The following is a 72,089-nucleotide window of genomic DNA, read 5'->3' on the forward strand; positions in this document are numbered from 1 at the left end:
CATTGCCAGACAGTCTAGAGGAGGGGGGAGCTTCTCTCTCCCTCGACGAGCCCCCATTGGGGCTTTATAGAGGTGGTATGGGGGGGAGAGGTGATGTCAAAGGATGTAATATCTCCGTGCTCCCCATAGGAACCCCCAAGAGAATTTTCAAAATTTTTTAAAAATTGTTTTTTAACCCCCTCTCTCTCCCCCTGCCAACTGCATGGCGGGGAGAGAGAGTGTGTGTGGAAATAGTAAGGAGAGGGGGTCATGCAGCCCCCCAGGTGGCGGGAGAATGTCGCCTCTCCCCCCTACACCACCTCTATAAAGCCCCAATGGGGGCTCGCCGAGGGAGAGAGAAGCTCCTCCCTCCTCTAGACTGTCAGGCGGCGCCCCACTCCTTCATGGCACACAACAAGCCCCCCCGACTGACATGGCAGTACCCCCCTCTGTTGGAAGCTCTGCCCTCCGACTGATGTAGGTAGTGCGCCCCCTGTTGGCAATAATAGTGACCCCCCCTCCCCCAGTTCTGCAACGCGCACCCCCCTGATGTCCGAGCAGCAGCCCACCCACCTGCGATCATGGTGAGAGAGAGAAGGAGTGGAAGAGAGAGAAGATGGAGAGAGAGAAGAGGAGAAGAAGAAGAAGAAGAAGAAGAAGAAGAAAAAGAAGAAGGAGAAGAGGAGGGAGAGGAAGAAGAAGAAAGGAGAGAAGAGAGAAGGGTAGAAGAAGAAGGAGAAGGAAGAGAAGGAGAAGAAGAAGGGTGAGAGAGAAGAGAGAGAAGAGGAAGAGAGTCTAGGGGACCGGAATGGGACTATGCCCTACGGGTAGAGAGGTCTAGCGACGCATCCCTCTCATTTCCCATTCTCTTTGAATCAAGTGTGGTATGAGTCTGCTTGGGTCCAGTTGTATCTACGCAAAGTGGAGTGGCGCTAGAAGGCTATTAGGAAGACTCGACTACTAGGAACCCAGACTTCAGGTCAATCCTAGTGGGAACAGTCGGATAAGTTTCGTTGCGGGGCAGACTTGAGAGATCCTAGTTGGCAAACCCCATGTCATTCCTTGGGAGTGTCAGGCGGCGTCTTCTAGATTGATCTCTCGATGGGCTACTAAGATGTGTCCTGCGATTTGAGGAGCGGGCATGTTACAAATAACCAGCAAAACAGGTTTAATCAACAGTTTGGTGAAATGCAGGTTTTTGGAGGCAGAGGAAACTTTAGAGGCAGGGGGAGCTCTAGAGGAAGAGATGGATGGCAGAATAGAGGTTCTGGAAATTTTGCTATTGTTTGCCATTATTGTGGCAAAACATGCCATATTTCAGCCCATTTCTATGCAAAGAAGGATGATATTCATAGTGGAAAATTGCAGCAAGGAAACTATGCATCATCTTCACAACAGAATGAAGACAAAAATGAGCTTCTGTTTGTTATGCAGCATATGATGAATGCAGTTACATTAAAGGGGACACATGATGATGTATGGTATGTCGATTCAGGTATATCTAATCATATAAACAATCATATTGAATGGTTTGGAGAGATGCAAGACTTACAAAATCCAGGTTATGTGCAGACGGGTGATGATTCATGCCACCCAATTTCACACATTGGAAAGGTTCCCTTGCCCTTGTATGATGGCCAGACAAAGAGTCTGACAAATGTATTATATGTGCCATCAATTACAAAGAATCTAGTATGTGTTGGCCAAATGGTAGAGCAGGGGTTGCAGGTCCAATTCAATGCAAAAGCCTTTTTTGTAGAAGACTTTAATGATAAGTGCAAGTTGGTTACAAAAGGGAGTAGAGTTGGCCGACTGTTCACTTTAGATGCTAGAATTCTTGCAATGGATGCTACTATGTATGCTAAAGGAAAAGGAGTAGTTACAAATATTGAAATATGGCATAAACGTATTGGATATGCAAATGTGCAAAGACTGAAATTAATCCAGTCTAGAGGATTGGTTACAAGGTTGCCTTCTTTTAGAGTTGTAGAATTGCATAAAGTCTGTGAAGCATGCCAATTTGGTAAGCATGCAAGACAACCCTTCTCGCATGATAGAGAAGTGAGTAGGAAAATACTTGATATAGTGCATACAGATGTTTGGGGGCCTACACAGAATGTATCTCTTGGTGGCAGCAAATACTTTGTCACATTTATTGATGACTGTTCAAGGAAGTTATGGGTATACTTCATGAAGGAAAAAAGTGATGTGTTTGAGCACTTCAAATCTTTTAAGGTAGCTGTTGAAACGGAAATAGGCTTAAAAGTAAAGTGCTTGAGATCAGATGGAGGGGGAGAGTACTTCTCTAATGAGTTCAATGGCTTCTTAAGGACTCATGGGATAAAGAGGCAATTTACTTGCAGGTATACCCCACAGCAAAATGGTGTCGAAAAAAGAAAAAACAGGCATATTGTAGAATTTGCACGAGTATTAATGGCTGAAAAGAATATGCCCAAACATTTTTGGTTTGAGGCTGTCCATACTACTGTTTACATTATGAATAGAACTCCCACAGCTGCAGTTCATGGGATGACTCCTGAAGAATTCTTTACTGCCAAGAAGTCTGATGTATCACACTTGAAGTTATTTGGTTGTGTTGCATACGTTCATGTGCCAGATGAGCTACGGAAGAAGCTTGATCCAAAGGTAGAAAAATGTGCTTTTATTGGATACTCTTTAGAGCAGAAAGGGTATCATTGTTATAACCCTGTCACAAGTGAGTTCAGAGTGAGTAGGGATGTTATCTTTGATGGGATGGGAAGTTGGTATACACTTGTTGGTGATGTTTTGGATGATGATAATGATCAGGACAGCTATGTGCAGAAAGATAAACAAGAATCACAGAGTCTTAGTGGACCAGAAAAATCATCTGGTACTACACCTACAATGAGCCCTTGGTCTGGGAGACTAAGGAGTAGCCCCACATCTTCAGGTGGATTTATAAGTGTTGCAGGGAAGGACAAAGGAAAGAAGAAAGTGTTGGATGGTAATGATGCATCTACCAGTCATTTGGGATTGGATGGAGATTCTAGTGGTTCGGAGAGCTTGGATGATGAGCTTGGTATTCCTTCAGTCAGGACACTAGGTGTACAGAGAGCTCATAGTAATGTAAAGGCTCCATTGAGTGATCTAGTGGTACGCAGATCTAGCAGGGTCAGCTACCCTGTTAAAAGATTTGATTTTGAAGGTTATGCAGCTCACCATTATGCTTATATGGTGAAACTATTTGAGGATGTTGAGCCCACTTGTTTTGAGGATGTTATTGGTCATGCTCATTGGGATGCAGCAATGGATGAGGAGATGGTTGCATTAGACCAATAAGACTTGGGATTTGGTACCCTTACCTAAGGGTAAGAAAGCTATTGGCTGTAAGTGGGTTTAAAAAGTCAAGCATAATGCAGATGGTTCAGTTAGCAGGTATAAGGCTAGGTTGGTTGCAAAAGGCTATGCTCAAACATATGGCATGGATTATGAAGAGACATTCAGTCCATTTGCTAGGATGGCAAATGTTAGGTGTGTGATTGCCTTGGCAGCAGAGCCAAAGGTTGGAGTTTGCAACAAATGGATGTTAAGAATTCCTTCTTGCATGGTGAATTGCAAGAAGAAGTGTATATGGAGCAGCCAGTAGGTTATGAGGATTTAGATCATCCCACATATGTGTGCAAGTTAAAGAAGATGCTCTATGGGCTCAAGCAAGCACCTAGAGCATGATCTGACAAGATTGGAAAGTATCTTGTCAATATTGGATTTTGTATTTTTGATAATGATCACTCACTTTATGTGAGAAAGGGAGATGCAGGTTTGGTCATCATAGTCATCTATGTGGATGACTTGATTATTACAGGTGACAGTGACAATGGGATTACTGAAGTTAAGGACTTCTTGAAGAAGAAGTTTGAGATGAAAGATTTGGGTGAGCTGAGATACTTTCTTAGTATTGAGATGATCAGATGTGATGATGGTATATGGCAAACCCAAAGGCAGTATGGCTTGGATATGTTATCCAAGTATGGTATGACAGCATGTAAACCTCTTTCAGTACCATTGGAGCAAAATGTGAAGTTGAGTGCTGATGTTGGGGATGAGATAGAAGACCCTATTATGTTCAGGAGGATAGTAAGGAGTTTGATCTACAGGACTATCACAAGGCCAGACTTGAACTATGATGTTGGCCTTGTCAGTCAATTTATAAAGATGCCTAGAAAGCCTCATTTGGATGCATTTAGACGTATATTGAGGTACGTGAAGTCCACTTTACATTATGGACTTTTTTATGAGGCAGGTAAGGATGTATAGGTCTTTGGATACACAGATGCATATTGGGCTAGTAGCATGTCAGATAGAAGATCTACAAGTGGATTCATGTTTTCCCTTGGTAGCAGAGCAGTAAAAAGCAACCTACAGTTGCTTTATTGAGTACATAGGCTAAGTATAGAGATGCTGCTATGGCAACATGTGAGGTGTGAGAAATGCGGGATCTAGAGCATGGCAAAACCGGAAGCTATGGAGGATGGAAAAAGAAGTGTAGACTCATGATGGAAAGGACACTATTTGTTACACAAGTGAATTAGGTTCCAAGATTGAGACTTGGACTCATAAACACAATCTTGTGTATGTGGACAATGACATTGACACTTTACTGAAATGAAAAGAGTACTATCATTGCATTAAGAAAGGAAGCAAGTACAATGCTTTATAGGAAAGTAGGAAACTGTAGTAGGCACCATTGTGCATATGGGATAAGTTAGCCTGCATATCCTTGACCCTGAAGCTCCATACAAAGAGGCTGTTTTGTTGAGTGTGATTGCTGATTCTCAACACCCCTCCCCAATCACAACTAGAAAGGCACAAAGTGTGTAGAGGCTGTAATGAGAACCACCTGCAAAGTGTGGGCACACCACAAACATGGTAGACACCAGAGGCTGTTGCAAAAAAGGCTAAGTGTGGGCACCAAAACATGATGGACATCCAGAGGCTGTAACAGGGGCCTCACAAAGTGTACAGGGACTGTAATGCCAAGTTACATAAGGAGTTTACAAAGCTTATGGCAGGAAGCATTAGGGCAAGGAAATACAAGGCTTTTAAAACAGTCTATCAGAGTTATGAGAGTAGAAGGACTGATGAGTCTTGTCCTTCCGATCCTGGTGGTCTTCATCTTCATCTTCTTCTTCCTTTGCTCCATTTTCTTCTTCTTCTTTGACTGCGACTAGATAGGCCTTTTGGGATCTCTTTCTTGCGTGGCAGAACTTCTCGGTGTGTCCGGTCCTTTTGCAGAAGTCACAGAAGAGCTGATCCTTCTTGCCTTTGTACCTGTTGCCAACATATAATGCATGCTCATCTCTAGAGGTACTTGGTTCTTCCTTAGTTTTTAGCTTCTTTTCCTCTTCTAACAGTGATGCCTGGATATCAACAAGTTCAGGATTTGGCATGTTGATTAAAGTTGTTGATACATTATTATATTCAGGAGGCAAGCTCTTAAGTAGAACACCGATGCAAACATCTTCATCCATTTTAATGTTGATTCCTGCAAGTTGGGTTAGGAGTCCTTCCATGTAATTAAGATGTGTGGCAAGTGATGTGCTGGACTTCATTTCAAGCCTGAAGAACTCAATCAAGAGACCATACTTTGATGATTTAGATTGTGCACCGAACAGGGTGTCAAGTCTTTTCCATGTATCCTGTGAGGTCTCACAGTTATCCACATGATGGATATAACTGTCGTCTAGCTCCAATTTGATAATGGACTGAGCTCTGTCATCATTCTTTTGCCAAGTAGTTGCAAGGTCCGCGTCTCGAGGTTTCTTCTCTTTGCCATTTGTGATGGCCCAGAGACCCTTCTTCATCAGGATGAGCTTGATGCGGGTTTGCCAAGTGTGGAACCCGACTCCTTTGAATCAAGCATTTGGAGAGTCTTTTCCCATGTTAGATTTACGGGAACAGTAGCAAATCAACTTCAGACTTATTAGATTTGAGCAACAGAAGAATTGATTGAGAGACACAAGTGTTAAAAAACACTAATTGAGTGTCAATGAATACCAAATCTACAAAAGTCTTTTACTCTTTTAAAATCCAAGTGATCTTCCCCTTCTTGATTTGATGCTGATGCCTTCAGATCTGAGTGACAGTACTTTAATGAACTTCAGAGAGTATTGCTCAGTGATTAAAAAATCACTGTTGATAACTTCAGTGAGAGAAACAGTGAAAAATGTCAAGATTTTGAAGCTTTGGCTATGGTGGAATTAGGGTTTCTGAGACAGGGGCCTGGTTTTTCTCAGATTGCAGGAGCTACAGTGGATCATTTTCAAAAATTTTTATATGCCTAGGAAGCTGATTTCATGGGCTACCAAAGCTCTATCATAATCATCAAAATCGTGGACAGTATGCAGCACGTAGGCACGTCGAACAGCAGCAGGCGCATTTCTGACAGGATTTCGCGATTTTCACAATGCTGAAGCCAGGGCGCAATAATGTCATCGATTCTCGTGCCAGGATGAAGCACCTTGAGCAGAGGAACAACTCCCTAGAAGAAATCGTGGGCTGAAATGGCCTGATTGAAGAGTTATGGAAGCTCCAAGTAAGGTAGGTCATGTCTGGCTATGGCAGACATAGAGCAGAGCCACTTTGTGAGAGAGAAGGTACTTGCAAGAGAGATTGACTTGGTATATGTTAGCATACAGGATCAGATAGCTGACATTTTCACAAAGGCATTGGGTGCAGAGAAACTTTGAAAGTTCCAAAGCTTACTTGGAGTTGCAGAGATAGAGTTGAGCTTGAGGGGGAGTGTTGAGATAGTAAGCTCAACACATGCAAACATTGATGATGGACCGCCTGGCTAGATGGATCCGCATGTCTACATTTAGCACGTTGGTGGTCATTATGATACTCACATGGCCACTGACTTATCACTTATTATATTTAGTTTGTTACGCCTACCTACAGCTGGCAAAGACATAGTGCCAGTAGATTAGTGCAGTCGATTATGTACTGTTTGACTTAGTAGACCACTTTCCTTTTTGTTATATCTTATCTATACTTTGTGTACATTGTATAGGGTGTGGAAGAAGAATAAAAAAACAGTAAGAAAACGTTTTGGCCTCCATCTCTCTTCTTGTGTTCTTGAGTGAGCTTCCTCTTGTGTATACAGTGTGTGTTTGGTGCCGCAGCACAAGCAAGTACCCCCACCACGCGATTCTTGACAGAAGTAAGCTTCATCCTCATATAATTTTTTTTTAAAATGATCAAGTATAGCTCCCATAATCAGGAAAAAACCAGGTCTGGGTCAAAACCCTAATCTAGGAAGCCATAGCCAAACTTCATCAAGCTCAAAAATCTCATCACTTTCTCTCTCCTGCCACCTAGAGCAACCCGTTGTCACTCAGATTTGAAGGTCCCAACATCAAATCAAGAAGGGGAAGATTTGGATATGAAAGATCTTGAAGGATTTTGCTGATTTTGAAAGATTTAAGGAAGAAACATACTATCTATTGACACTCATTTTAGTGCTCTAAGCACTTATGTTTTTTAACACATCCTAACCAACTCTTCTGCTGCTTAAATATAATAACTTTGAAGTCAATTTGCTGCTGTTCCCACAAGTTTAACATGGGCAAAGATTCTCCAACTGCCCGTTTCAAAGGAGTTGGGTTTCATACCTAGTAGACTCGCATCAAACTCATCTTGATGAAGAAGGGCCTTTGGGTCATTACCATTGGAAAATAAAAGAAGCCTCATGATGTGGATCTTACTGCCACTTGGCAAAAGAACGATGATAAGGCTCAAGCCATTATCAAACTAGAACTAGACGACATCTATATCCACCATGTGGATAATTGTGAGACCTCACAAGATACATGGAAGAGACTTGACACTTTGTTCGGTGCACAGTCTAAATCATCAAAGTATGGTCTCCTAATAGAGTTTTTCAGGCTTAAAATGAAGTCCAACACATCACTTGCCACGCATCTAAATTGCATGGAAGGACTTCTAACCCAACTTTCAGGAATCAACATTAAAATGGAAGAAGATGTTTTCATCGGTGTTCTACTTAAGAGTTTGCCTCTTGAATATAATAATGTATCAATAACTCTAATTAATATGACAAACCCTAAACTTTTTGATATCCAAGCATCACTATTAGAGGAGGAAAATAAGCGAAAAAATAAGGAAGAACCAAGCACCTCTAGAAATGAACATGCATTATATGTTGGCAACATGTACAAAGGCAAGAAGGATCAGTTCTTCTGTGACTTCTACAAAAGGACCGGACACACCGAGAAGTTCTGCCATGCCAGAAAGAGGTCCCAAAAGGTCTATCTAGTTGTAGTCAAAGAAGAAGAAGAAAACGGAGTGAAGGAAGAAGAAGAAGAAGAAGAAGACCACCAAGAGAAGGAAAAACCTCATTAGTCCTTCTATTCAAATAGAATTTTTTAGTTTTGTATTTCCTAGCCCTAATGCCTCAAACATAAACTTATAAACTCCTCAGTTATCCTTGTACGATAGCCTCTGTACACTTTGTGAGGCCCCTGCTACAGCCTCTGGATGTCCATCATGTTTGTGGTACCCACACTTGGCCTTTTCTGCGACAGCCTATGGTTTTTTGCCATGTTTATGGTATGCCCACACTTTGCAAGTATTGCTTTTACTAAAGTCTCTATACGCTTTGTACTTCTAGTTGTGATTGAGGAGGGGTGTTGAGATATTTGCAATCACACCTACTTCAATCCCTTTGAGAGAAGCAGTGAGGGCTCAGGACCAGAATCCCATATGCACAGTAGGAGAAAGTACCACCACTCAATTCCTATAAAGCATTGTACTTGCACTCTTTTTTTAATGCAATGATAGTACTCTTTTCTTTCCAGTAAAGTGTCATGTCACAGTCAATACACAAGATTGTGTTTATGATTCCAAGTCTCAATCTTGGAACCTAATTCACTTGTGTAACAATTTGTCCTTGTCAAGTTCAATGTCTTTATGAGTTCCTTTTTCCTCTTTCAACCTCCAAAGCTTTTGCATCTACCATGCTCTAGATCTCATATATTTTTACAACAACATACCCATGAAACCTGACGCAACACCGGTCAAAAAGTAATGACTGTATCCCATGAATCCAAATCATGCGCACACCATCAAGGAAGAAATTGATAAGCTAATGAGAGCAAGATTCATCTACAAAATTGAACAAACGGATTAGGTTTCCCCCATAGTCATCGTATTAAAGAAGAATGGAAAGATTAGAGTGTGTATTAATTGCAAGAAGGTAAATGCAACTACAAAGAGTGATAATTACCCACTGTTGTACACCGAGCACATGCTCGAAATATGTGAAATATGCGGGATCTAGAGCATGGTAGATGTGGAAGCTATGGAGGTTGAAAGAGGAAAAAGAAACTCATGAAGACATTGACCCTGACTATAGGACAAATTGTTACACAAGTGAATTAGGTTCCAAGATTGAGACTTGGACTCATAAACACAATCTTGTGTATTGACAGTGACATGACACTTTACTGGAAAGAAAAGAGTACTATCATTGCATTAGAAAAAGAGTGCAAGTACAATGCTTTATAGGATTTTATGGCCCTCTTGGCCTAAAGAAATCAAGCAAACCACCTCATATAGATCCCCCCTTGGAAGAAGGCAGATATATGAAAATACGCTCCATTCCAAGGAAAGAAATAGGGCTCTTAGCCCTAAACTAAATGCATTAAGTTGTGACCCATCCCTTGTGCATATATAGCAAGAGTTATACACATAACATGTCGTCTGATCAACCTATGGGTCCAAGATAATAGTGGAAAATGGGTCTCGGTCACTCTTCACATTACCCATATCAACCATTGCATGCCATATAATGCATGGTCTGATAAAAATCCCCACAAGTGACTAGGTCCTATCTCATGATCAATAGCAACATCCAGACTAGGACCACAATTGAAGAAGTGGCCCTCTTCATAAGCAAAATTTGCTAAGGAATCCGCAAACTGATTCCAAGATCGTGGAAGCAGCTAAAGAGATACTCTCTCAAATTCATCAAGTAGGGTCATAGCAATTCGATGATACATGCGAAGGATAGGATTCCTGATTATATATGTCCAATTTAGTTGATTTACAATCAGCTAGGAATCCTCTTTTACTAACAACCGCCGAATACCACCTTTCTTGGCAACATTTAGTCCCAATCAAGGCTTTATACTCTGTCATGTTGTTAGTGAATCCTACCCTGAGATAAATAGCTAATTTCATTGTAACTCTATGTCAGGGATCTTGAATAACTACTCCAACACTTCCTTTTTTTTAGGGCCCCAAGACGCTCCATCAAAGTATAATGTGTACATCCACAATGGGTTTACACAACCAGCCATCAAGAACTCCCCTATTCATAATTATGATAGTTAAAATTCAACATATTTAAAGGATGAACTGACGACTCCATCCCACCTTCTTCATTAAACTCAACAGGGATGCTTGCTAAAATTTGTAAACAGTGATGGCAGAAAACTTTGATCTCCCACACAAAGGTACCATCTTCGTACTCAATCACTTTGTATCCTTTGCTACACCAGATAAGCTTCCCCTAATGACACCTTTGCTCTAGATATGGGTGCTCCAAATAAGGGATTAACCGCCCCATCAACCAATTTAAGCTCTCCTACAGGTCTCAAATCAACCCCAACATGGACCTGCAATGCATTTAGTATGTTAGCATACTCAAAAATAGTAAGGTTTAATTTTATTAAGATTAGCATTATTTTTAAATTCCACTCCTCATAGATCAGCTAATAAAGCTGTGGACTTATTTTTACCTATCCTAACTATCTTGTAAGGGCCATCCCATCTAGGCTCCAACTTCCCTGGAAATAGCTCCCTACGCGCATCGTAATACAAAACTAGCTGCCCTTTTTTATAGGTATACTTCTTTGTTTTTAGATCATGCAATCGCTTCATCCGACGTTTAGCTACCTCGTGTGCAACAGACTCTGCAATTTAAGCTCATCCAAGTGGGCTATAGTCATAAACCACTCGAATAGGGCATCTTCATCACCCAAAGAATGATTAATTGCAAATCTTATGGTCGGTAACTCAATTTCTAAGGGCAAGACACACTCCTCCCCATAAAGTAATTTAAATGGGGTGTGGCCAGTGGCTCGTTAAACGTTGTGTTATATGCCCGAACCGCCACATATAATTTTGTATCCCAGTCTCATTTCTTTTCGGAGACTATTTTGAATAGGATAACCACAAGCTACTTATTGGGACTTTCAACTTTCCCATTGACTTGCAGATTATAAGGGGTCATCTTGTTATGATTAATCTTCCATGGTTTAGTCAGGCTTTTAATTACCTTGTTCAAAAAATGGGTTACATGGTACGATACTATTTTCTTTGGCGGACCAAAACGGCAGATAATCTGCTCAAGTAGGAAACTGGTAGTCTCTTTTGCATTGTCCTGCCTCATTGCCCGTGCTTCTGACCACTTTGTAAAGTAATCAGTTGACTACTATAATGTATTTCTTCTGAGTAGTAGATGAAGGGGTAATAGGACCCACAAAGTTGATGCCCCACTTCTCAAATGGAAGGATAGCCATAATAGACGTAAGTGGTCGCTTTCTATTCTCTTGATTGTCATGTCTTTGACATGTATCGCATCTCTTAACATACTCAAATGAATCTTTGAAGATGGATGGCCACCAATATCCAACTCTTAAAGCCTTCTGTGCCGTCAACTGCCCAATAAAGTGCCCTCCACAAGCAGAGTCATGGCACTCCTCCAAGATAAATGGAACCTCATTAGGCATCACACATCAGCGACGATAGATATCATAAACACCCTACCGATATAGTGTTCCTACAATCAAGGAAAATTTCAATGTCTACTATTTAATTTTCCTCTTCTCAAATTTGGATAGAGTAGCTCCAGTCTCTCCCGTAGATAAATAGTGTGTTATAGTAACATATCAGGAGGGAATAGACATCATATCAATCTTAAACAATGTTTCCATATCACTTCCTTCAACAAGACCTCTTTTGGCTCTTCGAAATCCACAAGACATTCTACAATGCCCTGTAGCTTCTGTGGCTTGCTCTTGATCTCGTAATCAAACTTCTGCAAAGTGATTAACCACTTTGCAAAACGATTCGATGGCTGTAACTTGTTTAGCAACAATCGAAGCCCTTCCGCCTTCGTATAAAAAACCACCTTCTCATAAAGAACGTAATGCCTGAACTTTTTGGTCGCAAATACCATCGCAAGGTACAACTTCTCCATATAGGTATAGTTAATTTTCGATATACCCACTAGTAAAGGCTATCAGATGGTACTAGTTTTCCTCCCAAATTTGGGATAAAAAGCAGCTGATACTACATGGTGGCTGCAAAAAATATATAGAACATTTTGCTCCTTTTACGTGCTTTTAAAACAGGTGCTTTGGCAAGCTCCTGCTTCACATCATCAAAAGATACTTTGCAAGCATCACTCCATGCAAGCTGACAGTTAAAGGATAATATGTTTGTCAATGGCAACGTTCTTTCTACCATGGCATTGATAAACCTTCGATAATACCCTATCGATGATTGAAAGCTATGTACTTCCTTTGGAGTAGGTGGCGGACCGACGGCAACTATGACCTTGATCTTTTCAAGGTTAGTCGCGATCCCCACTGAACTGACCACATGTCCTAACAATAGCCCATAAGGCACTCCAAAGACGCACTTCCATGGTGGGTTGAGAGCTATGCAAAATTGTCTGCAACGCTCAAAACACTTTCGCAAAATAATCAATGGCCTTTCTCTTGTGGTGCCTGCCCCTAGGTCATCAATGAATACTTTCAACTCCTCTGGGGACATGTCACCAAAGGTCTTGTTGGCTGTTCTTTGCCACGAACCAGGTGCATTACATAGACCAAATGCCATCACATGGTATGCAAAGGTACCAAAGATAGTAATAAATGTTCTTTTAAGCTTGTCTTGCTCAACAATCACCATTTGGTTATACCTTGCAAAGCAATCCATGAACGAATATATTTCCCTACCCACTAATTGATCCAAATTTTGGTCAATAAAGGGCAATGGGTAGTAGTCTTTAACAGTCTCCTTATTCACTTCTCTAAAATCTACACAAAGCCTGATTTGATTATTCTTCTTTCTAATCACAACTGGTGAACACCATTCAGTATGCTGAATAGGGAAGATTAAACCCACTTTTCGCAACTTCTAAAGCTCCTCAAACAGCCCGTCCCTTAATTCAAAAGGCATGCGCCTTACTTTTCGACGTACAGGATGGGTACCTTCCTTTACAAGAATAGTATGCACAACCAGACTGGGGGGAATGCCCCTAAGTTTATCATAGCTCCAAGCGAAGATGTCATGGAACTCCTAAATTAGGGACACATAGTCCTCTCTCTCTTCCGAACTGAGCATGGAACCTAATTTAATTGGCCGCGAATCATTAGGTGTACCAAGATCCAACTCAATAGCATCCGCATCTCTTATTCGATCTTGAGGCTCTATCGGATCATTCAATGTTATATGATAAATTTCCTTTGTAGTAGTGGACCCTTCTATACATCCATCACTTGATGACGTCTCACTGCCAGATGGATCATCTACTATTTCTAGTTCAGTAGAGGATAAAGGAGCTCTCTCACTCTGAGGAGACTCAAGGTAAGCATCCACTATTACATGATTGGCACATCTACCTAGAATCACTCGACCAGTGGGTATATTGACTTGGCAATCTGTTTGTAAGATCCATGGCCTACCTAGCAAAACTTGATAGCTAGGACATCCCGCAAACCTTATCACTCTAAAGTCCAGATAGCATTCCACGCTCGCAACGGTAACGTGGACTTTAGTGATGCAACCTTCTGGTTGTCTTAGATTGTCATCCACCATCTTAAGAAGTGTGGAGCCGTCTTTTTTAATTTCGAGACCTAGCCTCTCCATTAAGTCTGAACTCATGATATTGACGGAGGATCTAGTGTCCACAATGTCATGCTCTACTAATATTCCATCCATGTATGTTAGAACCCTAGGACAATGCTTTTCAGCATGATCGAACCAATCTTCTCCCACTCGTGCTATGCCCAAAGGTTCTACAATATACCAAATATGCAAGATTTTCTCGAATTCCTTATGTACTCCTGGAGAAATTTTAATCAATTGCAAGAGATTCATGTCTGGTTTAACTTCGCAAAGAGAACTTGCTAGATCAAAGTCGTGGTAGTTAGCCAAATTTCTCTTCTTGCACCAAACCATTCTCTCCTTTGGTCTTTGGACCCGACTTTGGTGCCTCTTTTTTAACTTTTTCATTCTTTCTTGGTAATCCTTTATCCTTCTTAGGATCAACTTTACTATCAATAGGCCTTAGAGGTCCATCTTTCATATTAGGATTCAGAACTTGCTTTCCCCTAGCATCTTGCTTAGGGTTTCCCTTGACAGGTTTTACAGTTCCTTTATCACCCTCTTTAATCTTTTGACCTCTTGTTATGGATCGTAGATTAGAAGCTTCAGCATCATTGACACATACAACCTCAATAAGACTGACTCCACTGCCATGAGGCAACTCCTCTAAATTAGCCTTTCCTCATTGCAGTATTTGTCTTGGTCCCTTATCTTACTGGGGATTATTCCCTTGTGTGCTAAAAAGAGAGAGGGAGAGATCCGCAATGGAGAGTGGATGGCATGGATATGGAGGCTCAAGCGTTCTTCATGTTTATCTTCTTCTTCTTCATTCTTTCTTCTCTATTTCTCTAATAGTCCACTACCACAAGTGGTATACTCAAAAGATAGATACCCCAAACTTAAGGACACTTTACATACGCTTGTACTTTAGATACATACAACCATAGGATATGACTTAGGATATGTCATATTTATCAACACTCCCCCTCAAGCTCAGAATGAGCTTGCACACATAAGACTCCAAGTGCACTCTTGAAGTACTCAAACCTATATTTACCTAATGCTTTGGTAAAGATATAAGCAACTTGGTCATTTTTTTTCACATGGACCAAGTCAATCTCTCCATCAATGACTTTTTCTCTAATGAAATGATAGTGCACTTCTATGTGTTTTGTCCTTGCATGGTAGACTGGGTTATTTGCCAACATAATGCTGCTAACATTGTCACAATACATAATGACTCCACCATCAATCTCTATCCCCATGTCATATAAGATCAATCTTAGCCATGTCTACTCACATGCTGCCAATGCAATGCCTCTATACTCTGCTTGAGTGCTTGATAGAGAAACTATAGGTTGCTTCTTACTGCTCCAACTTACCATGGCTGATCCAAATGAGAATGCATAGCGACTACACCAACAGATAATCTGCTCTAAAAGAAAACTTGTAGTCTCTTTTGCATTGTCCTGCCTCGTCGCCCGCACTTCTGACCATTTTGTAAAATAATCAGTTGTTGCTACTATAATGTATCTCTTCTGAGTAGTAGACGACTGGGTGATAGGACCCACAAAGTCAATGCCCCACTTCTCAAATGGAAGGATAGCCATGATAGGCGTAAGTGGACGTTTCCTATTCTCTCTGCTGTCATGTCTTTGATAGGTATCACATCTCTTAACATACTCAAAGGAATCTTGGAAGACGGATGGCCACCAATATCTAGCTCTTAAATCTTTTTGTGTCGTCAACCGTCTAGCAAAGTGCCCTCCACATGCAGAATCATGGCACTCTTCCAAGATGAAAGGAGCCTCATCAGGCATCACACATCAGTGGTAGATATCATCAACACCCTGCCGATATAGTGTTCCTGCGATCAAGGAAAACTTCAAAGCCTGTTGTTTGATTTTCCTCTTTTTTGATTTTGATAAACCAGCTCCAGTCTCTCCTGTCGATAGATAATGCGTAATAGCAGCATACCAAGATGGGATAGAAGCTATATCAATTTTAAACATTTCTTCGATATCACTTCCTTCAGCCAAATGCACCTACTGGTGATGTATTAGATGATGATAATGATCAGGGACAACTATGTGCAAAAAGAAAAACAAGAATCACAGAGTCTTAGTGGACCAAAAACATCATCTGGTACTATACCTACAGTGAGCCCTTGGTCTAGGAGACTAAGGAGTAGCCCCACACCTTCAGGTGGATCTATAAGTGTTGCAGGGAAGGACAAAGGAAAGAAGAAAGTGTTGGATGGTAATGATGCATCTACTAGTCATTTGGGATTGGATGGAGATTCTAGTGGTTCGGAGAGTTTGGATGATAAGATTGGCATTCCTTGAGTCAGGATGCCAGGTGTACGAGAGCTCATAGTAATGTAAAGGCTCCATTGAGTGATTTGGTGGTACACAGATCTAGCAAGGTCAGCTACCCTATTAAAAGATTTGGGTTTGAAGGTTATGTAGCTCACCATTATGCTCATATGGTGAAACTAGTTGAGGATATTGAGCCCACTTGTTTTGAGGATGTTGTTGGTCATGCTCATTGGGATGCAGCAATGGATGAGGAGATGGCTGCATTAGAAGCCAATAAGACTTGGGATTTGGTACCCTTACCTAAGGGTAAGAAAGCTATTGGCTGTAAGTGGGTTTACAAAGTCAAGCATAATGCAGATGGTTTAGCTAGCAGGTATAAGGCTAGGATGGTTACAAAAGGCTACGCTCAAACATATGGCATAGATTATGAAGAGACATTCAGTCCAGTTGCTAGGATGGCAACTGTTAGGTGTGTGATTGCCTTGGCAGTAGCCAAAGGTTGGAGTTTGCATCAAATGGATGTTAAGAATGCCTTCTTGCATGGTGAATTGCAAGAAGAAGTGTATATGGAGCAGCCAACAAGTTATGAGGATTTAGAGCATCCCACATATGTGTGCATGTTAAAGAAGGCGCTCTATGGGCTGAAGCAAGCACCTAGAACATGGTCTGACAAGATTGGAGAGTATCTTGTCAATATTGGATTTTGTATTTCTGATGTTGATCACTCACTTTATGTGACAAAGGGAGATGCAGGTTTGGTCATCATAGTCATCTATGTGGATGGCTTTATTATTACAGGTGACAGTGACAATGGAATTGCTGAAGTTAAGAACTTCTTGAAGAAGAAGTTTGAGATGAAAGATTTGGGTGAGCTGAGATACTTTCTTGGTATTGAGGTGATTAGATGTGATGATGGTATATGGCTATCCCAAAGGCAGTATGGCTTGATATGTTATCCAAGTATGGTATGACAGCATGTAAGCCTGTTTCGGTACCATTGGAGCAAAATGTGAAGTTAAGTGTAAATGTTGGGGATGAGATAGAAGACCCTACTATGTTCAAGAGGATAGTAGGAAGTTTGATTTACATGACTATCACAAGGCCAGACTTGAGCTATATTATTGGCCTTGTCAGTCAGTTTATGCAGATGCCTAGAAATCCTCATTTGGATGCAGTTAGACGTATATTGAGGTATCTGAAGTCCACTTTACATTTTGGACTTTTTTATGAGGCAGGTAAGGACATACGAGTCTTTGGATACACAAATGCAGATTGGGCAGGTAGCATATCAGACAAAAGATCTACAAGTGGATTCGTGTTTTCCCTTGGTAGTGCAGTAGTTACATGGAGCAGCAAAAAGCAACCTGCAGTTGCTTTATCGAGTACAGAGGCTGAGTATAGAGGTACTGCTATGGAAGCATGTGAGGTGGTATGGTTGCAAAAGTTATTAGGTGATTTGGACGTGTAGAGAGATGTTCCAGTTGTCATTCATTGTGACAACATGAGCAACATATAGCTAGCTAGGAATCCAGTGTTCCACGCTAGGACAAAACACATTGAGGTGGACTACCACTTTGTGAGAGAGAAGGTACTTGGAGGAGAGATTGACTTGATATATGTCAGCACACATGATCAGATTGCTAACATTTTCACAAAGGCATTGGGTGCAGAGAAGCTTCGAAAGTTTCGAAGTTTACTTGGAGTTTCAGAGATAGAGTTGAGCTTGAGGGGGAGTGTTGAGATGGCAAGCTCAACACGTGCGGACATTGATGATGGACCGCCTGGCTAGATAGGTCTGCACGTCTACACTTAGCACGTTGGTGGTCACTATAATACTCACATGGCCACTGACTTATCACTTATTATATTTAGTTTATTACACCTACCTACAGCTGGCAAAGACATAGTGCCAATCGATTTAGTGTAGTCGGTTATGCACTGTTTGACTTAGTAGACCACTTTCCTTTATGTTGTATCTTATCTATACTTTGTGTACATTGTATATTGTGTGGAAGAAGAAGAAGAAACCAGCAAGAAAACGTTTTGGCCTCCATCTCTCTTCTTGTGTTCTAGAGTGAGCTTCCTCTTGTGTATACAGTGTGTGTTTGGCACCGCAGCTCAAGCAAGTCCTCCCATGACGCGATTCTTGACAATTCAAGCTTGCAACGAGATGTGCTAGCTAGGGTCTTTGACGAGGCAATTAGAGTGGACAACCAGCTCAAAGAGAGAAGCTCCAAGAGCTCAACTCGAGAGGAGACAAATGCTAGAAACTCTTAGAGGGTTTCAATGTCAAGTGAAAGATCAGGCCCAAGTACTTAGGATAAAGGGAAGGGCAGAGAAGCAAGTCAGGAGCAAGCAAAGATGAAGACAGAGCTAGTCAAATCACAAGAAATGATGAGATGACCAACACGCCCTCACATCCAATGCATGTATTGTGGCGGTAACCACCTGCCACAACCGAGTTTCAGGACCCAAGGTTCCAACCTTGCACCAATTGTACTAGGTTCAGTCACGATACCCTGCATTGCAGGCTATCGAGGAGACTCCCACATTTGCAACCATACGAGACAACCTTACCTAGCGAATAGGCTGCAAAATTTTTTTGGGAGGGGAGCCCATTGGCTCTCTCGGCACCTAATGACGCCAAACCGGCCATTCCTAGGATGGAGATAAACCCCACAAGCATACCTAGACCACCTAGACCCTACATGACCCATCCACCGAGCAACACTCTAGTCCACTATGTGGAGGAGCCAAATGACGAAGAGCCTTATGTGCACCCTTACGTGTCATATGATGAAGAGGGAAATGCAATCCTTATGGACTACCAACTTGTACGAGTGTGATGGCATAGTAGAGGTAGAGCCAGAGGCTTTGGAGGGAAAACTCAAGAACCAATCTCGTGTTTGACTTGTGGACACCTGGGACATATCTCCTAACACTGCCTCGAACATATAGGAGTAGGCTAATTGAAAAAAGGCCGATCTTAGATGCCCAAAGTATGGGATCACTCACCTCTTTGCTAAAAACCATAGATGAAGACCACCCTCTAGTGTGGCAAACGATCCATTTGTACCATTGGGACTGCTTGGAGTTGAGACATTTAAGAAAGAGGACACACCCAACCCGTTGCATGTCATGACCCGTGTGCAGACATAGCAAGCCAGCATATCATTGCCTGGACCCAGCAACTTAGATGCAGCCTCAATTGGAAAGAAAAATCATAGGCAAAGGAGAAATAAAGATTACGGAAAGGTCACACTAAAAACCTGTAAAATATTACACGGCGCAGCGAACAGAATCTGAGAAAGAGATAGAGAGTACACAACAGATAAGAGGAGAATCAGTAAATTCTTTAACTCCAAATAACTGATACAAAGATGGCTCTGTCCACCCGTGCGCTTCCACTGTGTGAAGCTTAGATGGCGATCTAGACAGAAGATAGGTGAAGAGCTTAAGGCTAGCTGGAATAACAACTCTGACTGGGTGAAAGATAAGTGTAAGATGGCTGCGAAGGGGTTTAGCTTTTATAGCCCACGAAGGTCGTTAGGTCGGCCTGCTGATCGACCTACCATATGAGCCTCCACTAGTCGGCCAGGGAATATTCCAGGGAATATTTCCTTTACCATCGGGCCGGGGGCGCTGCCCCCGAACCCACGCCAGGGGGGCCGCTGGCCCCCCTGGGACCCCCCCAGCCAGGGGCCGCTTCCGCGGCCCTCGGACCCCACAATAGGGGCCCCTTTTAACTCCCTTACACCGCAACTCGATGCAATGCGCCTCGAGTTACTACCAGCTTAACCACTCTGTCTAACCCAAAGATTAGACCCACAACAGTCACCTTTTTGCCATCCGGTCACATAGACCTCATCTGATATACAAGTCAGGACTCAACCAATGTCCGGGCTCACACTTGGCTTCTCCTCATAATGGGGGCCTTACAACTTTGAGCACCATGGATCATTGGTAGCACCTAATGAGGGTGGGGCATTGATCATATCTAACAAAACCAAGAGTGCCACTATGCTGCCTACTAGAAAAAAGGTGACAGATTCAGTGGCAGAAATGTCATCTCCAAAGATGGCCAAGAAGGAAAGTGCAAAGGTCGGGAGTACCCCAACCCAAAGCGCCAAGTCGAGGCCATCAAAAAGGTCAAGGAGTGGGTAAAAGAAGCCCAAGGGCACTTGAATGATGTTGAGCCCATATTGGAGGATGAGATCGATGATCTCTCAAGTGTAAGCACACTAGTCTCGCCTCCACGACCAAAGTCAAGGGATGCGGTTGTACAACAAGCCGTGCCGCTTAAATAGAGCCTGCACACTAGAGGCTACCAAACCAGTTAGGGCCATTGACCAAGAAACGCAGAATTAGGAGATAGGAAAGTAGCCAACAACCTCCTCACCACGCTATTGGCCACCCCGGTGACTCTAAGCTTAAGAGATCTACTTAGACAGCATCAGATGCTATGGTAAGAACTGAAGTAGTGGATTGAAGGACCAATGGAGTAAGGGGAAATTGATCTACACGATCATGATGCGGTAACTCAAATACCCAATCTAACGCTGCACTCAGTGCCCAAGTCCTTGCACATCAATGCTTTTTGGGAAGGCACCGAAAGGCATGCAGTCTTACCAGTCTTGGCTTTGGGAGACACCACAAGAAAGGGAATCGTAGATACAGGAGTAGGAGTTAGTGTGCTGAGCCATGCAGTACTCTAGGACTGGGGTAGTAACCCTCCTATTGAGAATGCTAGGTTCAATGTCACCTTGGCCAATGGAATGAAAGTGTGGCCATTTGGATTGTTAAAGTTCTAGCCCTTGAAGATTGCAGGAATCCAATTCTCTATAGACTTGATAGTTATGAAGGGAGTGGACTATGACATCCTGTTAGGCCGGGCCTAGATGCGCAATGCACGAGTCATAGAAGACTGGGTCAATGGGTTGGTCTTCTTAGGAAATTGAATAAAGGCAGTAAGAGTAGAGATGGATACATGGAAGACCACACCAGTCGACCTAGACGTCATCTTCACCATGGTAAAGGGTGATGCGCAAAGTAGGAAATCTTGCAGGTCATTGATTAGGTATATCCCTTGTCCTGAGGATGAGTGAGATTGGATGCACGTGCTAGCCATGATCGATCTGCCATTGTCGAAGAATGATGAACAGTACGAGCAAGTCGCTAAGGCAATTGGTAAGCCTAGTGGCACGCCCTCAGTACCAATTTGCATTATGGCTAGGAGCTCACATAAACAACCTAACCATGTCAATGTACGAGTGGCCACTATCACAGAAATTGAAGATGAAGATGAGGAAGCTATAGCTCCTGCTTACTTGCGCATGACTATCAGTGCCAATCAAACACATGTCATTGATGCATTGATTGATGAGGGTTCTGACTTTAATATCTTGACTCATGATCATTGGACTCAAATCGGCATACCATAATTACAACCCATTAACACCAAACTCAGCCCATTTGGGGGTGATCATATGTACTTCTAGGAAAGTGCACGATTGCAGTATTTATCGAGTCTAAAAGCATGCCAATGATCTTTTATGTGTTGCAAAATGCAAAGGATGCAAGTACAGAATCGTTGTTAGGACGTACATTTAAAAATCAGACACTTTGCAACATCAAGTAATGATTCACAGCGTATTCACCTTGCTATCAGAAATGTATGAATAGTCATGGCTTTCAACAAGGACAACATGACTCCATCAAAGCCTGCAAAGCTATCGGTAGAGCAATCCACTACCAAGCCTAAGGAGGGGGGTTGTAACTTGTCACAACCTACCAAACCTGCTAGCAAACTGTTGAAATCAAAGCCAAGGCCCATGCACCACAATTCAAATGGATGCCTAAACATCAAGGCTACCACACCCAAAAGTGCACAATTATGACCTCGCAAGGCTAGGAACTCGTATTCGAAACCTAGGAGGTAGAGAAGGAACTATAGGCATCGACGAACAGTCAAGCAAAATGGGTCCCCAAGATCTTATTTGTGAGCGCAAGGTTATTATGAGGGTAACGCCCGGATATAGGTACCTAAAGCCAAGATGGCCAAGGGCACTACTCAAATGCCACCCGCAACCTTGACCACACCAAGCCACGTAACAAAAAACACCCTAGTGCCACAATCGACTCAGACTACGAAGCCCATAGAACCTCAAATGCATAAGCCAGCAAAGACTCAACGAGTCTATCAAGCAAAGCCACAAATTGCCACTCACACACTACCTCAACCCTATCCTACTAGTGCCCCTAAGACCTCACTAGCATCTAGTGTTGAGATGACAAGCTCAACACATGTGGACATTGATGATGGACCGCCTGGTTAGATGGGTCCACACGTCTACACTTAGCACGTCGGTGGTCATTATGACTCTCACATGGCCACTGACTCATTACTTATTATATTCAGATTGTTACACCTATTTACAGCTGGCATAGCTATAGCGCCAGTCGACTAGTGTAGTCGGTTATGCATTGTTTGACTTAGTAGGCCACTTTCCTTTTATCTTGTATCTTATCTATACTTTGTGTACATTGTAAAGTGTGTGGAAAAAGAAGAAGAAATCAGCAAGAAAACGTTTTGGCCTCCATCTCTCTTCTTGTCTCTTGAGTGAGCTTCTCCTTGTGCATTCTGTGTGTGTTCGGCACAGCATCTTGAGCAATCCCCTCCACCACGCGATTCTTGACATCTAGTAGCATGGCACCCCCAACTCTAATCAAGCCCATCACATAAAGAGCCCAGCCACACTCTCGGGAACAACTAGAGCCGCAGCCCTTAACTGTCAAATTATCATAGTTCGCTCAAGCCTTACCTACCAGCAGGGCTTAAGCCATCCTATGAACGACAATCAATCATCACATTGGCTAAAGATCTAGCCAAGAACACAAGTGTAGAGGTGATCAACCACTGAGACCAACGGATTGCTTATTGCTTCAAGTGTTCTAAGCAGAGCACTAATGGCTATCTCTCACATAGCTGACAAGCTATCCATCTCTACGGGTGTAGTGAGCTTACCTCCATGCCCGATCGAGTTACCTCCTCTCCCGAGCACTCCAGTAGCTCCACGATCCAAGTGCAAGCTTCAAGCAAGCTCCACGCTCCAAGCTCCATTGCCGCGAGCAAGACAAGACAAGAGAAGAGAAGAGAAGAAGAGAGGAGAAGATGGAGAGCTTCTCCTCCACGGTCCCTCACCCTCACACACTCACTCCCTCACCCTCACATACTCACTCCCTCACACTCTCACACTCCCTCTCTCAAGTACAAGCTCAAGCAAGCAAGAACAAAAAGAAGAAGAAGAAGAAGAAGAGAGCTACTTTTGGCCATGCACAAGAATGAGCTTCTCATTCACTTTTCAACTTTATATACAAAACCCTAAATCCCTTTTGGGCGGTCCTCCCCTTATTCCCTTTTTTACATGACCGTGGTTATGGCCTAGGCCCTTTTTCCCATTGTCCTCCTATCTTCCTAGCTTCCTTCCTACCACCCATCTACCTTTACAATTTGCACAGGTGAGAGCCCGGCGCTCTTAAAATAAATCATGGTGCACCTTGTGCTCTTTTACAAAAGTATCGACTTGCGCTTTTTCTTGTACGCCTTTCTCCTTGATGTAGGACTTTTCTGCACTTTTTATGTTTCCATATTTTTCTTGGCGTGCCTTCGTCTTCCATTTCACTTTTGCCTTGGCCTTGTCTTCCTCTTTTGAGAGCGGAGTTTTGAGCCTGGGATGTGCCTAATATTTGCCAAAAAAATCCAAAATTTAGGGAAAAAATATTCAACATCGAAGGCAGCGGCTCCAGCTAGGACGATTTTAAGCACCAAGTGAAATACGACTTTTAAAAGGTGCCCAAGCGACACTTGTGGATTTTTGATAATTTTTTAGATTGCCGTGCGAGTTGTCAAGAGTTGCCAGTCAATGCGGGATGTCAAGCCGGACGCGTAGAAATTTACAGTACTCGAATCGGAGCCGGGACGGGGAAGGAGCCAAGAATCGATCAATATATGAAAGGGTGGACACTTGGGAGGCCAAAAGTAGGCATGACCTTTGGGGCCTTTGGGGCATTTTATGCCAACAACAAATCGTGGTGAGAGAAGATGATAAAAAGCGTGATGGAGATGGCGCCTGTTGACACCCAAAAATTGCGCCCATTGTTGGGGGAGATGGAGATGGCAGCCTATGAACAACCTACCCAATCGATCATACCCCCGATCTTCTCCTTCCTTTCTGATCATATCACCATCCTTCGCTCGAGAAATGGTGGCCTGAATGAAGAGAGCCAATTCTAGTCTTTCTCTCTCCTCCCTCTCTCTCCCCTAAGGGACTGTTCTTGTGTGCAAGAGGAAAATGAAGAATGGTGAAGGAAAGATTGTCCGGTTGGGACCGAATTCCTTCCAGTAGACATGAAGATTGCTGATTGTGAAGATGCTGGACATTGAATGTGGGCTGACCCGCAGTCCCGCACCAAAACTGAGATCCCGAAACACGAAGCCTAAGCGGTAATTCAATTTTTATGAATAAAAAATGAGTTTTTATGCTATTTGATTGATGAAACATTGTCCCTATGGGCTGATTATGCACTATGACGTTGTTCTCTATGAGTTTCAGCAGTTTATAATCTGAAAATCAGAAAATCATAAGTGATATGGCTGAAATTAATGTTATAAAACACGAAAAACATGTGTTTAAGGGGTAAAAATGGAGTTTTTGCAAAATAAATGGCAAATATGAGACATAATGCCTACAAAACCTAAAATCTTGCTGTCAAGGAACCTAAGGGCCATAGACCACAATAAATCTTAATTTCTAGTCATTTTTTATTAAAGAAAATAGAGAAAAAAATACCAAAAAATGGTGAAAAATGGGTTTTAAATGGGAGAAAAATTAGGAAATGGTAAAAGAAAAATTCCAAAAAATTACATGTGTATTTGTGCAGTGTATAATGAAGGTAAAGCACGAGGTTGGCCTTGATTTACCCTCGTTTCTATGTTTTTGTTCGTGTTTATCTCTTTCTTTATAAGAAAATACACATAAAATGACCTTTTCACCTATCAACGAATGCAAAACATTAAACAGTAGGGTGAGAGGGGAGGTTGAGCGTCAAAGTATAAATTAAAATCTGATTTATGTATTGCATCATACCTATAGGACGTTGTTTTAAAATAAAGGGAAAGGCAGCATGAGTGTAAGGCTCGGTGTCTTTTCTCATTGCAGAAATGCTAGCATGGAAATCATGAAAATAATTGTTTCGCATGATGCACAATGCTGATTTTCTTCTGTTTGTGCACTAAACCATTCACATTATGCACTATGCATAGTTCATGGTATCAAAGGAAAAGCTCTTGGACTACATAGCAATTGTTTTCTTAGGAATTTGACCCACAATTGAGAGTGTGAGGTTATCCCTTGCCGTAGGATAGAGGGTCGGTTTCCTAAGGGACTGTTAAGTGAGGACACATGGTATATCTCCTGGAAATATGAGAAATATAAAAGAGAAGAGTTTATGTTCGTTTGTGTTATATGTTGAGCAGCGCATCAAGGGGCCAATCCCTGCGCATTAGATTGACGCTCTTGATCCGAAGGCCGTGAGGATGTATTTTTCTGTTATGAGCATGAGGTCCAGCTAGTGCCACAGCCAGTGCCGGCCCACTTCAGGTCCCATCAGTGGTGCGTCTGCCGGGAGCTGCCAACAAGTAGTGGTTCTCGAATCTAGGATTTTTAGGGACCAAAAAGTTGGTTTATGTCCTTTGACAAGGACCGTCAAGCCAAAATACAAAAAGCAGAACGTGCTGAGAGGGCTAGACGGCGGTTAGAGATCGTAAGTCGTTATTCTCCTCAAAGGAGTAGCCCGATACGCATAAGAGGTAGTGGTCTTAGTAACCCAACTGCTGCACATAGTTCTTTAGGTGCAGGAGAAAGCATAAGTTCTTCCTCTCTTCCACCAAGTCAACCCACTTCAAGTGGGGGTGTGCTTCCATCAGTTCAAACTCCTATTGTCAATCGGATTGTCGTCATGGCACAACCCATTGCAATTTCTGCAGGGACACTGGATTTGCCAACTTTAGGAGTTTCTTTGTCCATTTTTAATGGGTTAGCTGAAGAAGATGCGGAGTTTCACATTTGTGAATTCCAAAGATTAATGTTTAATTATCGCATCCAAGATGAGGGACATCTTATGATGTTCTTTAACATGATGTTAAAAGGAAGGGTTGCAGTATGGTATCATAGTATAGAGTCTGGAACCATAACCACAATTGACCAATTTTATGCAGCTTTTCGAGGAGAATATGCCCCTAAAAGAGGTGGCCAATACTGGTTGCATGTGTTGAATGTAACACGCCAAGACCCCCATGAGAATGTGAAAGCCTATGCCAAGAAGCTTAAGGAAGTGTTTTGTAAGTTACAAACTTACATCCCCATTCCACCGGCTGCCCAATTGCAATACTTTTTGCATGGATTGGATTTCAATATTCGGGTACAATTGAGCAGTGTGGCTTTGGCTGATATAGACATCGCCATCACGTGGGCAGAAGGAGTAGAGTCACGATTACAAACAGCCTACTCCTCTCGAATAAACCTTAATGTGGGTTTAGTACCTGGAGGCAATCTACCATTGACAAATGGAAGTCAAGGGATGCCTATGAATAACCCTAATGGGAGAGGAAGCATGGTGTTAACCCCAAGTCGAGATGGTGAAAAATCGCGAAAAATGACGGAAAATGAAGGAAAAAGTGAAAAAAGCATGGAAGAAGAGCAAGGACACTCATGCGACCTCTAAAGGCTAAGCTGAGACCAAAGGCACAATTTTAAATAAAAGGCACCTCAAAAACCTTGAAAAACTCTTGTAAAAGAGCACCAGGCTCCCTCCTGTGCCAACTGTAAAATATTAGATGAGCATAGGCTAGAGGCGTAAGGCTAGAAGAGGAAAATGGAAAAAAGACCTTGCCACAATGGCCGGTCATGTAAAAAAGGGGATGGGTGCCCATGGGATTTTAGGGTTTGTATATAAAGTTCAAAAAGTGAATGGAAGCTCATTCTTTGGTGTGTGGCTACCAAGAGCTCTCTTCTTCCCTTCTTCTCTTCTTCTTGCTTGTGTGTGCTCTTGAGAGAGGGAGTGTGAGAGTGTGAGGGAGTGAGTGTGTGGGAGTGAGGGATCAAGAGGGTGAAGCTCTTCACCATCTCCACTTCTCTTCTTCTCTTCTCTTCTCTTCTCTTCTCTTCTCTTCTCTTCTCTTCTCTTCTCTTCTCTTCTCTCGCGTGCACGGCTATGGAGGATGGAGCTTGGAGATGGAGGAGGCTTGAGGATGCTTGAGCTAGCATCAAGAATCATGGAGCTACCGAGGTGTGCGAGGGAGAAGGATACTCACATCGGCATCAAGGTAAGCTCGCTACACTCGTAGGATCGACGACGCGTTGGCTAGGTGAGAGATAGCCATTAGAGCTCACTTGAAATGCTTGAAGCAATAAGCGGTCTGTGGGTCTTGGTGGTTGAGCGTGCGCTCCCACAACATTTTGGTTCCGTTGTTAGCGGATTCAAGCTTGAGCACTTGCGCGCCTCATATCGAGCATCAAAGTAGGGGATTCATCCCAAAAACAGAGCTTGAGATAGGTAGGAAGTTTGGGTGTTTTTTATCTTCAAAACAAGTAAGTATTTTGGGATATTTTGGTTGTTTGATGATTGGAAAACATGGAGAATCTATTTCAATTTTTTGCCTTTGATTTTTATTGCATTTAGCATAGGTTAGAATTAGGAAATTGAACCGGAGAAGGGTAGGGTTTACTGTTTCAAAACAGGGCAAAAATGGTAAAAATTGGTAAAACGCTCGCTAGTGATGCCTAAGATCAGCAAGTGAGTGATTGGGGGCATCAAAACCACACCCGGGAAGGGGTATAAGAGCCAAGAGGCCAAGGGAGAGCTCATTTGTACCATTTCAATGAGAGAGAGAGAGAGAGAGAGCTCCAGCCCACATCGATTCGATCGCATCACCGATGCGCTTATCGGCCCATTCAGGTATATGAATCTCTCCCTCTACTCCCCTAGATAGGATCTGGAAGTGCATGGCCATTGTGCTTGCTTGAACCTTGAGAATTGATCAAATTTGTGTTCGCGTTGTTTGCATGCGTCACATTCGGCCCGTTCGAGTGGCCTTTTCTGGGTCGAGCCCCTGAATTGGCCCTCGGCCCTTGTCACTCGGCCCAAACCCTAGTCGGCCCTCGGAGGTCCGAGGCAAACCGTCCGAGTCAACCCATTCGGCCATTCAAGTCAAAAATTTTGGCCACGTGGCACATTCGGCCTCGGCCCGTCCGAACAACCGTCCGAGTCTCAAATTCGGCCCTCGGCCACTTTCCACATTCGGCCCTCAGCCCAAGTGCCATTCGGCCCATCCGAGTCACCTTGTCCGAATTTGCCATCTGGCCCATCCGAATCAAAACCGTTTGAGTCTAACCCTGAAATTCGGCCCTCGGTCCTGTGCCTCGGCCCATCCAAGTGACCTATTCGGACCCTGCAATTCGGACCAGTTGGTCTGAGTGTGCAACTTTTTATCAAATTTTTTGGAAATTTGACCTGGCCCGGAAAATACGCAGCAACGCAAACTGTCGAAACACTTTGGGCACTCAGAACTTGATTCTGGCACACATAATAGAAAAAAATCGTAGCGTGCAACCGCTTAGCAACTAGAAGTGGGCAGTTGCGAGACCCAAGGACTTAGACGCAAGCCGCTGAGCGGTAAAACCTGATTGATCGAAAACAAAGGCGACATGTGAGAAAAACCCCAAACCCTGACAAAGCGGCCAGAAAAATGATCTACAAGCCTATCAGGCCCGAAACAAGTGAGAGTGCGTAAGACGCTGAGGAATTGCTTGCTGCAATCACATTGAATTTTCACACTTGAAGTACACTTAAGAAAGCTGAAAGCCTGATTGAGCACAAGTGCACGAGAAATGACACACACACTGAGTGATCATAAATTGAGGTTTGTATTCAATAACTAAAAGAACTCACTCAGATAAACCACTCAAGGAACCCACCAATAGGAGAGGACCCAAGACATATACAAACCATCAAAGCACGGATTAGGACCAAGCAAGGAGCACCAACGACGTGGATTTAACAAGTCTACTAAACCTAATCGACAGCTTGGTGAAGCAAGACAACTTGAAAATGGCAGAGGAAAGCTCAGACCGCTGGTCTAATGAGGAACTCGATTTGAACATCTTCCCAGATGCTATTCAGCAGAGCTGGTAAGCAGTTACAATGCACACGCCCGGTGTGAGCACCGCGGTAGGACAGCAGACGCTATCATCACAGATCTAGAAGAGGAGAGAAAGCTAGCCCACAAAGCATTGCAAGGCACAGCCGAATACAATAGGGATCAGCAAGCTAGAAGCCAAAGGTAAAGTACGTATTTGCGCGAGGTGCAGCGAGTGTTGAACTTAGCAGGTAGGAACCGAACAGATCACGAGAGAGCCCTAGAGGGAGACTTGACATTGAGTGAGCTTCTCATGAAGCGACTGCTAGATAACACGGCTGCAGAACAAAGTGCCGCGGCACTAGCGACATCGCTGCTCGCAGGACTAGGGGCGAACCAAGGCTCAAAGAGCCAGTCCGAAATATCGATTGTTGCCAAGCAACTCGACAAGTACCAACCCCATGATGACCCATACATCTTTGTTGAGTAGTTTGAGCAAGTCTACGAAGCCAACGGCCTCAACGACCTAACTCAATGCTCGCAAGCGTTCGGGCTTTGCCTAGGCGGCAAGGGTAGGATGTGGTATACGAGCCTAGATGCTGTAGAGCGAGCCAACTTCAATGGCCTCAAGAATCTCTTCGTCAAGAGATTCGCTGAGCTTGGATACTCTGATAACCTACTAGTACGCTTGATGAACGTCAAGCAGAAAGAGAAGGAGGACATCCACGACTATGTAACCCATGTGAGGAGTCTCTTCAAGAGAATCCCTCTGGGTGAGCGATCGACTGAAAGAGCAGTTTCGACTGTATTCATCAACGGAATTCGAGATGAGGAGTTATATAAGGCTTTGGTATGCAATTCAAGCTTGCAGCGAGACGTGGTAGCTAGAGTGTTTGAGGAAGCCATCAGAGTCGATGATCAGCTGAAGGAGCGGAGCTCCAGGAGCTCGAACATAGAGGAGACCAACTCGCGAGGTTTAGAGAGAGCGTCAGCCTCTAGTGAGTGATCAATCCCATCATCCCAAGATAAGGGGAAGGCCACCGAGATAGACCAAGGCTTGGCTGATGTCAAGATGGAATTAGCCAAGTTGCAAGACATGTTGAGACAACCAACGCGCCTGCACATCCAATGCATGTACTGTGGCGGAAACCACTTACCAGCCGAGTGTCAAGACCCTAGGTCAAGACCTTGTGCTAACTGCGGTAGGTTTTTGGCCATGATGTCGCGCATTGTAGATTACTAAGAAGACTTCCATACTCGCAACCCTACGGCCAGCCTTACCTGGCGAACAGGCCGCAGCCATTCTTTGGAAGGGGAGCCCCATTGGCCCTTCCCACGCCTAACTATATGAAGCCAGTTGTTCCTAGGATGGAAATAAATCCTATGGGCATCCCTAGACCGCCTGGTCCTTACGTGACCCATTCACCGAGCGATGCTCCAGTCCACTACGTGCAAGAGCCAAGTGAGGAAGAAGCTTACATATACCCTTACGTCTCGCATGATGACGAGGGCAACACTGTCCTCATGGACTATTGACCGTGCTGGTGACGGCGTTAGGAAGAGGATGAGGTAGAGGCCTAGGAGGGTAGACGCAGGATCCAGTCATCTGTTGGACTTGTGGTCACCCCGGTCATGTCTCATCACGCTGCCCTGAAAGAGAGCAGCAAAACAGAGACAAGGCTGACCAAAGGTACACAGAGTGCGAAATCACCCATCTCTTCGTAGACTACCCAAAGCGAAAGCCATCTTCTAGCTCAGCCAATGTACCATCTGTCCCATTGGGGCTGTTTGGTGTCGAGAACCTCACTAGGGAGGCCACACCTATCCCATTGCGGGTCATGACCCAAGCCCAAATGAAGCAGGCCGGCATCTCTCTACCAGGACCTAGCAATCTTGACGCAGCCTCGATAGGGAAGAAAAGCCACAGGCGGAAAAAGAAGAGATCGAAAGCAAAAGTTGCACTAAAAACCGAGAGTGCTACGACTTTGCCTGCTGGAAAGAATGTTTCAGACGTAGAGACAGAGACTTCAGCCCCTAAGACGGCCGAAAAGGGAAGCGCTAAGGTAGGGGAATACCCGCATCAAAAGCGACAGTTAGAGGCCATAGAGAAGGTAAAGGAATGGGTGAAGGAGGCTCAAGAGCATCTCAAGGACGCTGAGCCCATCATAGAGGATGAGATCGATGATCTCTCCAGTGTAAGCACGCCAATATCACTGCCTCAACCTAAGTCGGTAGAAGCAACCGCACCACGAGCAGTGCCGCTAAGACCAAGCCTTGTTGCTACAAGGCCGCAGATCAGTCACGGCCATTGGCCAGGACAATCCAGGTTAGGGGAAAGACGAGTATCCAACGATCTCCTGACCACGCTAGTGACTACCCCTGTAACACTTAGCCTAGGAGATCTGCTTAGGCAGCATCCTACCCTATGGCAAGATCTTAAGCAGTGGGTCGAAGGGTCACGAGAGCAGATCACGACAGACCCTCAAGAGCATGACGCCGAAACGCAAATACCGAGTTTGACGCTGCATTCTGTGCCTAAATCCTTGCACGTCAATGCCTTCTGGGAAGGTTCTGAGATGCACACAGTCTTACCGGTCCTAGCCCTAGGCGACACAACAAGAAAGGGAATCGTAGACACGGGAGCTGGGGTTAGTGTGCTTAGCCACGCAGTGCTTCAGACTTGGGGAAACCCGCCTGTCAAAACTGCTAGGTTTAATGTCACACTAGCAAACGGTATGAGAGTAAATCCATTCGGGGTACTTAAGAATTGGCCAGTGAAGATTGCAAGCATCCAGTTCTCCGTTGACTTTATAGTCATGAAGGGAGTGGACTACGATATCCTACTAGGCCGACCCTGGATGCGCAACGCTAGAGTCATCGAAGATTAGGGTAACGGCTTGATCTTCCTTGGCAACAGAACGGATGCCGTAAGGATAGAGATGGATACTTGGAAGACCTCACCGGTTGACCTAGACACCATCTCTACTATGCTCAAGGGTAACACTCAGGTCAAGGAGTCCTATGGGCCCTTGACCAAGTATATCCCATGCCTAGAGGATGAGCGTGATTGGATGCACATTCTTGCTACAATCGACCTGCCATTCTCAGACCATGAGGCGTATGAGCAAACCATGAAAACGATCGGCAAGCCTAGTGACACACTCTCCGTACCACTCTGCATGATGGCAGGAACCCTTCGGGGAAAGCCTAAGCCTGTCAACTTCCAAGTCCCAACTAACAAAAGGGAACTCTCGGAGATGTTGGAATACTTGACAGACAAGCTAGTTGGCAATTCAGCACAAACTTCAAACCACTATAGGATCTCTTAGGTGAATCCAAGTGGCAATGGACCAAAGTGCATGACTTAAACCTCATGTAGAACTGGGCCCTACTCCCTGACCAACGACAAGAGGTGTACCAAGCCCTAGGAGAGGACAAGCAGTTTGATGAAGGGGATTCTAATGACGAATACAAAGACTACCGATCCTTCAGTGATGGAACTGAGGGTAAAGTTGATACCGTAGAATATGACACTGAAGGACAAGAAATAGAGCAAATACAAGCAGACTCCAAGCCACATAAAAGAAATATCTTTAGGATAGAGCGAGGGGTCATGCGCAAGGAATGTGACCGCGCCTGGTTGGAACACGTAGGAGCCATAGACCTTGAACAAGCATGCTTAGCCCAGCCAGGGATGAGACACCAGTCCTTAGGATAGAATCACCATCTGAACTACGTCCACTAGGGGAGACTACCTCTTCTAGCGAAGACGGGAGTTTGACTCTGAGTCGGAGGTTAGTTCGGACAGTGATCCAGAAATCCCTAGGCCGCCCACGGCTAGATGCACGAAGGGGGACCTACCCGTCCACCTGAGGCGCAGACGGATAAGGCAGGAAAAGGTAAAACAACCCAGGGGTACGCGAATGGAAGAACAGCGAAAACCGCAGGACCTCCCTAAGCGCTTCATGAAATTCAAAAAAGGGGATAGGGTAGTGGTTCTGTTATGTGCCAAACGTCAAGGACAAACCAACGAACCAATCGAGGGACCAGCCAAGGTCAAGGAGGTGAATCTAGCCCAGGAAGGGGAAACACCCCAACTAGTCTTCATTGCCGACGACTTGACTGAGGAAGAAGAAACTAGTCTTGTCACTCTCTTGCGAGAGTACATAGACATATTTGCTTGGTCCTTGGAAGAGCTTAAGGGGTTAGACCCGAGTGTCGTGACTCACAACATACCCATGACGCCAGACGCAATGCCGGTCAAGTAGCGACCGTACCCTATGAATCCAAAACACGCTCATGCTGTCAAAGAGGAAATTGAAAAGCTGATGAGAGCAGGATTCATTTACAAAATTGAGCACACAGACTGGGTATCACCCATAGTCATCGTGATGAAAAATAATGGAAAAATCTGAGTGTGTTAATTACAAGAAGGTAAACGCTGCTACAAAGAGGGACAACTATCCATTGCCGTACACCGAGCACATGCTTGAGAGGGTGGCAGGCAAGGAAGCCTACAGTTTTCTGGATGGCTTCTCAGGGTACAACCAGGTGCAAGTGCATCCTGCGCAGACAGGCACAAGACCGCCTTCGCCACTGAGTGGGGCGTCTTTTCGTACATAGTCATGCCCTTCGGGTTGACTAACGCCCCTGCCACTTTCCAACGCCTCATGTGCACCATCTTTAAGGACATGCTTTGTAAGGAGTTAGAAGTCTTTGTCGACGACTTATGTGTCCATTCGACCTGGATCAAACACTTAGACAAACTCCGCGCAGTCTTTGAACGGTATCGCTTATATTGTCTCTCCTTGAACCCCTTAAAGTGCCAGTTTTGGGTAAAGCACGGATGCATCTTAGGGAACGTGGTGTCGAAGAATGGCATTGCCACTGACTTCTCGAAAGTCAGGGTTATTGCTGACCTTCCACCCCCATTAATTACAAGGGAGTTCAATGCTTCTTAGGCCATATGAGGTACTATCGGCGGTTTGTACTGAACTATGCATTGATCGCCAAACCGTTGTACAAGCTACCGATTGTCTTCAAGTGGACCGAGGCATGCCAACGAGCAAATGAAGAGTTGAAAAAGGCTCTAACCACAGCACCAATTCTACAAGCCCCAGATTGGACCATTACCTTCCACATGCACATCGATGCTTCTAAGTTTGCCGTGGGGGCAGTGTTGTGCCAACCTGGTGAGCACAACTTAGATTATCCAGTGAGCTTTCCTAGCAGACAACTCACTGGGATGGAAATGAACTACTCAACAACAGAAAGAGAGGGATTAGCCATGGTGTTCACTGTGAAGAAATTCCGGCATTACCTATTGGCCACACCCTTCATCTTTTTCGTGGACCATCAAGCCCTGCTCTATCTAGTAAACAAACCTTGTGCTATAGGATGCATAGCTCAATGGCTCCTTCTGCTCTTGGAATTCGATTTCTCCATGGTTGTGCGAAAAGGAAAACAACACTACATGGCTGACCATATGTCACGCATTCCCACGGGAGAAGCTGTTGGACAAGGCATCATTGATGAATTACCCGACGTCCATCTATTCCACTTGTCCAGCGAGAGAGATTTGTTTAAGGCTGATCTAATGCCATATTGGGCGGATGACATAGTCCAAGTGCTTGAGCACGGATTACCTGAGCAACCAATAGAAAAATCCCGACTTAGGCGCTTGATCCTTAAGATCCAGCCCTATCAGCTGATTGCAAGCCAACTCTATAGGCTGGGGCAAGATAGATTGCTGTGTAGATGTGTATGTGAGCATGAGATGCACGATGTGCTCTCGGAGGCACACAACGGCATTGTGGCAAGAAATTTTAGCGAAGACACGACAGCACGGAAGGTGCTGCAATCTCAACTATGGTGGCCCACGCTTTTCCACGATGCCACGCAATTCGTCAAGCATTGTGACGAGTGCCAACTGACAAAAGTCCCGATTCGCAAGGATCAGATGGAGTTGAACCCAATTATTGCTCGACAACCCTTCGAAAAATTTGAAATCGACTTCATAGGACCCATCAGTCCTGCAGCATAGTACTCACAAGCCAAGTACATCATTGTGGCCATGGACTACCTCACGGAATGGGCAGAGGCAAGAGCCACATGTAAAACCGATGCTAGGACGACTGCCAAGTTCTTATGGGAGCAAGTAATCTCGCGATTCGGCTGCCCCATCAAACTGGTCAGTGACCAAGGCACGCACTTCATCAACGAAGTGATAGCGTATCTCCTGTCCACCTTTCTCATTATCCATCGTAAATCATCACCATACTACCCTCAAGCGAACGGTCAGGCAGAATCCATGAATAAGATTCTCGTCAAGACCAAAGTAGTCTCAACCTCACGTAGTGATTGGGACAACAAACTTATGGCGGCTTTGTGGGCTTACCGTACAGCTTATAAAACGGTTGTCGGTCAAACCCCGTTTAGGCTGACCTATGGAACAGAAGCAATCCTACCCTTAGAATTCTTTGTTCCTAGCCTGAGAATAGCCCTTCAAGAATGATGGGAAGGGAAGGAGGCATGGACGCAATGCCTAGTCGAGCTTGAATGCCTATCAGAGACCCGTCTTCTAGCCACCCATGCACTTATATGTGAGAAGGCCCGTCGCAAGAGTTGGTTTGACAAGCATGTCAAGCAATGCGACTTTGAACAGGGCGACTTAGTGCTCCTCTACTCCATTAAGGGACATAAAAAGAAAATGAAATTTCGAGGCCTTGGACCCTTCAAAGTTCGTGCGATCAGCTGCACAAGCAATGTCGAACTTGAAACCTTAGACGGTGAGGGAATAGGCTTCTTCAATGGCAGTCGTGTCAAGAAGTACTACCCTCCCACCCATCCTTTGCACGAGCCCCTGATGTTAGAACTGCCTGTCAAGGTACGAGTGGCCACAATCATTGAGATTGATGACGAGGATGAGGAAGCCGTAGAGCCCGCATACCTCCATATAATGGTCACTGCAAAACAAACCTGCGCTTTCAACGCTCTGATCGATGAGGGAGCAAACTTCAATGTCCTATCTCACGATCATTGGACCAAACTTGGCAGACCACCACTTCAGCCCACGAATGCTAAATTAAGCCCCTATGGGGCCCATTCCTATGCACTCCTCGGCAAGTGCAAAGTAGCCATTTCTATCGAGTCTGAGTCTGTTGCAATGTTTTTTTACGTGTTGCCAAATGCTAAAGACGTAGGCACGGAGTCGTTGCTAGGGCGCACTTTCAAAAAGCATACTCACTGCAATGTTGATTATGAGTCGTAGTGCATCCACCTCGCAATAGGCAACGTTCGCATTGTCACAGCTTTCAACAAGGGCTGCGCGACTTCATTACCATCTGCAAAGCCACTGATAGAATTCTCCATGACCAAATCTACAGAGGGGGGTAGTGCACGGCTGCCACCTCCCAAAATTCAGGAATCACAGCCCACAGTAGCAAAACATAAGGCTCAACACCCTAGATTTCAATGGAAGCCTAAGCAGCCACAACCGCCGCCTAGGAGTTGACACTCCTATCCTCATACGACCAAAAACTCTAAACCTAGGAGACCCAGACGCGGTCACAGAAAGTGCCGCATGATCAAGCAAGGATGGGTCCCTAAAGCCCTATTACGTGCGCAAGGCTACTACGAGGGAAATACCTGGCTGTGGATCCCTAAGGCCCACATGGCCAAGGGCACCATTCATACACCGCCCTCAAGCTTGATCAAACCGCGTTCTATAAACCATCAAAACCACAAGCCGCAGTGCTCTCCTGCACCACAACCATCTACCTCATCCATGCCTAGGCCCGAGAGAGTCCCACAAGCCTACCACCCCAAACCCTAGGCTCCGTCATAAGAGTCATCACCCGCTGAAGTTAATCCGCCTCCCCAACTCCAACCTGAATGCAGCAGCCCATCTGTCATGGCTGCTCCTAATCCACTCAACATCCAAGCGGCCCAACCACAAACTCACCAACCCTCCCAACCCCCCATCTTTGTTGTCAAAAGCTCTTGTTCTGTCAAACCTCAACCACCTGTCAACCTTACGTCCTTCTATGAACGAAAATCATTTTTAGCGCTAGCCGCTGACCTCGTTGAGGACACCGAGGATGACGTGGTGGATTGTATTAAAAGACTAGATGACACTTTTGTGTCACTCGCGCTAAGCTACAACCGCTTGGACTTAGGTCTATTAGAAGAACCCTTTGCAACAACTGAAGTGCAAAAAATGCATTGCTCTTGGGAAACCTTTGAATTCGCATTCACAAAAGCTTCTCGCTCTGCTCTGCTGAGTTGATTAACAGTGAAATCTCCAAGGAGCAAGCCATCAAACAGCACCTTATCACGTCATATGATCAACGAACCACTTTTGCTATCACTGACCAAGAAATCGCAAAGTTATCGCAACTCGCTGATACTGGATTACCCTTCTTGAGATAGTGGTATGCTCTTAGGTTGCAATGGGAAGTTGACGAATGTCGCATCATGACCAACGTTGAGTAACACTGTGCCATCAAAACAATAGAGTATGATCCCACTTACGTCGCCATCAAAACAGTAGAGTGTGATCCCACTTACATCACGCCCACCTCGTATAGAGTGTTAGTCACTCTTCGAGGCCGACCCATGGAAGAACACCTCAAAGGACACCCCTACCTCGATCGCTTGTTGACTGAGGAAGAGCCACACATTGCTAGCCGTGTTGACTCTGGTGACTTCCTCACAGATGTCTCACATACATCACACACGTGGGAATTTGACCCTTTGATTTGGACCGTGTAGCTCAATTGGAATACAATCCAAATTTCTATACTTGTCTCCTTCACAAGTAACTCCTACCCCAACATGCCGAAAGCCCTTGACCTTGACCCTCAATCCTAGGAAGGATTCTTCTCAAGATGGAAGGGGAGGGGGTAAGGTGAAATGAATCAGATGAGAAATGAATCAAAGGGGGTAAATCAAAGCAAAATCAGTGAAAAACATAAACATATATCATGAAAAAATGGATGGGGTAGGAAAATGGGCATGAAAACTTTGAAGTAAAGGGCAAAAAGTCCAAGTCTAAAAAGGAAAATCTACATTGCTTCTTAATGAATTCATCCAAAAAGAATAGAGTTTTTTTTTCCAGCAATCAACAAACTAATATGTGGAAAGCACTAATGAAAAGTTACGATTTATGGCAGGAACATAAAATGTCGTAGCAAGACCACACCCACCGACTCCCGTTCACAAACGAGGAAAGGGAGCAATACCTCATCCACCTAGAGAACCATGCCTTCAGTTAGCTTAAATTTCGAACCATCCACAACATAGAAGTTGTGGTGGCCAAGGAGGAAGCAGCTAGGAGGGTGGTTGAACAATGCAACCTCATGAAGTATCTTGAAAAGTTCTTGCAGAAGCCAGACCACCTGCAGTGCATGGAGTTCCTCAAAACATACAACCCAGATCAAGAATGTGGCACTGTGACAGTGGGCAGAGGAGAAAATGCAAAGCAGGTATAGGTCCGCTTAGACCCAGCCTTGGTGGAGAAGGCTTTGGGGTTGGTGCCAAAGATAGAGAGGAAACAGAAAAGGGATGTTTATGCCATACTTAAAATGAAGAAGGAAGATGTGCTCACAAATGACAACATAAGCATCCAAGATATCCCCGACGCGGAAGCCAGGATGCAAGCCAAGCTGATACATGTGCTCTTCTCCAGTCAGCGCTACAATTCATTGATGCATTGAATTAGCATACCTATGCTGGAGAATGTAGCAGCCCATACCCTAGATGAAGTGGATTGGAACGGGTATGTGCAAAAAACAATCGACCAGGCAGCCAAAGCATTGGCCCTAGGAAGTGTGCCAGCAGGAGGAGAATCTCAAGCCTCTAAAGCCACAGACAGAAAGAAAGCCTCCTCCAAAGCCTCCTTCATCGGGTATGGAGGTGTCTTGACTGCGCTCATTCAGGAGGCAGTGAAGGAAGCATAGGATGCAGAAGAAGGAGAAGGAGAAATGCCAGAAAGGTCGCCTCCTCACCAGGACAAGGATAGGTCCACCGATAAAACTGAGACAGAGGAAGAAGGAGAGGAACAGACAAGCAAAAAGACGACCAAGAAGCCCAAAAAGAAGGCAACGCAAAGAAAGAAGAAGGATGACGAAGGCAGAAAGAAGGAGAGAGAAGACTTGGAAAGGGCAAAGAAAGAGTCCCTAAAAGAGGCCAAGGAGAGAGAGAGGAAGAAGAGACAGGAGGAAGAGAAGGAAAAAGAAGAATTACAAAAAGCAAAGAAGGCATCGAAACAAGAAGCAGAGGAGAAGAAAAGAAAGGAAAAAGAAGAAAAAGAGAAAAAGAAGGAAGAGCAAAGAAAAGCAGAGGAGGAAAGGAGAAAAAAGGTTGATGAGGAAGAGGAAGAACTAAGAAGGGAGGAAGAGGACCTGGCTAAAGCCACATGCCGGTCCATCGAGCAACAAAGCCGAGCTGATGAATTGGGGAATTGGAGCCCACAGAGAGAAGAAAGGCCAGGGTCTAGCACACAGGTGTCGGAGATCATGCCAGCTGCAGTCACTGAGGGCAAGGGCAAGGCCCCAATCCATCCAATTCCTACCCTCTTGGTGCCTTCCACTTAACCCACCACCATCACCCCTAGCATCCCAACTAGTGCCAACGTGTCAAATTTCGTGGCATGGATGCAATACTTCATCAACAAAGAGATGACCCAGGGACAGAGCACAGGAACCACGACCACAGGACAAAAGAGGCCAGCTACTGATACACAATCCAGGAAAGATCCTAAAAGGTAGAAGGTAGAAGCCTCAACCTCACCCATCCACACAACGATGACGCCATCGGCTAACTACGACAAGTACGTCGCCGAGGTGCTCTCCCAATTGGGGAAAGCTAAGGAGGAATGCAAGATAGCCATGGCTGAGTTGGCAGACAGCTGAGAAGAAATCAATAGCGGCCTTCCAGCTAGATAAAATGAGGATGATAGCCATGCAGCAAAGGGAGATCACAGATCTCAAATAAGAAATGAAGGTTAAGGATGACAGGGAGGAGCACTAGAGACATCAGCTTGAGAATGAAACACAGGAGCTAGTGAAAATGCAAAGAGAGCACAAGCTCCTGATAGTGCAATACCAGGAGCTCGTTACGAAATCTGCTCAGGTTGATGCGCTTGTGGCTGAGCTGAATGTCAGAGATGAGGAGAGAAAACAAGACATAGAGGAGCAGTAAGAGGAAATTGAGTGCCTGACAGATCAACTAAACTCTGAAAAAGAAGAGCAAGAGAGGCTGGTCAGGTAGTTGGAGGACCAAGAGCAGAAACTCATGATACTAACCCTAAAGCAAGGAGAGAGCATGGAAGAAATGAACAAAAGAGCAGAGGAGTGGGCTGTGCACAATGAAAAGAGGGTGAAGACACTGGCACGCTCTGGTAGAGAAGGAGAAAATCATTGCAGAGAGCAAGGCAGAAGCCGCCCAAGTGGCCTTCGGCGCCCAACAAAAAGCCTTCCTCGACATCATCATGGACACCACCCGCTTAGCGCAAGGAGAGTCGTTGGAGGTGACGCAAAGAAAGCTCAGAATCACACACAGAGCCTTACATGTTGGATTGCAGATGCCACCCCTACCTACGGAGGTTAGGCTGATCTTGGATGAGCAACAAAAATACCTATTGCTGGCCGGCCTAACCCCCCAGGAAATCGATGCCCTCAGATTCGAAGAGGAAGCACCATAGGGAGAACGGCAGGGGGAGGAGGCAGAACTTGAGATCCACATGAACCAATTCAGGGAGGATGTAGTCCCACAACCCCCCTCGCCGCAGTCTCAAGAGCCACCATAAGAGGACCCATCTGCGGAAAGACAAGCCGCATCTAGGGAAAGATGCAGAAAGCTAGTAGAGGAAGCCATGAAACAACTGAGAGCCAAACTAGCCGTGCTGCCGTCCGCACCCCTCCCACCTTGCCCTGATGATATCCCCGTGGGATTCCACGCAGAACTGGTGTTGTGGGAGATACAAGAACAAGAAAAGGATCCATTCACCCTTAGTTTTCTCCTACCCAACAGTTTGCGAAGGGTCTTGCCACTCAAGGTGATGGATGAGGTGATTGCGATTGGTGGCTAGTTGGGGCAAAGATGGCTAGAAGAGTGAGAAAAACCCCGACCTCTTGGGGCATAGAAGCAGCTGATTACTGATGACAGAACAAAGTTTTTGAAGTCCCACACACTGTGCAGGGCTACAAAAGCCAACCCCTGTGGAGGAGGCAAGTATGTGACATCAGTATGCTTGCCTGGATGGCGTTTTGTAACACCCTGCCATTCGAGCGGAACAACCCCACCTACATGGCATACCCTCGAAGGGTAGGTGTGGATTTTGATACCACCCTCTATGGGCGATACAACTTTCCTATTATTTATAACTCTAATGTAGTATCCTTCGAGCATGCCCTTCTCTTTACCTCTGAAAGCCTAGATGATTCTATGACACGCTTTCTTGTGGATTTCTCCTCATGCCTTGACCCCGCCTTTGTAACAACCTATAATTATCTTAGGTTACTTAAGCTACTCCTTAAGCAGGATCTGACTCTACAAGAGCACGGCCTACCTCCCCTCTTCTTTTACCCTAACTCTATTGATAGCTGCGCCATGGCTCGTCTTATGATGAGGGCTAGTCTCCTCCCCTCTTTTTGCCTAGCCCTCCTAGAAGATATGAATGACAGCCAATTCACTAGGTGCAATCACCCTTTCCTCTCCACCACTTCTCTCTACGTCTGCATGAATCTAAAAGGATACATGCAAAGCCACCAGTTTTTGAGCAAATCCATCCGACCCCCTTCCCCTCCTCATTCAGATGAAGACAATTAGGCATGGCTGTTATTCCACAACTGCAAAAAAAAAAAAAAAAAAAAATCAAAGCAAAGAAAAGAATATTTGAAAGGAAAAGCATACAAGCACTCACTTGTAGAAGCACTTAAACACCACATAGAGCACTATCACTGCACCTAGGGGTTCTCAAGTTAGGCGTCCCCGGTGGCTTCGATCTATCGGCTCCACTCCTAACCCCCTAGCCCTTTTTGCTTCCCCACTTCATGCTTAGGGCACATCAAGGGCAAGACATACCTAGGGAGCTAACACTCGCCTATGGTTAGACCTGTCACCCTAAGCCACTTGCACCGCACCTCCCTTAACACAAATGGGGTCCTCAAGTGTGGGACATCACCCAGGCTTGCCTGCGGTTAGAACCACTCCCCATTCCACTAGCATAAGCACACTGCACTAACACAGTAAGGTAGACACTCCCCTTAGGAAGAGCACCGCACCTTCTCCTTTCAGGCATCACACAAGCAGCAAACCACCAACTTCGGAGGCCCCCGTCAACCACTCGCTATCCATCCGGATTCCCCGACAAACATCAGCTTCCACATGCACCTAAATCTACATGTGGCCCTTCCCTTTACACCGTCACTGCCCAAGTGTCTACCACACTACAACACCAAAGTGCCATGGGACTGGCACTCGTCTCGGAGGGGGGTAATGTTAACCCCAAGTCGAGATGGTGGAAAATGGCAGAAAATGAAGGAAAAAGTGGAAAAAGCATGGAAGAAGAGCAAAGACATGCAGGCGACCTCTAAAGGCTAAGCCGAGACCAAAGGCGCAATTTTAAATGAAAGGCGTCTCAAAAAACTTGGAAAACTCTTGTAAAAGAGCGCCAGGCTCCCTCCTGTGCCAACTATAAAATATTAGACGAGCATAGGCTAGAGGCGTAAGGCTAGAAGAGGGAAATGGAAAAAAAACCTTGCCACAATGGCCGGTCATGTAAAAAAGGAGATGGGTGCCCATCGGATCTTAGGGTTTGTATATAAAGTTCAAAAAGTGAATGGAAGCTCATTCTTTGGTGTGTGGCTACCAAGAGCTCTCTTCTTCTCTTCTTCTCTTCTTCTTGCTTGTGTGTGCTCTTGAGAGAGGGAGTGTGAGAGTGTGAGGGAGTGAGTGTGTGGGAGTGAGGGATCAAGAGGGTGAATCTCTTCACCATCTCCACTTCTCTTCTCTTCTCTTCTCTTATCTTCTCTTCTCTTCTCTTCTCTTCTCTCGCGCGCGTGGCTATGGAGGATGGAGCTTGGAGATGGAGGAGGCTTGAGGATGCTTGAGCTAGCATCAAGAATCGTGGAGCTACCGAGGTGTGCGAGGGAGAAGGCTACTCACATCGGCATCAAGGTAAGCTTGCTACACTCGTAGGATTGACGACACGTCGGCTAGGTGAGAGATAGCCATTAGAGCTCACTTGAAACGCTTGAAGCAATAAGCAGTCCATGGGTCTTGGTGGTTGAGCGTGAGCTCCCACAACACATGGTTCAAAATGTACCTTTGCTGCCAGCTCCTCCCAGTGTGACTATGCCTATGGCAAGTCAGTTGGCTCCACCAAATGTTGGAGGCCAAGTTTTGAACCCTAATGTTATTCTTGTGAGTCAACAACCAATGCCCAATCAAATCGTTAGGCCAATGGAACGATGGATAGACGATCGAGGCTATGAGTCGAGTGCATCTAATGTCCTTGGCGAAGTTAAGGATATGATGAAGCATTATACCGACATGATTTCTGAACAATATCAGCAAATAACTATTGACATCAATTTCTTGAAGAAGCAGTAGAATTTGATAGGGAGTCGACGCCCTGAAGAAGGTGGTCCCTCAAGATTCAGTTGTAAGTGGTGTGGCAGACAACATTTCCCTAGAAATTGTCCAAATGTTAAGTGTGATATTTATGGGAAGTCGGGCCACTTAGCCGCTACCTATTAGAGTAAGATTAGTTCCCTCCAATAAGGGAGTAAACAGCCAAGTCTAGTTAATCATAGAGCGCAAGGTAATAACCTGCAGCAAAATGAGGGACCAAGACAAATATTGCAAAGGGGAAAGACCACTATAGAAGAGTTGCCACAAGGCAATGGAGTTAGCCTTATCAAGGCTATACAAGTCAATGACGTTGAAACCTCTAATCTAAGAGCCGTGACAAGAGGCCAAAAGGCTAAAGAGGTTGACAAAGATAATGCAAAACCGGTTGAGGGAAACCCTAAGCAAGGGGATAAGGGGACGCAAGTCCTGAATCCTAGCGTTGAAGGTGGACCTCTAAGGCCTGTTGACAAAAAAGTCGATCCTAAGAAGGATGAAGAAGTGCCAAGAAAGAAAGCAAGAGCTAAAAAAGAAGCACCAAAGTCGGTCCCGAGACCCAAAGAAAGAATGGTTTGGTGAGAAAAGAGAGCTTTGGCTACCTATCATGATTTTGATTTAGCATGTTCTCTTTGCAAAGTTAAACCAGATGTAAATCTCTTATAGTTGATTAAATTATCTCCAGGAGTACGCAAGGAATTCAAGAAGATCCTGCGTATTGGGTATATTGTAGAACCTTTGGGCATAGCACGAGTAGGGGAAGATTGGTTTGATCATGCTGAAAAGAATTGCCCTAGGGTTCCAGCATATGTGGATGGAATATTAGTGGAACATGCTATCGTAGACACTGGATCCTCCATCAATATCATGAGTTCAGAGTTGATGGAGAGGTTGGGTCTAGGCATCCAAAAAGATAGTTCCACCCTTCTTAGAATGGCTGATGATAGTCTAAGACAACCAGAAGGTTGCATTACTAAGGTCCATGTGCTAGCCCCAACATGAAGAAAGCAAAAGGAAATAAAAAAGACGCAGGGCAAAGGCGGAAAAAAGGTAGCCCGACTGAAGAAAGAATAGGAGAAAAGGCCAAAAGCGTGTAAAAGAGCGCCAGCCTCACTCCTTTGCAAATTGTATGCATTAGTTGGGAATAGGATAGATTAGAACGGTGGGAAATGAGAAATGGGCCTAGACTAATGGCCGACCATGTAAAAAAGGGGAAAAAGGGATGACCGCCCAAAAGAGATTTAGGGTTTTGTATATAAAGTTGAAAAGTGAATGAGAAGCTCATTCTTGTGTGTGGCCAAAGCTTCTCTCTTCTTCTTCTCTTGTCTCTTGCCTTCTTGCTGGTGCTTGAGAGAGGGATTGAGAGAGTGTGAGGGAGTGAGGGAGTGATTGTGTGAGAGTGAGGGATCTTGGAGAAGAAGCTCTCCATCTTCTCTCTTCATCTTCCCCTCCTCTCTTCTCTTCTCTTGTCTCGCACGTGGCTATGGAGGATGAAGCTCATGGGAGAGGGATGCCTCAAGGATCGTGGAGCTACCGGTGTGCAAGAAAGAGGAGGGTACTTGATTGAGCATCAAGGTAAGCTCACTACACCTCTAAGGTAGGCATTGCACGTCAGCTATGTGAGAGGTAGCCATGGCCGCTCGGTTTGAAACACTTGAGCAATAAGTGGTCCGTAGGTCTCGGGGTAGAGCTTAAAGCTCCCCTTCATTTTGGTTCTGTTGCCGGGACCGACGGAATCGAGCCTTGAGCACCGCGCATCAAATCGAGCATAGAAGTAGGGTTTGCAGCCTAAATCGGTGCTCGAGATAGCTAGGAGATTTAGGAGGTTTTAATCCGTGAAACAAGTAAGTGGTTTGGTTTGTTGGAAGCATTAGTGTAGGACTACCATTCTACATCTTTGTTTTGCATTTTGGCTACACTAGATTAAGGTTAGATTAGGTTAAGAAAAGAGAAAACAGAGGTTTTGGCTGCTGCTAGAAACAAGGAAACAGGGGACCAAATTCAAATTTCTAGGTAAAACAGGGAAAAGGGAACTGGCTTTAAGGTTTTGCAGTGCTAGGAAAGGACTTTAAGAGACTTGGGAGGCCAGCACAAACCTCATTTCATTGGTTAGCTTTGTGAGAGAGAGAGAGAGAGAGAGTTTCTGGTTACCAGGAAGAGGGAGCGCTATCACGATTCTGGGTGCCATCGATTTGTGCTACTCCAGGTGAGTCTGGTGCTTCTTAGTAGTGCCCTAATCAGTTCTGGAAAGTCTCTTGTGATTGTGTGTAGCAGGCGTCAAGTGGGATCGAAACACGTCAGAATCGCACCTGCTGCCAGACGCAGTCGGACCAAGTCTCCGAGTCCTGGAGTCGGACCGTCCGATTCCAAGAATCATACCGTCTGACTACTAGAGTCGGACCAACCCCGTCCAATTCCCAGAATCGGACAGTCTGATCAGACGTGCCACGTGGCACTCGAACCGCCATCATAGTCAGACCGTTCGACTGAGGGACTCGGACCATGCTGTCCGACTGCTAGAATTGGACCAGCCCTGTCAGATTCTCAGAATCGGACAGTCCGATTCTGGGAATCGGACCATCCTTCCAGAAGGAAAAATAAGGATCTTTAGTTGACCCTGCCACAGACCTGACCTCCAGGACACAACCCTGAACACCCCCAAGACCCAGTTTGACCATTAGAACCTCAGAGACCAATCGAACTTAGAGCAAAATAGAAAACGCAGCACAGACCTTCAGAAAGACCATAGAATAGCCGGGAACCGAGCTTCGAACTCAAATCAGGCTAAGAATGTGGAGAGAAACGGAGTGGAGATCACATTAAACGCTTTCTGCATCAGCACTTCACTCTTGTGTTCCACTAAGTTTGCACTGCAAGAAAAGAGAAAAGCCTGTTTTCGCACCAAGCACCACAAAAGCACTAAGCATAACGTGTGAATAAGGATTGCAGTTGCTTTCAAATAACAAGGAACACATCAGGATATCTAATAACATTAAGGAACCCACTAGTAGAAGAAGACCCCAAGACTTAGACAGGTGCCTGAGTGCCCTACTAGTAGGACCTGGAGAAGACACGAAGACACGGAAAGCAACAATATAGAGGATTGGACGCTGCTGGAGCTGCTTGGATTTATTGACAACCCTATAGATCTAGAAGCAGAAACAATGTCGGGATCAAGAGGTGAACGAGGAGAGGACCAATTAGACTTACAAGAATTTCCAACCTTAGTCCAGGAACTGGTCCACAACTACGATCTACTCACTAGGACCGTGATCCAGGGCAGACCTGTAGATGAAGTGGTAGCAAACCTGGAAGAAGAGAGAAGAGCAATCAAGAGAGCGCTAGAAGGCATAATTGCCTACAACCATGAGCAAAGGGCTAGAAGGCTACAACAAGATATAGATATGTACGAGGCTAGACAAGTGCTAGACCTAGCTGGAGCGGCCAAATCTGGACCGAATGTAGAGAGGGAACGGGCAGCAGAGGCTGACATGACACTAAGCGAACTGGTAGCAAAGCGACTCTTGGACAATACGTCCGTTGAACAGAGCGCTACTGCCCTAGCCACCGCGCTACTATCGGGATTGGGAGTCATGCAAGGGGCTAAAGGGTAGGCTAGAATCCCCATCGTAGCAAAACAACTAGCTAGATACGAACCTAACAGTGACCCATACAGCTTCATGCAGCAGTTCGAGCAAGTATGTGAGGCAAACGGTCTTACTGACCCTGCGCAGCGAGCTCAAGCTTTCAGCTTGTGCTTAGGCGATAAGGGGAGGACCTGGTATTCTAGTCTAGATGATGCAGAACGTACGAACTTTGTTCGCCTTAAGGGCCTCTTCATTAAGAGGTTTTCGGAGGCAGGGTATTCGGATAACCTCATCGTTAGGTTGATGAATATCAGTCAAAGGGAGAAGGAAGACGTTAGGAATTACGTCACTCAGGTGCGTAGTCTCTACAAGAGAATCCCTGCCAATGAGTGACCTACCAAGAGGGCAGTGTCTATAGTGTTCATGAACGGGATTCGGAGTGAGGAGCTCTACAAGGCTTTGGCCAGTAACTCCACCTTACAACGAGACATGCTAGCTAGAGTTTTCGAGGAGGCAATACGCGTAGATGATCAACTTAGGGAACGCAGCATGAGGATTACCAACCAAGAGAGTGCAAGCCAGAGGGACCATGAGAGATCAACTACTTTGGGGGAAAAAGCAACTGCTAGTGTGCAAGATAAGGGAAAGAGTGTAGACCACGACCAGGGGATGGCAGAAATGATAATGGAGATTGCACGGTTGCAAGAGCTAGTAAGGAAGCCTGTGAGATCACATGTACAATGTATATACTACGGTGGCAATCACCTCCCAGTTGAGTGCCAAGATCCTAGATCTTGGCCGTGCTCAAATTGCGATAGATTCGGGCATGATGCAGTGCATTGCAGAATACTGAGGAGATTCCCATACGGGCAGTAGTACAACCCTCCATACTTAGGTAATAGGCCACCCAATTTCTTTGGGAGGGGAGCCCAATTAGCTCTCCCAGCACCGATTGACTCAAGACCTGCCATAGCTAGTTGGAGATGAACCCAACTGGTATACCCAGACCACCAGGGCCTTTTGTAACCCACCCATCTAGCGATGCTCATGTTCACTTTGTGGAGGAGCCTAATGAGGAAGAAACATATGTCAACCCGTACATATCCTATGACAAGGAGGGCAACCCAGTCCTGATGGACTATCGGCTGGTGCCGGTGATGGCTTTAGGAAGAGGAAGAGGCAGAGGCTTTGGAGGGCCAAGCCAAGATCTAGTCACATGCTGGACTTGCGGCCACCCAGGCCACATTTCATCACGTTGCCCAAAACGAGAACAAGCTAACATGGACAAAGTGGATCTCCGATGCATAGAGTGTGGAATCACACATCTGTTTCCTGACTGTCCTAGGCGGAAGCCATCAACCAGCTCTGCCAACATGCCATCAGTGCCTTTGGGGCTTTTTGGAGTGGAAACCTTTGACAGTGAGGATACACCCATCCCACTACATGTTATGACGCGAGCTCAAACAAAACAGGCAGGCATCTCTTTGCCAGGGCCAAGTAACCTTGACGCAACCTCAATAGGAAAGAAAAGTCGAAGGAGACGGAAAAAGAGAACCGATGCAAAGGTAACTCTTAAAGCCGAGGAAGCGACTATGTTAGTAGCGGGAAAGAGGGTCACAGACGCAGAGGCGGAGACCTCAGCTCCTAAGACAGCCAAGCTAGGGAGTGCCAAGGTAGGGGAATATCCCCATCCCAAACGGCAGCTCGAGGCTATAGCTAAGGTCAAGGAGTGGGTCAAGGATGCCCAAAAGCACCTCAAGGATGCTGAACCCATATTAGAAGATCCTATTGACAATTTCTCCAGCGTGAGCACACCAGTCTCACCTTCAAAACCACAAGCTGTGAGCATACCTGCACCACTAGGGGAAACTCAGCAGCAAGGCCAAGGGGAAACTTGCCAGGGCAGACAGAACGCATGGCCTAGAAATGCTAGCCTCAGGGGAAGACAAGAGCCTAGTAGCCTCCTCACAACCTTGTTGTCTACCCTAGTAACTCTAAGCTTGGGAGACCTGCTTAGGTAGAATCATTCCTTATGGCAGGAGTTAAAAGACTTGATGGAGGGACACACAGGACTTGCGGATGCTGATCCGCAAGATCATGATGCGGTTACACAGATCCCAGGTCTAACTCTACACTCAACTCCTAAGTCTTTACACATCAATGCTTTTTGGGAAGGCACTGAAATGCATGCAGTTTTACCTGTCCTAGCCTTAGGAGATATGACGTGAAAAGGAATTGTAGACACAGGCACAGGTGTTAGTGTACTAAGCCATGCAGTCTTAGAGGCATGGGGAAACCCTCCTGTAGAGACTGCCAGGTTTCACGTCACGTTAGCAAATGGCATGAAGGTAAGACCGTTCGGGGTCTTAAAGAATTGGCCAGTAAAGATTGCCGATGTGCAGTTTTCCATAAACTTCATTGTCATGAAGGGAGTGGATTACGACATACTATTAGGCCGACCTTGGATGAGGAATGCGCGTGTCATTGAGGACTGGGGCAATGGTTTGATTTTCCTAGGGAACAGAACTAGTGCAATAAGGGTGGAGATGGACACTTGGAAGACGACGCCTGTTGACCTAGATGCCATCTCAGCTATGCTGAAAGGCGATACTCAAATGACCAAACCCTATGGATCACTCACTAAATATATTCCTTGCCCTGAGGATGAGAGGGATTGGATGCACGTTTTGGCAACCATTGATCTACCATTCTTGAATGAGGAAGAACTATATCGGCATGCTGCTAAAGCCGCAACCATGCAAATTGAGGAGCCAATTGTGCCACTCTGCATGATGGCAGGAAGCTCACTCAACCAGGCAAATCAGCCTCGTTCCATATCCCCAACAACAAACTAGAGCTTCAGGAAATCATAGAGTATCTAACCAATAAAATGGAAGGCAACTTGGCTGCTAACTTAAAACCTCTATGTGATCTATTAGCTAAGCCAGGATGGAAATAGACCAAGGTCCATGACCTGAATTTGTTATATAACTGGGCTTTAGTTACTGATGACAAGGAGACAGGAGAGGAAAGCTTAGGTGATGATGAGCAGTCAGAAGGACAGGACTCTGATGACGAGGAGTATAAGGACTGTCGCTCTACGGGAGAGGAGAGTGAAGAAGAGATAGATACAATAGAGTACGACACGGAAGGAAAAGCAATAGAACAAATCAGGGCAGACTCGAGGCCTAGTAGAGGAAGGACCAGCCAGAACGAAAAAGAATTCATGCAAATGGAGTGTGACAGATCCTGGCTAGAACACATGGGAGCCATGGATTACGAGCAAGCCGGAGTGGCATGACCATGGGTAATCCCAGTGCTCAAGACGGATGCACCTATTGAACTACGACCCCCTGGGGAAACACCTTCCTCAAGTGAGGGATGCGAGTTTAACTCAGAGTCGGAAGTCAGCACTGAGAGTGATCCCGATATACCACAACCTTCTAAAGTCAAATGCACCAAGGGAGACTTGCCAGTCCACCTAAGGCGCAGGAGGCTAAAAGAGGAGGCCAGGAAGCAAGCAAATGACTCAAAAGCAGAAAGGCAAAAGAAACCGCAGGATCTACCCAAACGGTTTACAAAATTTAAAAAGGGTGACAGAGTGGTGATTTTGCTAGGTGCGAAAAGACAAGGCCAAACTAGTGAACCGATCGAGGGACCCACCAAAGTCAAGGAAGTTAACTTGGCTGGGGAAGGTGAAAAGCCAAGGTATGTATTCATTGCAGATGACTTGACGGAGGATGAGGAGACCAAACTTATTGCACTCTTGCAAGAGTACATTGACGTATTTGCTTGGACATTGGATGAACTTAAGGGAGTCGACCCTAGGGTTGTGACTCATAATATCACAATGGTCCCTGATGCAATGCCAACGAAACAACGACCTTACCCCATGAATCCCAAACACGCCCATGCAGTAAAAGAGGATATTGATAAACTCATGAGGGCAGGATTCATATATGAGATCGAGCACACGGACTGGGTATCACCTATCATGATTGTCATGAAGAAAAATGGAAAAATTCGAGTGTGTGTGAACTACAAGAAAGTGAATACCGCTACAAAGAGGGATAACTATCCTTTACCTTACACCGAGCACATGCTTGAGAGGGTAGCAGGTAAAGAAGCCTACAGTTTTCTGGATGGTTTCTCAGGCTATAATCAAGTGCAAGTGCACCCCTATGACAGGCACAAGACTGCCTTTGCCACGGAATGGGGTGTATTTGCCTACATTGTCATGCCTTTTGGGCTGATGAATGCACGTGCGACTTTTCAATGCCTAATATGCACTATCTTTAAGGACATGCTTAGGCGTGAACTGGAAGTGTTTGTAGACGACTTATGCGTACACTCTACTTAGAGAAAGTGAGAGCTTTCTTTGAAAGGTGTAGGTTGTACTACCTCTCGTTGAACCCCTTAAAGTGCCAGTTCTGGGTGAAACACGGATGCATCTTAGGGCACGTAGTGTCAAGGAACGGCATTGCCATTGACTTTTCTAAAGTCAGAGTCATTGTTGACTTACGGCCACCCGATAACTACAAGGGAGTTCAGTGCTTCTTAGGACACACTAGATATTATCGACGCTTTGTATTAAATTACGCACTAATTGCTAGACCATTGTACAAGCTGTTGATAGTGTTCGAGTGGACTGAGGAATGCCAGCACGCATATGAGGAATTGAAAAAGGCTCTTACTACTGCACTAATCTTATGAGCCCCAGACTGGAACATAATGTTTCATGTACACATAGACGCCTCTAAGTTCGCTATTGGAGCTGTGTTATGCTAGCCTGGTGAACATAACTTAGATTACCCGGTGAGTTTTGCCAGCAGGCAGCTCACAGAGACCAAGATGAACTATTCTACGACAGAAAGGGAGGGGTTGGCCATGGTATTTGCGGTAAAGAAATTTAGGCATTACCTGTTGGCCACTCCCTTTGTCTTCTTTGTTGACCATCAAGCCTTACTATATCTTGTGAACAAGCCTTGCGCTACGGGATGCATAGCTAGATGGTTACTCCTTCTACTGGAGTTTGACTTCTCTGTGGTGGTACGCAAAGGAAAGCAGCATTACATGGCTAACCACATGTCCCGCATACCCACAAGAGAAGCCGCTGGACAAGGCATACCTGACGATTTACCGGATGCTCATCTCTTTAACCTATCTAGCGAGAGAGAATTGTTTAAAGCTGATCCGACGCCGTACTGGGCCGATGACATAGTGCAAGTGCTAGAAAGCAGACTACCTGAGAGACCCATTGAGAAGGCTAGACTGAGAAGACTTATCCTGAAAATTCAACCATACCAACTGATAGCCAGCCAACTCTACAGGTTGGGACAAGATGGTTTATTGCGTAGATGCGTATGTGAGCACGAGATGCATGATGCATTGAAAGAAGCACATGGCGGAATCGCTGGAGGACACTTTAGCGGGGACACAACAGTCTGAAAGGTGCTACAATCCCAACTATGGTGGCCCACCCTTTTCCACGATGCAGCTAAATTCGTAAAGCACTGCGATGAGTGCCAAAGGACCAAAGTGCCTGTGCGGAAAGACAAGATGGAGTTGACCCCTGTCATAGCCTGTCAACCCTTTGAAAAATGGGGCATCGATTTTATTGGACCTATCAGTCCTGTGGCACAATATTCCCAAGCTTGCTACATCATAGTGGCAATCGATTATCTAACGAAGTGGGCAGAGGCACGAGCCACGAGCCACGAGGAAGAATGATGCTAGAACCACTGCAAAGTTCTTGTGGGAGCAAGTCATTTCACGGTTTGGCTGTCCAATCGAACTTGTAAGCGACCAAGGCACGCACTTCATTAATGAGGTGATTTCCCACCTGCTCTCTACCTTCCTAATAATTCATCGGAAGTCCTCTCCCTATTACCCTCAGGCTAATGGCCAAGCCAAATCCACGATAAAATCTTAATCAACGTGCTTACAAAGATAGTGTCTACTTCAAGAAGTGACTGGGACAACAAGCTAATGGCGGCCTTGTGGGCCTATCGCACAGCTTATAAAACGGCTATAGGACAGATGCCTTTTAGGCTCATGTACGGAACTGAAGCCATTTTACCCTTAGAATTCTTCATCCCTAGCTTAAGGATAGCAGTCCATGAGCATTGGGAAGGAAGAGAGGCTTGGACCAATCGCTTAGTGGAGTTAGAGCGCCTAATGGAGACCCGACTCCTCGCCACTCACTCTCTGATTTGTGAGAAGGCTCGACGAAAGATGTGGTTTGACAAGCATGTCAAACAGCGAGACTTTGAACAAGGGGACCTTGTTCTGCTATACTCTGTAAAAGGACATAAACAGAAGATGAAGTTTCGGGGGCTAGGGCCTTTCAGAGTACAGATGATTGGTAGAACAGGGAATGTTGAGTTAGAGACACTTGAAGGCGAAGGAATAGGCTTTTTTAATGGCAGCTGCATAAAGAAGTACTATCCTCTTTCCCATCCATTACATGAGCCACCCATGCTAGAACCCCCAATGAACGTCTGCATGGCTATTATAACCAACCTTACAGATCAGGACGAAGAAGCAGTGGCACCGGCGTATCTACGAATCACAGTCACAGTAGGAGCGATGTATTCTTTCGATGCCTTGATTGATGAAGGTTTCGACTACAACATCTTGACGCATGACCATTAGACACGCATTGGTCAACCGAAACTACAGCCCACTAATGCCAAACTCACCCTGTTTGGGGGTAATGCTTATTCACTCCTAGGGAAGTGCAAGGTAGTTGTTTCTATCGAGTCTAAAAGTTTACCAGCTTTCTTCCATGTGTTGCCTGAGACTAAAGGAGCCAGTAATATGTCACTATTAGGTCGTACTTTCAAGAAGCAAACTAACTGTAATGTGGATTACAACCTAAACCTCATTCATCTTGCTATAGGGAGTGTGCGTATAGTGACGACTTTCAGCAAGGGATGTCGTGACTCCTCCACCATTACGAAGCCACCGGTAGAAACCCCTACGACTATGCTTCAGCCCAAGTCTAAACAGAAGAAAACTAAGGCCTCATGCCAGGCTCTCGATCCTAGGCCCAAACCCACCAAGAGTGCTCACAAGGCCAAGGAGTCCAAGCTTATATGGGTGCCAAAACGGCAAAGACCACATCCAGGTAGACCACCCAAACGTGATTCTAAACGCCAAAATAATCAGCCATCATGGCATAAGCGACAATCTAGATGCTATCGACATAGACACACAACCATGCCACGATGGATCCCCAAAGATCTCTTGCGAGCACAAGGATACTACAAGGGCAACCCCTGGATTTGAGTCCCTAAAAATGGCAAGTTTAAAAGCTCATCTACAAGCAATCTCACCCCAGTGAGGGAGGCTTGCACACATGGTACCCAGGGCATCATCAGCAAACCATTGCCCGCTGTGGCTAGTAAGCCCCAGCTCATCTATCGACCAAAGCAAACGCCACAAACCTTAGACTTACCTAATCCAGAGAACTTAAATACCCCCATGACTGCTCCCTCAGAACCCAACACAACTCCCATGCTCCCAGAGCTTCCTACAGCACCTCAAAGTGCTTCGGAGTGCAAAACCACACCTGCGACACCAATGATGGAGTCACCACTATCCAGTCCATTTGCACCATTCCCACCAGCAGGTGTTAAACCTTCCTACGCGGTACGACCTTTCCTTTCCCTGGCTAAAGACCTAGCCGTGACTCCTGGGGATGACTTAGTAACCTGCATCAAGATGTTGGACAAAACTTTCACTACATTCGCTAGAAGTTATGAGAGGCTAGACCTAGGTCTTCTTGACAAAACACTTGCTTCGGATGTTCGTGCATTACCATGCACTTGGGAAGAATACGAACTTATGACCTGTAAATTCCCCAAAATTGCTACTGAACTGATAGCAAACGACGAAATCTCAAAGGAGCAAGCTACCCTCAGAAGACTAATCACTTCATATCGTAAGCCTCCTCGTTCTGTTCCTGAGCACGAGTTGCAAGAGCTCACGCAGATGGCAAGCTTGCCTTCCATGTTCTTGCAGCAGTGGTTTTCTCTGAGAATCCAATGGGAGAAAAAAGGTTGCTGGATAATGACCAATGCTGAGCAACGCAGGGCAATTAAAACCATCGAATATGACCCTACTTATGTGGCACCTATCTCGTTTAGAGTTTTGGCCATCACCCGCAACCAGCATTTAGACGACCATGTGCTCGCTCACCCTTATAGTGACCAATTCCTTACGGAAGAGGAATTACATGTTGCAAGCCGCCTTAATACTGGCGATCTCTTTCAGGATGTCTTGACCTACATCTCCCAAGTCTCCATCCAACCATCTGCTCTTGATTGTCATGCCCAACTCGAATACAATCCAAGCTTCTATGATTGGTTATTGACTAAGTCAATCCACGAAAAACAGCATTTTCCTTGTACTTCATGTGCTAATCCTAGGAAGGATTCCTTGAAAGATCCAAGACAGGGGGAGCAATGTGAGCAAGAGCAGAGCAAAATGAGAGTCATGCTATCTAGTAGAATGTTATGATTAATTGAGTCTCAATGGAAGAAACTGCAAAGGGAAAACAATAGCAATTGCTGCTATGAGCCTGTCTCTAAAATTCAAGCCTCTAAGCAAGTATACCAATTTTTGACACATACATTTTTCTCTCAAAATTGAGTTTTGTTAGAAATAAGTTGATTTTTAAGCATTAATGTTGGCATGGTGTGTTGACAGGTAACCACCATGGCAGGGCAAGACAAAGGGGGCAAACTCCCATTTTCTGAAGAAGAGATGACCAAGTTCGGCATTAGTGTCGAGACACAAGGATTCAGCCAATTCACCTTCAAGCACACGTTGAACCTGGATGATGCAATCTTAGAGGAACCTGCAGTCAAAGAATTGGTAGACAGATGCCACCTCCACATGTATGTGGAAAAGGTGGGGCAGGCCGTGGATTACAGCATGTGTGCTGAATTTTTGAGGAACTTTGACAAGGGCAGGAACTGTGGCACTGTCACAGTGAGGACAGGGGAGCAGGAAAGAAGAGTTGAAGTACCCCTCAATGTGGCAATTGTAGAGAAGGCCTTGGGGCTCGTACCCAAGAAAGAGAGGCGACCGAGAAGGGATGTTTATGCCATGCTGGGGGTAAAGAAAGAAGAGGTGCACACCTGGATGGAATCAACTTGGCTGACATCCCGGATCCAGTAATGAAATTGCAAGCGAAGATGATCCACACACTCTTCTTAGGCCAAAGGTACAATGCATTGATGAACAGGATCGGGGTCCCGTTGTTAGAAAGCATCGAAGCAGGAGTCCCTGAGGAGGTAGAATGGAATGGGTTCGTGCAGAAAACCATTCAAAGCTCAGCTGCCCTTCTCACTCCAGCGGAAGCACCAGTAGGAGGAGAATCCCCTGCCTCAACAGCATGCTCCACAAGGAAGAAACCTGCCTCAAAGGCGGCCACAATTAGATATGGTGGTGTTTTGACAGCCATCATAGATGAAGCAATGAAGGATGCTGGAGTCAGGGAAGAGCAAGCTGCACATCAAAGCCCACCTCACCACGAAGGAGAAGAATCAAGTGAAAGAACGATAAGTGACAAGGGAGAACAGGAGGTGCCACCTACACAAGCAAGCAAACTAGAAGGAAAAAAGAAAGGGGACAGGAGACAGAAGGAAAGGAAAGAGGAATTAAGCAAAGAAGAACAAGCTGAAATCAAGAGGGCTCAAAGAGAGTCTAGGAGGGCTGAGGAAGAAAGAAGGAGGAAAGAGGAGGAAGAGCTTGCAAAGATAAGAGAAGAATCAAAGAAGGCAGAAGAGGATAGGAAAATAAGGGTGGAAGAAGAAGCTAAAGAGCAGAGGCTGAAGGAGCTGGCCGAGTTGGCAGAGGCTACACGAAGATCTGTGGAAGAGACCCACGAGGGTGGAGAGCTCGAACCTGTCAGCCCCCGTCATAAAGCCGAAGCTAGTTCAAGTGTGGACGCAGCTCCAGTGGCTGTAGGCAAGGGCAAGTCCCTACTACATCCACTTCCTTTCTCTTTTGTGCCTACAACGACTGAAACCACGACTGCGACCACCACACAACCCACACCTCCCCTCGACACGGCATAGCTAATGAACATGATGCAAATGCTAATGAGCAAAGTGGCCGAGATCGTGCCAAAAACTAGATTGAAAATGTCTACTACCGCAAATGCAGAGTCACGGCAAGACCCTAAAAGACAAAGGCTAGAGGCATCAACCACCACACCCCATACTCCCATGCCTGCCGACACTGACTATGATGCATATGTGGCTGAGCTACTGGCACAACTAGACAAGGCAAAGGAAGAGAAGAAAGTGGCCTTGATGGAGCTAGAAAAAGAAAAAGAAACATCAGTTGCTCTTAGGCTAGAAGTCTCAAGACAGGGAGCCGACCGACAAAGAGAAATGAAGGCCCTGCAGGACCAGCTAGTAGCAAAAACAAAGGAAGCCCAGGACAATGAAAGCCACCTTAGACAAAGGCTGGAAGATGAAGAGCAGAACCTGGTGGCAGAGCAAAGGACTCTAAAGCTACTAGTGCAACAATACAATGATCTACAACAAAAGGTCGCTCGAGTGGAAATGCTAAGACAGGAGGTTCAGGAAGGCGAAGCCAATATACCACAAGAACATACCATGGAGCTCCGTTTGTGGCAGAAGCTAGAAGAACAAAACATATTAATAAGTGAAATCGAGTTTCTAAAGAGTGAAGGGCCAGGAGTCTCAACAGCAAAAGCAAAATGGCTACAAGATGAAGCGCAAAGATTACAAGATGCGTTGGAGACCTCCCAGGAAGATGTAGAGGCCCTCATGGCCATGGCTTTAAATCAAAAAAGGCTATTCCTGCTGAGATCCAAAGCCAAGAGCAGCTGGTGTAGGAAAAATCAGAAGTATTGGTCGAGGTGCACCAAAGGCTTAGCATTGTAGATCAAGCCAAAGGGATTGCTGAAGAGCAGCTGGCTCAGAAGTCAAGAGAAATGAACCAATTGTGGTTTTTAACAAATGAGTAGCAACATGTAGTGACCACCCTGGCGAGCCAACTGGAGGAAGAGAGAAAAAGGATGGAGGAAAGAGCTATGGATTGGGAAAGGAATAATTCTGACAGGGTGAGGGACTTGACTGAACGCTTGGCAGTGGCAGAATGCGAAAGAATGCTTGCAGAAGCCAGGGTTGAAGCTGCTGAAATAACTACTAAAACACAACGGCAGGCCTTCCTCAACACGGTACTCCACGTCACACAAGCTGAGGGTGATGATCCAGTGGAAAAGGTGAAAAGAAAGTTGGAGCTAACCACCCGAGCTCTAAGATATGGTCTTCAAGAGCGGGAGCTCCCAACGAGTATAGGGATCACTAAGGAGCAACAATTCTGCTACTTACGCTGTACGGGCCTTTCCACTGCGGAGCTTAAGGAGCAAGGTTTTGAGGAGCATGAACAGCCACCACCACCACCGCCAGTCATCCCATCTGTGGTTGAGCGACATGTTGAAGAGGGTCTGGATTTCGAGCAAGGTGATGAAGAAGAGCAACAAAGAATGCCGAGTCCGCCTCAACCCGATCTCCCATAGGAAGAACCTACAAATGCCCATCTGCCTGAGCGTATAGTTGTAGCAAGGAGGAGAAGACAAGAATTAGCTGAGGAGGCCCAACGCCGAGCACGCACACTTCCAAAGAAAACTTCTTGAAGAGCCCATGCCACTGAGAGATGATGCACATTTTGTAGACTGGCCCCAGGAGTTGCTCATTTGGCATCAGTGAGAGTTCCATAAAAGGCCATTTGAGCTCTCATTTGCTTTCCCACACTCTCTGGACTGGGCCCTGCCTCTAGGAGTCTTAGCCAAGATCAAGGATTTGGCTAATGAACTTGCAAATAGGTGGATAGAAGAGAGGAGCATGATAATGACTAGGTGGCGACAAGAGCCACATGATTACTGGGAAGATAAGGTCAATCTGGTTTCCAAAACCATCCAAGGCTACGAGGCACAGCGGAAATGGCAGAGGAGGATTTGGGACACCAATTTTGATGCATGGACCGCCTTTTGCAGTTCACTCCCCGAAGAGCGCAATGATCCTATCTACATGCCCTACCCCCGTAGGCATGGAGTGGACTATGATAGAGACTTGCATGGGGATTACGACTTTCCAAAAATATATAATGTAAATGCTAGGAGCCCTGAGGAATGCTTAGTGTTTAGGTTAGAAGATATACTTCTTTCTATAAATCGTTTCCTTGTAGACTTCTCTTCCTGCCTAGATCCAGTGTTTTTGACCACTTGTAATTACCTCCGACTTATCAAATTCTTGCTACTCCAAAAACCCACAGTAGAGGAAGCCCATCTCCCCCACTCTTCTTTGATATCAACCTAGGAATAGATAGTAGATCTATGACTAGGTTAATGATGCGGCCTACTCTCCTTCCTTCCTTCTGTCTAGAGCTCTTAGAAAATATGAGTGACACCCGCTTCACAAGGTGTAATCACCCTTTCTTGTCAACCACTCCTCTGAGAGCTAAGGCCGATATTAAAGAATACCTACAAAGTTGCGCATTCTTATCTCAATGCCTGCGACCGCCCCGTGATTAAATGGGTGTGATATGCCTTGACAATTGTACTCCCTTTCTCATTCTCAAAAAAAAAAAAAAGCAAGAAGAGAAAAAGCCACAAGGGAACAAAGACAAGGTGACTGGAGAGAAAGACAAGAGCAAAAAATAGCAAAGCTGAAAGATGAATCTACTACTAAGAAAGTTAACGAGGGGAACACTTCACATGTGCTTGCAGTCTCCCTTCATTGTTATTGTGCACCACACTCACTGCATCTAGGGTTCTCCCTAGCCCCTTCCCCACTTCACACTTAGGGCACATCAAGGATAGGACTTTCAGACCTGTCACACTAAGTTTTGCACTGCACCTCCAACGATGCATGAACTGGGTCCTCAAGTGTGGGACATTACCAAGGGCTTGCCCAAGGTTAGACCCATCTCCCAGTTCCGCTAGCACGGGCACCATGCACTACACAGTGAGACAGACACACCCCCTAGGAAGTGCACAACTTTTCTTGCAGGTTATGTTCGTGTTTCAAGAACTGGCTGCTTGGCTGAAGAAGATCATCCATTACATCCTCCAATGACAAGGAATTTTTCCATGAGTGGAACATGACTCCATTACTGCAACTTTAGGAGCTTCGCTGCGAAGGTTTAAATGACTCAATAGATTTCATGTTGCCAATCATCCGCCTACTGATGGCTACCGTGACTGAACCAAATCAAGCAGAAGGAAAACCCAGTGATGGATCTGCCATTGGCATAGATCTTGGAACCTCATCGTCCAATGATCCATGCCCAACGCCTCAAGATCTACGAATCGCTTATTGATTCCACAAGCCTGAAGACCTTCAACTCAAAACTGAAGACCTTCTACTCAAAGACAAGGATCTTCAACCAAGGTCACGAATTTTCAAGGCAAATAGCGTTCAAGGGGTTTCTCCAAAATAAATCCCTCCAATACCATCCTCCTAAGGGATTGCTTATTGCTTCAAGTGTTTCGAATACTCAAAAGACGACCGGCTACATAAGGGGCGCCACAACAGTGTGAAACATGCCGAGTATCTTCATGAAGCCTAAAGCACGCTAGAATCTTTCCTAGTCATCGTCCTTAAACCCCATCACCTATCATTCACCCAACCACATTGGAAGCAGTGTCACCCACCTACCTGTTCCACCTAGAAGCCGACCTAACTAGCCACTACGTCCTTGTCACCCATGTCTTCAGTGCATGCTACAGCCTGCTACCTACAATGGTGAGTGCCATGGGACTGGCACTCGTCTAGGAGGGGGGTAATGTTAACCCCAACACGAAGAAAGCAAAAGAAAATAAAAAAGACGTAGGGCAAAGGTGGAAAAAAGGTAGCCCGACTGAAGAAAGAATAAGAGAAAAGGCCAAAAGCACAAGGGCAACCTTAAAAGTCCAAGGAAAATGCAAAAGGGAAAAGGCGCATTTTAAAATAAAAAGGTGCATCCTGAAATCTTGTAAAAGAGGGCCATGCTCACTCCTGTGCAAATTGTATGCATTAGTTGGGAATAGGATAGATTAGAATGGTGGGAAATGAGAAATGGGCCTAGGCTAATGCCCGGCCATGTAAAAAAGGGGAAAAGGGGATGACCGCCCAAAAGAGATTTAGGGTTTTGTATATAAAGTTGAAAAGTGAATGAGAAGCTCATTCTTGTGTGTGGCCAAAGCTTCTCTCTTCTTCTTCTCTTGTCTCTTGCCTTCTTACTGGTGCTTGAGAGAGGGATTGAGAGAGTGTGAGGGAGTGAGGGAGTGATTGTGTGAGAGTGAGGGATCTTGAAGAGGAAGCTCTCCATCTTCTCTCTTCACCTTCCCCTCCTCTCTTCTCTTCTCTTGTCTCGTGCGTGGCTATGGAGGATGAAGCTCATGGGAGAGGGATTGAGGTTGGTTGAGCTTGCTTCAAGGATCATGGAGCTACCGGTGTGCAAGAAAGAGGAGGGTACTCGATTGAGCATCAAGGTAAGCTCACTACACCCGTAAGGTAGGTATTGCGCATCGGCTATGTGAGAGGTAGCCATGGCCGCTCGGTTCGAAACACTTGAGCAATAAGTGGTCCGTAGGTCTCGGGGTAGAGCTTGAAGCTCCCCTTCACCATGTTACAGTTGTAAGTGTAGAATGCTTCTTGGACTTTAGGGTGATAAGATTTGCAGGACGTCCTAGCTATCGAGTCTTGCTAGGCAGGCCTTGGATCTTACGAACAGACTGTCAAGTCGATATATCCGCCGGTCGAGTGGTTCTAGGTAGAGGTGCTAATCGAGTAATAGTCGATGCTTACCCTGAGTCTCCTCAAAGTGAGAGAGATCCTTTATCCTCTAATGAATTAGAAATAGCAGATGATCCATCTAGTAGTGAGACATCATCCAACGATGAATCTAGAGAGGGGTCCACTACAGAGGATATTTATCAGATAACTCTAAATGAGCCAATAGAGCCGCAAGATAGGATAAGAGATGCGGATGTGATTGAGTTGGACCTTGGCACGCCGAATGATTCGCGGCTAATTAAATTAGGTTCTATGCTCAGTTTAGCAGAAAGGGAGGACTATGTGTCCTCGATTCAAGAATTCCACGATATCTTTGCTTGGAGTTATGACGAGCTGAGAGGCATTCCTCCCAGCCTGGCTTTTCATACTATTCCTGTAAAAGAAGGCAGTAGACCTGTGCGTCAGAAAGTAAGACGTATGCCTTTTGAATTGAGGGACGGGCTGTTTGAGGAGTTACAGAAGTTACGGAAAGCTGGTTTAATCTTTCCTGTACAGCACACAGAATGGTGTTCACTAGTTGTTATTAGGAAGAAGAAAAACAACCAGATCCGACTATGTGTAGATTTTAGAGAGTTGAATAAACAGACGGTTAAGGATTACTACCCGTTGCCATTTATTGACCAGATTTTGGATCAATTAGCGGGTAGGGAAATATATTCATTTATGGATTGCTTTGCACGATACAACCAGATGGCAATTGCAGAAGAGAACAAGTTGAAAATGACTTTTATAACTTTCTTTGGTACTTTTGCGTACCATGTGATGGCCTTTGGTTTGTGCAATGCACCTGGATCATGGCAACGAACAACAGACAAGACCTTTGGTGACACCTCCCTAGATGAGTTGAAAGTATTTATCGATGACCTGGGGGCAGCCACTGTAAGGGGAAGGATGTTGATTATTTTAAGAAAGTGTTTTGAGCGCTGCAGACAATTTTGTATCACTATTAACCCACGGAAGTGTGTCTTTGGAGTGCCTTATGGGTTATTGCTAGGCCATGTGGTCAGTTCAGTAGGGATTGCAAACTGACCCTGAAAAGATCAAGGTTATAGTGGCTATGAGTCCACCACGCACTTCGAAAGAGGTACATAGCTTTCTACCATCGATAGGGTACTATCAAAGGTTTATAAATGCCTTGGCAGAAAGATCGTTGCCATTAATGAACTTATTATCCTTTAGCTATCTATTTGAATGGAGTGACCCTTGTAAGGTAGCTTTCGAAGATGTGAAATAGGAACTAGTAAAAGCATTAGTTTTAAAAGCACCTAAAAGAGGCGAGGTATTTTATATATTTTCAGCAGCCACCATGCATAGTATCAGCTACTGTTTAGCCCAAATCTGGGAGGAAAAGTGGTATCATCCGATAGCTTTTACTAGTCGAAAATTGGGCATATCAAAAATTAACTATACCTACATGGAGAAGTTGTGCCTTGCGATGGTCTTTACGACTAAAAAATTCAGGCACTACATCCTCTATGAGAAGGTAGTATTCTATACGAAGGCGGAAGGGCTTAGATTGCTTATGAACAAGCTACAGCCACCTGATCATTTGGCAAAGTGGTTAATTACTTTGCAGGAGTTTGATTATGAGATTAAGAGTAAGCCACCGAGGTTGCAGGGTATTGTGGAATGCCTTGTGGATTTTGGGGAGCCAAAAGAGCATCAAAGATGACATCCCTGCTCACTCTGAACTCACCTTACAGGGTTATAACAACAATACCCTTTTTGCTCTAAAGTGTATCCAATAAAAACACATTTTTCTTCCTTTGGATCAAGCTTCTTTCGAAGCTCATCTGGCACATGAACGTATGCAACACATCCAAATACCTTCAAGTGCGATACATTAGGCTTCTTGCCAGTAAAGCATTCTTCAAGAGTCATCCCATTAACTGCAGTTGTGGGATTTCTATTCATAATATAAATAGTAGTATGGACAACCTCAGACCAAAAATGTTTGGGTATATTCTTTTCAGCCATTAATGCTCGTGCAACTTCTGCAATATGCCTATTTTTTCTTTCTGCAACACCATTTTGCTGTTGGGTATACCTGCAAGTAAATTGCCTCTTTATCCCATGAGTCCTCAAGAAGCCACTGAACTCATTAGAGAGGTACTCTCCCCCTCCATCTGATCTCAAACACTTTACTTTTAAGCATATTTATGTTTCAACAGCTACCTTAAAATATTTGAAGTGCTCAAACACATCACTTTTTTCCTTCATGAAGTATACCCATAACTTCCTTGAACAGTCATCAATAAATGTGACAAAGTATTTGCTACCACCAAGAGATACATTTTGTGTAGGCCCCCAAACATCTGTATGTACTACATCAAGTATATTTCTGCTCACTTCTCTATCATGTGAGAAGGATTGTCTTGTCTTCTTACCAAGCTGGTATGCTTCATAGACTTTATGCAATTCTGCAACTCTAAAAGAAGGCAACCCTATAACCAATCCTCTGGACTACATCAATTTCAGCCTTTGCACATTTGCATGTCCAATATATTTATGCCATATTTCAATATCTACAACTACTCCTTTTCCTTTAGCATACATAGGAGCATCCATTGCAGGAATTCCAGCATCTAAAGTGAACATTCGGCCAACTCTACTTCCTTTTGCAACCAACCTACACTTATCATTAAAGTCTTCTACAAAACAACCGTTTGCATTGAATCGGACCTGCAACCCCTGCTCTATCATTTGGCCAATAGACACTAGATTCTTTGTAATTAATGGCACATGTAATACATCTGTCAAACTCTTTGTCTGGCCATCATACAAGGACAAGGGAACCTTTCCAATGTGTGAAATTGGGTGGTATGAATCATCACCCGTCTGCACATAACGTGGGTTTTGTAAGTCTTGCGTCTCTCCAAACCATTCAACATGACTGGTCATATGATTAGATGCACCTGAATTGACATACCATACATCATCATGTGTCCCCTTTCCTGTAACTACATTCATCATATGCTGCATAATAAACAAACGCTCATTTTTGTCTTCATTCTGTCGTGAAGACGATGCATAGTTTCCTTGCTGTAATTTACCACTGCGAATATCATCCTTCTTTGCATAACAATGGGCTGCAATATGGCCTATTTTGCCACAATAATGGTAAACAATAGCAGAATTTCCAGAACCTCTATTCTGCCATCCACATCTTCCTCTAGAGCTCCCCCTGCCTCTAAAGTTTCCTCTACCTCCAGAAACATGCATTTCACCAAACTATTGATTGAATCTATTTTGCTGGTTATCGCCAGCACGTCCCATACCACGGCCTCTCGAAGAGGATCTACCATGTCCCGTTCTTGAACTTGAGTAAAATGCTTGGACTTGTTCACCATTTCTTTTAGACGAATCACCCTGCATATTGATCTCTTCAGTAATCATGAGAGAGATCAGCTCGTCAAAATCTGGAAATGGCTTCCTTACATATACTGAAGTAACAAGTGATTTCCATGCCTTCTCATTATTAAGGCCACTCAGAGTGGATGAAACCATCATCATCCGGCATTGCATCAATCGCTGCTAAAGCATCTGCAATGCTCCTCACCTTCAATACATACTCATTGATAGACATTTTCCCTTTCTTCAAGGCATTTAACTCTTGCTTGAGTTGAATCTTTCGTGCCTTTTTTTTTTTACTGAAAACATGCTCTCAAAAATTGTCCAAGCTGCATGTGAAGTTTCTGCATTCCTGATATGTCCCAACATAGTATTATCAATAACTGCAGATAGCTAGTACATCACCTTTTTGTCTTTTGCATTTCACTCTTTCCATGCTTTTAACTCATCTACAATCGTAGGGATACCTAGCTCTGGCTCCTTTTCTTCACCTAAAACAGACTCATAAAGATCCTTTCCAATGAGGAAGTTTGTCACACGAAACTTCCATGAAGGATAGTTGTTCTTGTTGAGCTTCTCAATAATGGGATTTCCACTGTTCTCTGCCATTATCACAAATAAGGATATAACACAGCAAGCTAGTCTTCTGCAATCTTCCACAACATGTGCACAGCAATACACCAAGCAACCTTTTTCACTGATTGCTCAATAGTACATGTAATCTACAACCTATTTGCAGATAAACCTTATGTCTGCTTCCTGTAAACACCTCAAAAATTACAGATTCGCAATGTGTAACCTGTGCATCTGCTTTCAGTCAATATAGCCGAAATCACAATGTACCTTGAAACTACTGCCCGCAACCTTGTGGCTCTAAAACGGGGCCTAAAACGGCCTCAGATGTCCAAAATAACTGCGAGAAAGGCCCAAAGGGCATATCTGCAAAATATACAATGCTCTACTCGCACACCAAATCTCACAACAATTTGAGATTTTTGCTCGACCCTACTTCCGGTGCCTCCACATGCACTATCTAATAGAGAGAGTGGAAGAATGTGAGAGCTTCTTATATGTTGCTTGCTTGCTTGAACCTTGCTTCTTCTCCTTTACTTCAGCCTTTGAAATCATCCTCTCTTAGTGGCACGGCTCCGATACCATGTCAAGAATCGTGTCGTGGGGGGACTTGCTTGAGCTACGGTGCCAAACACACACTGTATACACAAGAGGAAGCTCACTCTAGAACACAAGAAGAGAGATAGATGCCAAAACGTTTTCTTGCTGGTTTCTTCTTCTTTGTCCACACACTATACAATGTACACAAAGTATAGATAAGATACAACATAAAGGAAAGTGGCCTACTAAGACAAACAGTGCATAACCGACTATACTAATCGACTAGCGCTATGTCTTTGCTAGCTGTAGGTAGGTGTAACAAACTAAATATAATAAGTGATAAGTCAGTGGCCATGTGAGTATCATAATGACTACCAACGTGCTAAGTGTAGACATGCGGACCCATTTAACTCTTACCATCTCAACATGAATTGCCTGTGCCAAGGCCTTGTAGAGTTCCTCACTGCGTATCCCATTGATGAAGACTGTGGAGACCGCTCTTTCGGTGGGTTGCTCACCAATTGGGATCCTCTTGAAGAGACTCCGCACATGGATGATGTAGTTTCTTATATCCTCCTTGTCTTTCTGTTTGATGTTCATCAGCTGCACTAGAAGATTATCAGAGTACCCAAGCTCAGAGAATCTCTTAATGAAGAGATTATTGAGGTCATTGAAGTTAGTTCACTCAGTAGCATCCAGACTTGTGTACCAGGTCCTACCCTTATCTCCTAAGCATAGATCGAAATCTTGTCAACGTAAAGTAAGATCAGTGAGGCCATTGACCTCGCAGATCTGCTCAAATTGCTCTACAAAACTATATGGGTCATCATTTGGCTGGTACTTGTCTAACTGCTTAGCCACGATAAGGATTCTTGATTGGCTCTTAGAGCCTTGGTTAACTCCTAATCCTGTAAGCAATGAGGTTGCCATTGCAGCGGTACTTTGCTCTACTGACGAGTTGTTTTCTAGCAGTTGCTTTGTAAAAAGCTCGCTCAATGTGAGATCACCTTCTGGAGCTCTTTCCCTCTCTACATCAGGGCCTGTTCTGTTTTTTCTTTCTAGGGCTAGCACTCGCTGAATCTCGTGCATTTCTATGCTTTGCCGCAAGCTTCTGGCTTGCTATTCTATTGAGATATTTGCAATCACACCTAATGTAGCCTCTTTCTATGAGGCAGTTCTGGGCTTAGGACATGCAGGCAGGCTGAATCCCATATGCATAGAAAGGGAAAATTGTACCCATCCAACAACTATAAAGCATTGTACTTGACTACCACTTTTCATATAGAATGAATATAATGTCATGATACTTTGCACTTTTAGTTAAGTGTCTTGTCTTTGTTAGTCCTACAAAAGATTGTGTTTATGAGTCCAAGTTGCTATCTTGGAGCCTAATTCACTTGTGTAACAGTTGTGGACTTCAGTCAATGTCATCATGAGTTTAGTCTATGCTTACAAGCCGCCATAGCCATGCTCTAGATCAGTGTATTTTAACATGGTATCAGAGCCCAGTCGGGCATGGCATTGCTTCTCCAACCTCTCTTGGTTCCTCTTAACCTCTACTCAACTCACATCCAGCTTACTGTGAGTGTATGACTCCAATTTCTCACTTGAACCCCATAGCCATTGTTTGGCAGCCATAGCTAGACAGGACATACAATGCTTGGAGATTCTATATCTTACTCTACAGGCCAAATCAGCTCACGATTACTTCTGTGGACATCCTTTTCTACTCAAGACGCTCCTCCCTGGCATCTCAGAGTGCAACATTGGCCTCTATATGATTCAACATTGATGAAATTCGTTGTGCTATTCAGAGTTTTGCCTACTGCTATTCGTACTGTTGGCATGCTGCGTGCAGGCCATGATCTTGCCTAGGATTATAGGGCTTTGGAAGCCCATTAACCAAGCTTCATCACATATAAAAATTTTTGGAAATGGTTGAGGATACAATGCACATAGACTAAAAAACCAGGGCTTCCAAGAAACCCTAGAGTTGGCAGCCATAGCCAACTTCTCAAAAGCTTTAATTTTCTTCATTTTCTCACTCCTCTTGGTACACTAAAGTTGCTATCACTATGATTTGAGCTCCCAGCTCAGTTTCCAGCAAGGATTCAAATAAAATTTATCCATCAGCAAGGAGGGGACTCAAGTTGAAGGATAAGACAAGCATCAAGAATCAAGTCAAACTCAAGCAACAAACATCAAATTTCAAACTAGTATCTTTTGATACTACACTACCATTGCTTGTGTCTTTTGACACATAATAAGATCAACTCATTGTTAGTTGTGGGTACTAATTTTGGGTCATGTCAATGAAAAGCAAGAAGATTTCTATGTGGATACACTTCATGAAGAGTAGCATGACTCATGTTGCTTATCAACACTATATGGAAGACTTGTTTATCTTACTTGCAGAGAATGATGGAGTTGTGAGCATTCAAGTGCTATCATTATTTGACGAAATGCATCCTACCTTGAAGATAGTACAAGATTTTGAAGTCATTTTCGCTGCCTCAAAGACAATGATACCTTTGCTTGAGGGGGACCATAAAGACAAGAACCAGATGACTAATGTAAGCAAAGTCCATAAAAATGATGACCATAAAGAAAAGATCAAATAGAAAAAAAATAAGAAGAAGAGGCAGAAAAATCATGAAGACTTTGAAGTGGCAAACAAAGTGAAGTACAAGTACAGGAAGCTGGACAAGAAGAACTGTAATGAATTGGAGTTCCATACCAAAAGAAATGGTGAAAATTGCAAGGGCCTACCAGTCCTTGATCCAATTTTTTATTGACCTCTTTAGCCTTGTATTGTCTAGCCCAAATGTCTTTATCATAAGCTTGTAGACTCCTCATGTAACCTTTCCTATAGCCTCTGTAAGGCCCCTGCTACAACCTTTGGATGATCATCATGTTTGTGGTACCCACACTTAGCCTTTTCTATGACAGCCTATGTGTGTTTTGCCATGTTTATGGTATGTCCACAGTTTGCAGGTGTTGCTTTCACCAAAGCCTCTACACACTTTGTACTTTCCGATCGTAATTGAGGAGGGGTGTTGAGATATTTGCAATCACACCTAATGTAGCCTCTTTGTATGAGGCAATTTTGGGCTTATGACATGCAGGCAGACTGAATCCCATATGCACAGAAAGGGAAAATTGTACCCATTCAACAACTATAAAGCATTGTATTTGACTACCACTTTTCATATAGAATGAATACAATGTCATGATGCTTTGTACTTTCAGTTAAGTGTCTTGTCTTTGTCAGTCCTACACAAGATTGTGTTTATGAGTCCAAGCTACCATCTTGGAACCTAATTCACTTGTGTAACAGTTGTGGTCTTCAATCAATGTCATCATGAGTTTAGTCTATGCTTACAAGCCGCCATAGCCATGCTCTAGATCTGTGTATTTTAACATATTCTCGATTATAGGTTACTACACCATGCAAGGCTTCCTGTGCTAGTCTCCTCTCCTCTTCAAGGTTTGCTATGATGTCCTCGAATGTCCTACAGTGGTGGTTGGCAGTCTGGGTCTATAGATCATAATTGGTGACTAGCCGTTTGTAGGAAACCACCTAGGTCAAGTTCTTTGCCATGTCTGTGGTTAGTGCTTGACTCTGCCATGTTTGCGGTCTCGTGCTATACCAGGTTGTTGATGAGATTGATCAAGTCGGGTAGATCCACTCCTCCAATGGTGTTGATCCTTGTAGTGTCATTTGACACATCCAAGGTCATATCCACACTTGGTTCTATACTTGGGGTTCTCAATCACCTAACTAAGTTTTAGGGTCTTCTCCTACCAGTGGGTTTGTTTTGATCATAAGGTTTGAGTGAGTTCCTTATTATTTACAAATAACCCTCAATTAAACTCAGTGCGTGTGTGCATGCTTTCTTCCATGCACCGAGCGAAATCGGGCTTTCATCTTTTCTTAAGTGCACTTCAAGTGTTGGAAAACAATATGGGTGTGAATACAAGGTGATGATTGCATCTCTCGCACTCTCATCTACATACATGGCCTAATGGGGCTCTAGGCTCGATTCTTAGCCACTCTTGGGTCTGCTAGGATTTCTACTGCATCGTCCTACTTGGTTGGGCTACGGTCTATGCGTTGATTGGCAGAGTTAGTCAATTGTGGTTTTTTCATTGTTTTTTTTTGCTACAGTGTCGGCTGATTCTCAGTCATCCAGTTCTCAAAACTGGACAGGTCGATTATTAGCTTTGACTGATTTTGGGTTTGAATTTGGTCTTCATCTTGTCCAATTCTTAGAATCAGACCGGCCAAATTGGACGGGTCAATTCTCTTGGGCCGAGAACTGATTTTTGGTGGGTCAATTTCGCCAATCGGATGGTCTGATTTCCTCATCCAATTTTCAGTCGTCTGAATCGGACGGGTCTCGTGTGTTCAATCAGATGAGTTTTTATATTCTCCTAGTTTTTAGGGAATTAGACCCGTTCAAGTATGATTCTAGGAATTGGACTCTAGTAACAGTGTCAGATTCCTACGGACAAGTTTCCAGGGATGATGAAAATCAACTCGATTCTAATGATTTTTGTTATGAGGGGTCACACAAACCTCCTGAATGTAAGAATAGACCCTGATGAAGGATTGTATATACTTGGAATATTAAATAAACTCCAAAATACAAATTGGTAAACAAATTAAACCATCTTGCTTGTTATGATAGCATAAATCCTAATGCTTATTTTCCTTTTTTTTCTTTGTTTTTTCCTACCCTAATGCATCCAAATCATAAAGCAAACACCTACACTACTCCAACTTACTTTTCCAAATCCAAAAAACCAAAAACTTACTTGCTAAGGAGATCAAATACCTCTTTAAACTCCCTCGCTTTCTACCTATCTAGCTCAAGTACTAGTTCGGGGAAAACCCTACTTCAATGCTCGATTCGAAGCACGCAAGCACTCAAGACTTAAATCCGTTGGTCCCGACAATGGAACCAACATGTAGAGGCAACCGAGCTCATGCTCAACTACCAAGACCCATGGATTGCTTATTGTTCAAGCATTTCAAGCCGAGCACTAATGGCTACCTCTTACATAACTGATGCGCTATCTCTCTCTACAAGTGTAGTGAGCTTACCTCCATGCCCAATCAAGTTGCCTCCTCTCCTGAGCACTTCGGTAGCTCCAGGATCCAAGTGCAAACTTCAAGAGATCTTGATTCTCA

The sequence above is a fragment of the Lygodium microphyllum genome, chromosome 3, assembly GCF_053477565.2.
Source record: "Lygodium microphyllum isolate KBCC chromosome 3, Lygodium_microphyllum_v1.1.10, whole genome shotgun sequence".
Taxonomy (NCBI): Eukaryota; Viridiplantae; Streptophyta; class Polypodiopsida; order Schizaeales; family Lygodiaceae; genus Lygodium; species Lygodium microphyllum.